Source organism: Jaculus jaculus, chromosome 2 (genome assembly GCF_020740685.1).
Source record: "Jaculus jaculus isolate mJacJac1 chromosome 2, mJacJac1.mat.Y.cur, whole genome shotgun sequence".
Classification (NCBI taxonomy): Eukaryota; Metazoa; Chordata; class Mammalia; order Rodentia; family Dipodidae; genus Jaculus; species Jaculus jaculus.
This window is the reverse complement of record NC_059103.1, coordinates 32,646,545-32,698,102: the sequence shown is the minus strand read 5'-3', so window position 1 is coordinate 32,698,102 and position 51,558 is coordinate 32,646,545. Positions and strand designations below refer to the sequence as shown.

Here is a 51,558-nt window from a genome sequence, read left to right as displayed (position 1 = left end):
AGGCTTTCTTCCTCTGTTTGATTCTCTTACTGAAGACAGTATATTGGTTGGAGTCCAACTTCTGGATCTCCCTGACCTCTCTAATTAAGAAGACAGGTTGAGACTGGAGGGATGACTTAGTGGTTAAGGGGTTTGCCTGCAAAGCCAAGGTACTCAGGCACCATTCCCCAGGATCTACATTAGCCAAATGCATAAGGGGATGTCTAGAATTTCTCTACAGTGGCTGGAAGCCCTGACACACCCATTCTCGTTCTCTCTCTCTCTTCCCTCTCTCTCTGTCTCTCTCAATCCCTCCCTCTTTCCCTGTCAAATAAATAAAAATATTAAAAATTTTTAAAAAGACAGGTTGAGGGCCAGGTGTGGTGGCCCACATCTTTAATCCCAGTACTGGGAAAGTGGAGGTAGGAGGAACACTGTGAGTTTGTAGCCACCCTGAGACTACATAGTGAATCAGCCTGGACCAGAGTGAAACACTACCTTGGGGAAAAACAAAAATAGATGACAGTTTGGGCTGGAGAGAGAACTTGGCTGTTAAGGCACTTACCTACAAAGGCTAATAAGCCGAGTTTGATTCCCAGCACCCATGTAAAGGCAAATGCACAAAGTGGCACATGTGTTTGGAGTTTGTTTGCAGTGGCTGGAGGCCCTGGCATGCCCATTTCCCCTGTTTTTCTCTCTTGTATCTCTCTCTGATTGCAAATAAGTAAACAAAAATACTTTTTAAAAAGATAAGGAGGGAGCTGGGCTGAGTAGTGCATGCCTTTAATCCCAGCATTCGGGAGGCAGAGGTACGAGGATTGCTGTGAGTTTGAGACCACCCCAAGACTCCATAGTGAATTCTTGGCTAGAGTGAGACCCTACCTCAAGAAAAAAAAAATTGCTCAAGAGAGTACAACCAAAGAATATTATAAACAGAGATGACTTGGGCATACAGGCTCTCCTATTTTATTCTAAATATAGATAACCACTTCTCATGGTCTTGCTATTAGGACCCAGGTTCAATTCTCCAGGTCCCACATTAGCCAGATGCACATTGTGGTACATGCATTTGGAGTTCATTTGTAGTGGCTAGAGGCCCTGCTGCACCCATTTTCTCTCTCTCCCTCTGTCCCTCTGTATCTAATAAATAAGTAGCTATAAAAAAAATTTTGTTTAAAAAAAAAACTGGTTGGGCTGGAGAGATGGCTTAGTGGTTAAGTGCTTGCCTGCGAAGCCTGAGGACCCCGGTTCAAGGCTCAATTTCCCAGGACCCACGTTCGCCAGATGCACGCATCTGGAGTTTGTTTGCAGTGGCTTAAGCCCTGGTACGCCCATTCTCTCTCTCTCTCTTTCTCTCTCTCTCTCTCTGTTGCTTTCAAATAAATAAATAAAAATAAACAAAAAAAATTAAAAAAATACTGGTAACCTGAGTACAAGTAATGAAATATCAAATATAATATATTTTGGGGACCAAATTCAAGCCACTCAGCTCCAGGCCACTTTAAATTGTGATTGGAGACATAAGTCCACTCTATTCACAATAGCTAGGAAATGGAACCACTCCTGAACTGATGAGTGGATAATGAAGATGTGCTACATTTATACAATGGAGTTCTACTCAGTGGTAAAGAAAAATGAAGTTATAGGTATAAGGCTGGAGGGATGGCTTAGCCGTTAAGGCATTTGCCTGCAGAGCCAAAGGATCCAGGTTCGATTCCCCAGGACCCACGTTTGCCAGATGCACAAGGGGGTTACATGTGTCTGGAGTTCATTTGCAGTGACTGGAGGCCCTGGCGCACCCATTCTCTCTCTCTCTCTCTCTCTCTCTCTCTCTCCTCTTTCTCTGTCAAATAAATTTTAATAAAAGAAAAATGAAATTATGAAATTTGCAGGAAAATGGATCTGGAAAGTATTAGACTTAGGTAACCCAGGCCCAGAAAGCCAAACATCACATGTTCTCTCTCATATGTGGATGCTAGCTACAAATGATTGGACTTCTGTGTGAGTAGGAATAAAACTCAGTAGCAGAGGCCAGTAAGTTAGAAAGGGGATATAAAGGGAATAGGAAGGGAGAGAGGGGGGACTTAATAGGATGGTATTGTATATATGTAAGTAGAAGAACAGATTAATAGAGGTGAAAAGGCCTAAGTGAGATCAGGGGAAAAGATTGAGTGAGAAATTGGAGGGCTAATCAAAATCTAAAAGGCTCATAAATAAGTCATATGGAAGTCTTTTTTTTTTTTTTTTTTAGAACACTCAGAACATAGATTGTTACTAGAAAATTTTCAGTGCAGGGATAGGATACCTTCCAGTGAGTTGTTGGCATGAGAGGTCCCTGATGCCCCCAAAATGTTACAGGCCATTGCCAAGGCTCTTGGTTTCCCACAAGGAATAGATGGTTAAGACCCTATTGCTGAAGAGTCCATATACTTGGGCTGAAAGGCCACTGAGAAGTCCTGCTTGAGCTGAGCTGAAAACCTCCATGTAGACCAGCTGACAGAAAGCTGGAAAAAGCTGCATGCAGTTCAATGGCAAAGAGAGAAATCACCAGTGAAGATACCCAACAGTGGACACTGCAAGCCTTATATTTGGCCAGCCAGACCAAATGAGCCAACAGGTGCAATAGTGGCACATCTGTTATGGGGGAAACCAACCATTCTCTAATTGGTCAAAAGGCCTGCTCCATGGGAGGGAATACATCCCTAATACTGAAAACTTACAACAGGGGTAGTCATGAGCCCTAGGGGTGTGATGTTTGATGGTATCTAGCTAAATGTATATACTGTGCTCACCAAACTGTCTGATAAGCATATCTCTTAATATTCATACCCATATATTAATGCTACTCTCACTTTTGGTTAGAGATCCTTCTCTTTTCAGATGGCAGTGACCACTAGGATGACTAAAAAATTCACCATAGTGCTGAGAAATGACAGAGGAGTGCTCAACACTGAAATATCTCTATCACATCTTTCAGGGCTCAGGGTCCATTGCGGAAGAGGTGGCAGAAAGACTGTAAGAGCAAAACGAAGGGTAGGACTCCTTACAGCGTGCTCCTCCAGACACAAAATGGCCTTGATATCCATGACCTCACAGTGCCTGACACTACCTACACAAGACCATCATAATAAGAGAAAAAGATGAAGACATCAAAATAAAAGAGAGACTGATTGAGAAGGGGAGGGGATATGATGGAGGGTGGAGTTGTGAAGAGGAAAGTGTGGGAGGGATTACCATGGGTTATTGTCTACAATTATGAAAGTTGTCAATAAAAGAGTTAATTAAATTAAAAAAAAAAGAAAAAAATAGAAGAAGAAGAATCTGGGAGTGGTGGTGCACGCCTTTAATCCCAGCACGCAGGAAGCAGAGGTAAGAGGATCACCATGAGTTCAAGGCCACCCTGAGACTACATAGTGAATTCCAGACCAGCCTAGGCTAAAGTGAGACTCTATCCAGAAAAACAAAAAAATAGAGAGAGAGAAAATGAAATAGTGAAGCTGGGCATGGTGGTATACACCTTTAACCCTAGCACTCAGAGGCTGAGGTAGGAGAATCATTGACTTCAAGGCCAGCCTGGGACTACAGAGTGAGTTTCAGATTAGCCTAAGAGCAGATCAGAGTAAGACCCTACCTTGGGGAAAAACAAACAAACAAAAAAACACAGTGTGGGTTGAGCAGATGGCTTGCTACCCAAAGGTAAAGTCAGGTGTGGCACCACACCCCTGGAGAGGCAGACAGAAGGATCCCTGGGGCTTGCTGGCTAGCTAGTCTAACTGAATTAGTGAGCTCTAGGTTAACCAAGAGATCCTGCATCAAAGAACCATGCAGAGTGATACCCAATGTGTACAGATGCAGCTACACACATGTGTGCCCAAAGATTCACATATACATGTAAATCACACCCACATACAACTGCAAAAAAATGAATAGTAAATAAATCAGTGAAATGATAAGTAAAAATGAAATAATAGTACAATTAACAAGGCCAAAAATATCTCCAGGCATGGTGGTGAACACTTTATTTTTATTTTTATTTTTTATTGAAAACTTCCATACCTATAAACAACATCCCATGGTAATTCCCTCCCTCCCCACACTTTCCCCTTTGAAACTCCACTCTATTTTACTTAGATGTCATCTTTTCCTCCTATTATGATGGTCCTGTGTAGGTAGTGTCAGGCACTGTGAGGTCATGGATATCCAGGCCATTTTGGGTCTGAGGAGAGCATTTTGTAAGGAGTCCTACCCTACCTTTGGCTCGTACATTCTTTCTGCCACCTCTTCCACAATGGACCCTGAGCCTTGGAAGGTGTAATAGAGATATGTCAATGCTGAGCACTCCTCTGTCACTTCTTCTCAGCACCATGATGCCTTTTATCATCCCAAGGTCACTGCCATCTGAAAACAGAAGGTTTTCTAACCAAAAGTGAGATTAGCATTAATATATGGGTATGAACATTAAGAGAAGTGCCTACTGGCAGTTTGGTGAACATAGTACATATATTTAGCCAGATACCAGCAGATGTTACACCCCTAGGGCTCATGACTACCCCTGTAGTAGGTTTTCAGTATCAGGAATGTTTCCCCTCCTCTGGAGCGGGCCTCCAGTCAAATTAGAGGGCAGTTGGTTTCCCCCATAACAGATGTGTCACCGTTGGCTAATTTGGCCTGGTTGGCCAAATATAAGGCTTGCAGTATCCACTGTTGGGTATCTTCATTGGTGATCTCTCTCTCTCCCATTGAACTGCATGCAGTATGGCTTTTTCCAGCTTTCTGTCAGCTGGTCTACATGGAGAAAGATTTCAGCTCAGCTCCAGAAGGGTTTCTCAGTGACCTTACAGCTCAAATATGTGGAGTCTTCAGCAGTAGTGTTTTACCATCTATTCCTGGTGGGAAACCAAGGGTCTCAGCAATGGTCTTTAATGTTTTGGGGGCACCAGGGACCTCCCAGGCCAAAAACTCACTGGAAGGTACCCCTGGCACTGAAATTTTTCCAGTAATAATCTATAGCTCCTGTGTGTTCCATTGTCCAAAAGAATAGGTTTCCATATGATTTATTTATATCCTCTTAGATTTTGATTAGCCCTCTATCCACCTTTCCTTTACTCAATCTCTTCCCCTGACCTCACTCAGGCCTTGTCACCCCCATTAATCTGTTCTTCTACTTACATATATACACTACCATTCTATTAAATTCCCCTCCTTCCCTTTCTATTCCCTTTATATCTCCTTTTTAGCTTACTGGCCTCTGCTAGTGAGTTTTCTTCCTACTACACAGAAGTCCAGTTTCATAACTTCATTTTTCTTTACCACTGAGTAGAACTCCATTGTATAAATGTGCCATATCTTCATTATCCACTCATCAGTTGAGGGACATCTAGGCTGGCTCCATTTCCTAGCTATTGTTAATTGAGCAGCAATAAACATGGTTGAGCAAGAATCTCTCAGGTAGTGAGAAGAGTCCTTAGGATATATGCCTAGGAGTGCTATAGCTGGGTCATATGGTAGATCTATTTTTAACTGTTTCAAGAACCTTCACACTAATTTTCACAATGGCTGGACCAGATTGTATTCCCACCAACAGTGTAGAAGAGTTCCTCTTTTTCCTCATCCTCACCAGCATTTATGGTCATTTGTTTTCATGATGGTAGCCAATCTGACAGGAGTGAGATGGAATCTCAATTTAGTTTTAATCTGCATTTCCCTGATGACTAGGGATGCAGAACATTTTTTAGATGTTTATATGCCATCTGTATTTCTTCTTTTAAGAACTCTCTATTTAGTTACATAGCACATTTTTAATTGGGTTGTTTGATTTTTTATTATTTAATTTTTGAGTTCTTTGTATGTCCTAGATGTTAATCCTGTATCCGATGAATAGCTGGCAAAGATTTTCTCCCATTCTGTAGGCTGGCTCTTTGTTCTATTTACAGTGTCTTTTGCCATACAAAAGCTTTGTAATTTCCTGAGGTCCCAGCGGTTAATCTGTGGTTTTTATTGCCTGAGAAATTGGGGTTATATTCAGAAAGCCCTTGCCAAGACCAGTATGTTGAAGGGTTTCCCCTACTTTTTCCTCTAGCAGTTTCAGAGTTTCAGGTCTGTTGTTAAGGTCTTTGATATATTTGGACTTAATTCTTATGCATGAAGAGAGAGAAGAGTCTATTTTCATCCTTCTATAGATACATATCCAGTTTTCCCAGCACCATTTGCTGAAGAGGCTGTCTTTTCTCCAATGAGTATTTTTGGCATTTTTATCTAATATCAAGTGGCTATAGCTACCCGGACTTAAATCTGGGTTCTCTATTCTGTTCCATTGATCTACATGTCTGCTTTTACGGTGGTGCATGCTTAATCTCAGCACATGGAAACTGAGGTAGCGGGAGCACCGTGAGTCCAAGATAAGCCTGGACTACAGAGTGAGTTCCAGGTCAACCTGGGCTAAAATGAGAGACAATCTTGAAAAAAAAAAAAACAAAGAAAGGCTATCTCCCTTCCAAGGGACATTGTCCTCTAGAAATTGTCACTTACAGCCGGGCGTGGTGGCGCACGCCTTTAATCCCAACACTCGGGAGGCAGAGGTAGGAGGATTGCCATGAGTTCGAGGCCACCCTGAGACTACATAGTGAATTCCTGGTCAGCCTGGGCTAGAGTGAGACCCTACCTCAAAAATCCAAAAAAGAATTTTTTTTTTCACTTACCATAACCTCCTATAGACTAAGACTTTTTGCCTGTGATTGCCACAGTGCTGAAGAAGGACACAGCAGCAGTTGTAGGCCCATGGTCAGGATAAATGAAAGTGGAGTTGTGTTGGTTCAGATCAACACCAGGGGGCAGCAGTGAGCTGCAACTATGCAGCTACGCATACTTTTGTTCTGCTGGTTCCTGGAAGCAGCTTTCAACTCTAAATATATGTATATATATTTTGTTCAAGGTAGGGTTTCATTCCAGCCCAGGCTGATCTGAAACTCACTCTGTAGTCCCAGGCAGGCCTCAAACTCAGTGATTCTCCTACCTCACCACCCCTATCCAGGATCCTAAACTTTATTCTTTTGATTTCTGCATGTCTTGTGTGTCTTTGAGGCATGAGTGTGTATGTGGCTCATGTGTCTCCGCATTTGTATGTGGGTGTGTGCACATGGATGCTTGTGTGGGTGGAGGCCAGAACACAACTTGAGTGTCATCATCCATCATCACTTGACTCTTCAACGCTTTTTTTTTTTTTTTTTTCCTCTCTTTGGTTTTTCGAGGTAGGGTCTTGATCTAGCCCAGGATGACCTGGAATTCACTCGTGGTCTCAGGGTGGCCTCAAACTTATGGTGAGCCTCCTACCTTGGCCTCCCAACTGCTGAGATTTTAAAGGCATGCAACACCATGCCTGGCTTATTATTTATTTATTTATATTTTTTAATTTTTTTTTTTTCAAGGTAGCATCTCACTCTAGCCCAGGCTGACCTGGAATTCACTATGTAGTCTCACGGTGGCCTTGAACTCACAGCAATCTTCCTCCTCTGCCTCCGGAATGCTGGGATTAAAGGCATATATCACCACACCGGGCTTTTTTTTTTTTTTTTTTTTTTTTTGAGGCAGGGCCTCACTCTAGTCCAAGCTAACCTAGAACTCACTCTGTAACCAAGGCTGACCTCAAGTTCACAGCAATTCTCCTACCTCAGACTTCTGAGTGCTAGGATTAAAGATCTGAGCCACCATACCCAGCAAACCCCCTCCATTCCCTCTTTGCAAATAAATAATTTTTTTATTTTAATATTTTTTATTAACAACTTCCATGATTATAAAAAAATCCCATGGTAATACCCTCTCTCCCCCCTCTTTCCCCTTTGAAACTCCACTCTCCATCATATCCCCTCCCCATCTCAATCAATCTCTCTTTTACTTCTATGTCATGATCTTTTCCTCCTATTATGACAGTGTTGTGTAGGTAGTGTCAGGCATTGTGAGGTCATGGATATCCAGGCCATTTTGTAAATAAATAAATGTTTATAAAATCAGGGTGTGGTGGCACACACCTTTAATCCCAGCACTTGGAAGGCAAAGGTAGAAGGATAGCTGTGAGTTTGAAGCCAGCCTGAGGCTACAGAGTGAGTTACAGGTCAGCCTGGGCTAGAGTGAGAACTTCCCAAGGGACTAAATGGCTAACCTCAGTGCTTATAACATCTGTTGCAATTCTGTAGGTGGTGGTGTAGATTTTCTGGAGAACACAAGTTCACACACGTGCCTTCTTGGAAACACACTCACTGCACAGTCCTCTTGGAGAGGAAGCTTAGGCTGGGTTTTTTTTTTTTTTTTTTTTTTTTTTTTTTTAGTTTTTCAAGGTAGGGTTTCTTCTAGCTCAGGCTGACTTGGAATTCCTATGTAGTCTCAGGGTGGCTTCGAACTCATAGTGGTCCTCCTACCTCTGCCTCTCAAATGCTGGGATTAAAGATGTGTGCCACCATGCCCGGCTTTTTTTTTTTTTTTTTTTTTTTTAGTTTTTTGATTGTTTTATTTTTCAAGGTAGGGTTTCACTTAGCCCAGGCTGACCTAGGATTCACTATGTAGTCTCAGAGTGGCTTTGAACTCATGGTGATCCTCCTATCTCTGCCTCCTGAGTGCTGGGATTAAAGCCGTGCGCCACCACGGCCAGTGGAAGCTTTGTTTTTAATTCATCACCTTTTGGCTCTTCCCAGCCCTGCTGGAGCTCTCGGGAGGCCCCTCCCTCCAGGCAGGGCTTGGTCAGGAAAACCCTCTGTTGAAAACTGTCCAATTGACCTGTGTTTGTTCTCATATTAGTACAGAAAGTCCCTTGTTGGGAAAACCCCTTAGGGTTTTGTGGGGCCTGGGGCTTACGTACTGACCCCTGATAAGGTTTAGGAGGCAGTAATGCTGGGAGATCTTAGACCCTTAGGGGCAAGACAGAGGCCCGTCAAGCAGACGAGTGTAGCCACCCTTATTTCTCTGTTAAATGGAGGTGTGCTCTCACTTTAAAAGAACCCCAAAGATGGGCTGGAGAGATGACTGAGCAGTTAAAGCACTTGCCCACAAAGCCTAAGGACTCAGGTTCGACTCCCTAGAACCCAGTAAGCCAGATGTACATGGTGGCACATGCATCTAGAGTTCATTTGCAGTGGCTAGAGGTCCTGGTGCACCCATTTTCTCATTTTCTCTTTCTCTATAAATAAATAAATAAATAAATAAATAAATAAATAAATACATAGAAAAAGTAAAAGAAGTGAGGCATAGTGGTGCATGTCTTTAATCCCAGCACTCAGGGAGCAGAGGTAGGAAGATTACCATGAGTTCAAGGCCACCCTGAGACTACATAGTGAATTCCAGGTCAGCCTGAGCTAGAGTGAGACCCTAACCTCAAAAAAAGAACTCCCAGAAAGCCAGGTGTAGTGACTCACATTTATTTATTTTTATTTTTTGGTTGGTTGGTTTGTTTGTTTTGGTCTGAAACAGGGGAATTGTAAATCCAAGGCTGGCCTGGGCTACATAGAGAATTCTGAAGATCTTGTTTCAAAAATAAAAAGGGGCATGTGGAGGAGACTGCTCAGTGGATAAAGTGAGAACCTGAGTTTGGGGGTCTCAGAACCCAGGGGACCTAGGGCAAGAAGGGAGGTGTGCTTCGGAGGACTGCTGGAAAATCATGGTGCAGCCAGCGAGGTGTCTGCAGTCGTCTACAGCAAAAGACCTTGCCCCTTAAGCAAGGGGGGGTGAAGAGTGACATCTGACAAGTGCCTCTGACCCCACTCATGTGCTGCGGTGTGTGCACACCCACATTCACACAGATACACATACACACATAAAAATAGGGAGAATGAGGAGGAAAAGGAGTGAAGAGAGGAGGAGAAAGAGGAGAAGACCTCAGGCTGCTTGGGGAGTGTCCAACACCCAGCCCTGGCTCCCAGCCTGCTTCAGCAGGGGTGGATTATTACCATCATTATTGTTGTGAATCGCCCATCAGACATTTCCTGTTGGCCACTTTTGGATTAGTGGCTACCATAGGATCCCAGGTTTAACAGAGTCCAAGACCGTGAGGAAGTTCCATCCATCAGTGCTGGCTGATGAAGAATTTGGCATTCTCAGCTTCCTGCAACTGAATTCCTGGTGGCCAGAGGAAGTCCAGGCCGGAGTCCAAAGTACAAGGCAGACTTCCATCCCAGGCGGCTCACGGCTCGTGTGCTGCCTCCTCCTACTTCTTCTTTTATTTATTATTTTTTATTAACAACTTCCATGACTATAAAAAATATCCCATGGTAATGCCCTCCCTCCCCCCACTCTCCCCTTGAAACTCCATTCTCCATTATATCCCCTCCCCCTCTCAGTCTCTCTTTTATTTTGATGTCATGATCTTTCCCTCCTATTATGATCATTTTGTGTAGGTAGTGTCAGGCACTGTGAGGTCATGGATGTCCAGGCCATTTTGTGCTAGAGGAGCACGTTGTAAAAAGTCCTGCCCTTCCTTTGACTCTTACATTCTTTCCGCCGCATCTTCCGCAATAGACCCTGAGCCTTGGAAGGTGTGATAGAGATATTGCAGTACTGAGCACTCCTGTCAATTCTTTCCAGCACCATGATTGCCTTGAGTCATCCCAAGGTCACTGGCTTCTCTACCAAAGTAGCAAAGTACCAAAGATTCTCTACCAAAAATGAGAGTAGCATTAATATAAAGGTATGAACATTAAGAGAAGTGCTTACTGGGCAGTTTGATGAGCATAGTATATACATTTTGCCAGACAGCAGCAGACGTTACACCCCTAGGGCTGATGACTACCCGTTTTAGGTTTTCAGTATCAGGGATGTATTCCCTCCCATGGAGCGGGCCTCCAGTCCAATTAGAGGGCAGGTGGTTTCTACTACTATTGCACATGTTGGCTGGCAAAATATACAGTGTCCACTGTTGAGTATCTTCATTGGTGATTTCTCTCTTCCATTGAACTGCATGTAGAATGGCTTCTTCCAGCTTTATGTCAGCTGGTCTACATGGAGGAGGTTATCAACTCAGTTCCAGCAGGATTTATCAGTGGCCTTGCAGCCCAGGTATATGGAGTCTTCAGCAATAGGGTCTTACCATACATTCCTGGTGGGAAACCAAGGGCATCAGCATGGCCTGTAATGTTTTGGGGGCATCAGGGACTTCCCTGACCAACAACTCACTGGGGGTATCCCATCCTGGGCACTGAAGATCTTCTAATAACATTCTATGGCTCCTGAGTGTTCCATTGTCCAAAAGAGTAGGTTTCCATATGACTTACTTATATCCTCATAGATTTTGATTAGCCCTCCCTCTATCTTTCCTTTACTCAGTCTCTTCCCCTGACCTCACTTAGGCCTTTTCATCCCCATTAGTCTATTCTTCTACTTACATTATATACAAAACCATCCTAATAAGTAACCCCCTCCCTTCCTTTCTCCTCACTTTTTATCTCTTTCCTAGCTTACTGGCCTCTGCTACTGAGTTTTCTTCCTACTCACACAGAAGTCCAATCATCTATAGCAAGGATCCACATATGAGAGAGAACATGCGACAATTGGCTTTTTTTTTTTTTTTTTTTTTTCTGATGTTGGGTCTTGCTCTGGCCCAAGCTGACCTGGAATTCACTATGTAGCCTCAGGGTGGCCTCAAACTCACGGTGATCCTCCTACCTCTGCCTCCCGAGTGTGGGATTACAGGTGTTTGCCCCCACGCCCGGTTTACGTGCTGCCTTCTTCAGCTCCCAAGCACACGCGTACACACTGAACACAGAGGAGAGCCCAGAGGACTTTGCCCTCCCTGCTGGGTCTCACATTCTAGAACAGAAGACAGGCATTAGTACAGGTGCTCAAAGAAACTTCCAGATCTGAGGATGTGGCTTAGTTGGCAGAGTGTTTGCCTGGCATGCACAAAGCCCTAGGGCTCATCCCCAGCACCATATAAGCTGGGTACAGTGGTTCATGCATGTCATGTTAGCACACTCATGAGGCCAGAAGATTAGGAATTCAAGACTACCCTTGGCTAGAATCCTAGGATACAGTGTGAGAGTGTCTCAAAATAAATAATAACTAATAAATAAATAGTATTAAGCGTTGTGGCTCACACCTTTAATCTCAGCTCTGGAGGCTGAGGTAGGAGGAGTAGAAGGATCACTGTGTGTTCAATGCCAGCCTGGAACTACAGAATGAGTTCCAGGTTAGCCTAGGCTAGAGTGAGACTCTGCCTTGAAAAAAAAAGATGAAATATCCAAACATATATACAGGGAACAGGGAGATGACTCAGTGGTAAATGCAAGTGTGAGGACCTGAGTTTGGACCCCAAGATCCCTCAAAGTAGCTGGACACAGTAATCCTAGTGCACATTCAGGCAAGAAGAGATGCAGACAGATTCATGCACCACTTTGTGCATCTGGCTTTACTGGGAAATTGAACCTAGGCCAATCAGGGTTTGCAAGCAAGCATCTTTTACCGCCGAGTCATCTCTCAAGCCCCATTTTTGTTGTTGTTGTTGTTGTTGTTTTGTTTTGTTTCCAAGGTAGGATCTTGTTCTAGTCCAAGCTAGCTTGGAATTCACTACGTAGTCTCAGGCTGGTCTTGAATTTACAACAATCCTCCTACCTCTGCCTCCTGAGTGCTGGGATTAAAGTCATATGCCACCATGCCCAGCTGTTTAATTTTTTTTAATTTTTAAAAAATTTATTGGGGGCTGGAGAGATGGCTTAGTGGTTAAGGCATTTGCCTGCAAAGCCAAAGGATCCTGGTTCGACTCTCCAGGACTCACGTAAGCCAGATGCACGGGGCTGGAGGGGGGCATGCATCTGGAGTTTGTTTGCAGTGGCTGGAGGCCCCAAGTGCCCATTCTCTATCTACCTCTTTCTCTCTCTCTCTCTCTCAAATAAATAAATGAACATTTTTAAAAAATTAAATAAGGGCTGGAGAGATGGCTTTGCAGTTAGGCGCTTGCCTGTGAAACCTAAGGACCTCGGTTTGGTGCTCAATTCCCGGACCCACGTAAACCAGATGCTTACCAAACTGCCCAGTAAGCACTTCTCTTAATGTTCATACCCTTATATTAATGCAACTCTCACTTTTGGTAGAGAATCTTCTCTTTTCAGATGCCAGAGACTTTGGGATGACTCAGAAGGCATCATGGTGCTGGAAAGAAGTGACAGGAGTGCTCAGTACTGTAATATTTCTATCACAACTTCCAAGGCTCAAGGTCTATTGTGGAAGAGGTGGCAGAAAGAATGTAAGAGCCAAAGGAAGGGTAGGATTCCATACAACGTGCTCCCCCGAGACACAAAATGGCCCGGATATCCATGACCTCACAGTGCCTGACACTACCTACACAAGACCATCATATGAGGACGAAAAGATCATGACATCAAAATAAAAGAGACTGATTGAGATGGGGAGGGGATATGATGGAGAATGGAGTTTCAAAGGGGAAAGTGGGGGGAGGGAGGGAGGGTATTATCATGGGATATTTTTATAATCATGGAAGTTGTTAATAAAAAATTTGAAAATAAAAAAATAATAAACTCCCTAAGTTAACTACAGATGACCTTGGACTTCTGATCCTCTTACCCCCCCCCCCTTCTGAGTACAGGGTGGTAGGCATGACTGAGTACATAGCAAGTAAAGAGCCAGCCTGTGGAATGTGGTCAGCACCAGGCCAGCATGGACTACGGTCTCAGGCAAGCCTGGGCTATTCAACCAGACTGTCTCAAAGAAAGAAAAACAATTTTTGTAGCCAGGGCTGGCCTCCAGCTCCCCGTGTAGCAGAGGATGATATTGAACTTCTCATCTTCCTGCTTCCACGTTCGAAATGCTGAGATTACAGATGTGCACCCCGGTCCCTTCGTTTATATGTGCTAGGAACGGAACCCAGAGCTTCTCGCATGCTAGGCAAGCACTCCACTGAGCCGCATAGATCCTCAGTCCCAAGGTAAACGTTTTGGTAAAGTTTGGCTAAGGAAGCTACCCGTGGCGAGGGACACCTGCCATCGCAGCACTGCGGAGGGTGAGACAGGAGGATTTCAAGTTTGTAAGACAGCCCGGGCTACATAACAAGTCCAAGGCCTGCCTTGGCTACACAGTGAGGGTCTGTCTCAAATAAGGACACAAACAATAAACCACTCCGGTCAGGTGACAGGTGCACACTGACACTTTGACAGCAAGGGGCCTCCGCGCACAGGGCTACAGGTGACCAGAAATAACCTCCGGAAGAGAAGGGGGTGAGGAATTCGACAGGGGAGGTGCGGTTGGCCAAAAGAGTGTGACGGGTGTGAATTTCATAGGAATCTCGCGGCCGGGGCTGGGCCGGGTGAAAGTTGCAGCCCTCCGCACGTCTGGACCACTGCGTGGGTCCAGTCTGTCCCAGCGTCCTGCGGCTAGAAGCCTGGCCCACTCCGGCAGAGCCCGCTCTTCTGCCAGTTCCTGGGAGCGCCCTCCTCCGCGTTACGCTCCTCCTGTGACTAGCCAATGGAAAATGCCCTAGCGCTTCCTGGAAGCTGATCCAACCAATCCCAGCTGAGGCTCGAATGTAAACCATTACGACCAATCGGAGCGGCGCCGTTTTGACAAAATGACCAATAAGAACGTACGGCGGGGACGGACTGCGCCCAACGGGCATGCGTATTTCAAGCAGCCATTGGGAAGGGGCCGCAGTGCCGAGGCTTCCCGGGCTAGCGGGGCGGGGTCCAGGGTTCGAGCCCGAGTCCCCCGGGAAGGGTGAGTGTGGAGCGGGTTGCGGAAGGGCGCGCTGGGGGAGTGGGCGGGAAGGACGTGTCTGTCGGGTGCAGACGAGGCTGAGGGTCGGCCAGCTCCGCACGGGCGGTGGACGGGAGCACCCGAGGCTTCCGCGCTGGTGGGCGCTCGGGCGGCGCCGGGCGTTCACCGCCGGGTCAGTTGGCCTTGGAGGTTTTGGGGGGGTGGGGATGAAGGAGATACAGCCTTCCCAGGTGTAGAGCACCCCCGTTCCCCTTCATTGCTGGGCCTGGGTCCCCGGGAACGAGGAACAAGGAAGTGGGTTGCATCTTGAACTGTCAGCAGATGGTCAACATTTATCTCGTGCCTACTGTGTGCCAGGCACTTTCCATCGAATGTTCCCAACAAGCCCTTGAGGTAGTCACTGTTACAAGCCACTTTCCCGACTAGATTTAGAGAGAGACAAGTCATGAGGAATGGGACTAATATGGCATTACCATATTCTCTGCCTGTCTGCCACGACTATCACTGTCGTAAATCGTTCAGGTTCCTGAGCTCAAGGCCCATGCCTGTGATCCCAGCAACAGGATTCCTGCAAATTTGAGGTCATCCTGAGCGACATAGTGAGGACCTGTTTCAAACAAATTGCTGAGAGAGAGAAGAAGGGAGCTGGAAAACAAAAACAAACAAACAATAACAACAACAAAAAAAAACAGTCACATGGCTGAGACTAATTATGATTTAACTAAAGTAATGAGTTCTTTCTAAAAATTTTTATTTTTATTTATTTATTTGAGAGAGGGAAAGAGGCTGAGAGAGAATAGGCGTGTCAGGGTTTCCAGCCACTGCAAAGAAACTCCAGATGCATGTGCCACCTTGTGCATCTGGCTTACATGGGTCCTGGGGAGTTGGACCTGGGTTCTTAGGCTTTGCAGGCAAGCACCTTAACTGCTAAGCCATCTCTCCAGCCCTAATGAGTTCTTTTTGATGGTTCTAGGAATCGAACTCGGAGCTTCTTCATGAATGCTATGCAAACACCCTATCATTTTAACACCCCACCCCCATAATGATTTTATTCCCTTATGGGTCATTTATTTTCTGTTTTTTCGAAGTAGGTTCTTGCTGTCGCCCAGGCTTTCACTGTGTAGTCTCAGGGTGACCTGAAACTCATGGTGATCCTCCTTCCTCTGCCTCCCATGTGCTGGGATTAAAGGCTTACGTCATCACACCTGGCTCTAAAACATTTTATTATTATTATTTATTTGAGAGAGAGAGAGAAAGACAGACAGAAAGCTAGTCAATGAAAACAAATTGCAGACACTGTGCCACATTTGCATCTGGCTTAAGTGGGTACATGGGAATCAATCCTGGGTCCTTAGGCTTCACAGACAAGTGCCTTAACTGCTAAGCCATGTCTCCAGGCTTCCATTGTTATCCCCCCTCCCCACCACCTAATCCCAGGACTGTGCAAACCAAGGACAACTAGGTTGAACCTTCACAGTTATTTTTCCATTACAGTGGTCTCGTAGCACCGGTTCTGGACACGGGGAAACTGAGGATTGGAGCGGTTAAGTGCTGAGCTCACACAGGAAGTTCCTGGACATACCTCCAGCTCTGTGTCACTGTACCTGCTGCCTTAAGGATGCTTGGTTCAAAGGACTTATTTTGAGCTGGGCGTGGTGGCACACACCTTCACCGCACTCAGGAGGCAGAGGTAGGAGGATGGCAGTGAGTTCAAGGCCACCCTGAGACTACATAGTGAATTCTAGGTCAGCCTGGGCTAGAGTGAGACCCTACTTCAAGAAACCAAAAAATGAAATAAAATTAGAAAGGATTTATTTCTCATGGAGCTCAGGCTCCCCTTGAACTCACTGTACAGCCAAGCTTTCCCTAGAATTCCAGTACTCCTGCCTCCACATTCCAAGTGCAAGCATGACAGGGATGCCCTGGACACAGAGTCGACTCTTAGACCAGTGCACATTTATTGAAAGAAGGAAGAAGCTGTGATATATACCTGTCATCCTAGTATTCAGGAAGACAAGGCAACAGATTAGCCTGGGCTGTAGAGCAAGGCCTTATGTGTCACCACCAGCCCCCTGAAAGAGGAAAGGGTTCAAGCCACAGGCAGTGTGGCCCAGCATCTGTAGTCCCAGTGATTTGGAGGGCTGAGGGAGGAGGATCTCTTGAACACAGATTTAAGACCACACTGGGGAACTTAGGCCCTGTCTCAAAATAAATAGGATGTGAGGGCGATCTGGCTGTGACATCCGTCACCCCATTGATCGCCAGGGCTGATCCGGCTGATCTGGCTGGCCAGGCGGCTGTCCCCTTCCTCCCTCACTGCTCCATGTGTGTCCCTCCCGAGCTGCGCGCTCGGTCAAGAGGACGAATTCCCCAAATAGAGGAGGAGCGGTCTTCGGTCAAGGGTGTACGAGCAGCTGCGCTCCCCTGTAGACCCTCCAAACAAGCTCTCAAATAAATAAATAGGGGCTGGGGCGATGGTTCTGCAGTTAGAGGCACTTGCCCTGCAACTTAACTGACACAAGTTTGATTTCCAGCACCCATGTAAATTGGATGCAAAGTGGCCCAGGAACCTGTAATCCATTATGCTTACAGTAGTAGGAGGCAGGTCAGGAGCATCCAGAAGATCATGATCTAGCTAGTCTGGCCTTCCTAGTAGCAAAACAAGATCCTGTCTCAGATAAGGTTAGAGGAGAGAACCAACCAAACCAAATCCTATGACCTCACACTCACAATGTGGGCCATGGCATGTGCACACGCACACATACATACACAAATAATAAAAATGAGACAAAATACATAAATTAACAAAGCCAGATGTGGTGACCCATGCTTGTAGTAATAGCACTTGGATGGTGGAGGCCGGAGGATCACAAGATCAGAGTCATTCTTAGCTACACAGCAAGATTAAAGGAGCGATATTACTTTGAGGCCAGCCTGGGACTAGTGAATAAGTTCTAGGTCAGTTTAGGCTAGAGTGCGACTCTACCTTGGGGAAAAAAGAAAAGGTAGCTCCATGTGGTGGTGCACATCTTTAATCCCAGCACTCCAAAGGCAGAGGTAGGAGGATCATTGTGAGTCGAAGGCCACCCCGAGACTACGTAGTGAATTCCAGGTCAGTCTGGGCTAGAGTGAGACCCTACCTGGAAAAATCAAAAAAGAAGAAAGAAAAGCATCCTGCTGGGTGTGGTGGCCTTTAAAACAGCTCTTGAGAGGCAGGTGTAGGAGAATCCCTGTGAGTTTGAGGTCGGCCTGAGCTACAGAGGGAGTTCCAGGTCAGCCTGTAGTAGAGTGACCTTGCCTCAAAAACAAACAAACAAAAAACCTAGCAAAATAAAAAAAAGAAAAAATCAGGCAGGCAGGCAGGAATGATGGGTGGGGAGGATATTCTGCTTTGCGAAGTGGCAAACAGGTTAGGAGAAAACAATTGCCTGCCACATTGCATAGCCAGGGGGACCCAGACTTCCCTCCGGTGTCTGCCTGGGCAGGAACAAGGTTGAATCACTGGGTGTGGGAACTGATGGACTGTCTCTGTCCCCAGCATAGAGAGCCGTGAAGAGCATGCCTTTCCGTCACCGGGCAAGTGCCACAAAAGACAGCAAGACAGATGGCAATGAAGCTCAGCCCATGGAGGACACCCCTGGAGGACTGAAGGTGCTGCTGCATTGGGCTGGCCCTGAGGGTGGGGAGCCCTGGGTCACCCTCAGCCAGGCCTCACTGACTGCAGAAGAGGTCTGCCTCCACATAGCACACAAAATTGGTAAGTGGCCAGCATTGCCCAAGGCCAGGGTGGGGCTGGAGACAGGCCTCTTCCATCTTTTTCACATTCCTTCAGGAACCAGATGCCAGGCCCAGATCACTGCATTGAGCTGATATATAGGAGGAAAGCATGATAAGAAAAACATTGAGCCTGACTCGATGTTACATACATGCAATTCCAACACTTCAGCTGCTGAGCTCAAAAGAATTCAAGTTCCAGGCCAGCCCTAGGCTACACAGGAGGACCCTGTCTCAAACACCAAGAGCTGGGGGCGTGGCTCAGGGGTAGAGCTCCTGCCTAGAATCCACAGTGAGGGCTGGGGTCGTGGCTCAGGGGTAGAGCTCCTGTCTAGAATCCACAGTGAGGGCTGGGGGCGTGGCTCAGGGGTAGAGCTCCTGCCTGGAATCCACAGTGAGGCTGGGTGCATGGCTCAGGGGTAGAGCTCCTGTCTAGAATCCATAGTGAGGGCTGGGGGTGTGACTCAGGGGTAGAGCTCCTGCCTGGAATCCACAGTGAGGGCCAGGGGCATGGCTCAGGGGTAGAGCTCCTGTCTAGAATCCACTGTGAGGAACTGGGGCTGGCTGAGCAGTAGAGCTATCTAGAATCAACAGTGAGGGCTGGCGTGGAGAGTGTCTGGGAGGTGGCTTAACCATACATTGTCCAAAAAAAAAAAAAAAAAATAGATCAGGTGTCGTCGCTCATGAATATAATCCTAACACACCTGGGAAGCTGAGGCAGGAAAACTGCCTTTAGATCAAAGCCAGCCTGAGTTAGAGTGAAACCCTTCCTCAAAAAAAAAAAAAAAAAAAAAAAACAGAAAAAACCCTCCAAAATTCTAAAAAATAAGTGAAAATAGATAAACACAATGGAGAGCAATTGCAGAAGATACCTGATATCAGCCTCTGTTCTCTGTGCATGCACACACACACCCACACACACCCCTACATGCAAAACGAAAAATGAATGGGGCTGAGGACGTGGCTCATTTGATAAAGTGCTTGCCTCACAAACAAAAGGACCGGAGTTCCACCCTAGAGCCTCTGTAAAATGCTGGCACATGCCTGTAATCCCAGGGCTGGGGTTAGGGAGGTGGAGGCAGGAGGGCCCCCTGGCCAGTCAGTCTAGCCTAATGGGTGAGCTCCAGGGCAGTGACAGACCCTGTCTCAAAAAAAGAAAAAGAAAAAGAAAGGAAGGAAAAAAGAAAGGGAAGCTGGGAAAGAAGAAAGTTGGGTAGTATTCCTGAAGATAACACCAAGGTTGTCCTCTGCACGCACACGCACACATGTGAGCACACAGCGTGTAGCTGGATGTGGGGCCACATACCTATAACCCCCAAGGTTGTCCTCTGCATGCACACGCACACATGTGAGCACACAGCGTGTAGCTGGATGTGGAGCCACATACCTATAACCACCAAGGTTGACCTCTGCACACACACGCACACATGTGAGCACACAGCGTGTAGCTGGATGTGGGGCCACATACCTATAACCCCCAAGGTTGTCCTCTGCATGCACACGCACACATGTGAGCACATAGCATGTAGCTGGATGTGGGGCCACATACCTGTAACCCCCAAGGTTGACCTCTGCACGCACACGCACACATGTGAGCACACAGCGTGTAGCTGGATGTGGAGCCACATACCTATAACCCCAGCACTCAGAAGGGTGAAGAGGACTGAAAGGTGAATGTCAGCCATGGCTGCTACATAGCACAGTTCTGTGTCATAAAACTAACTGAATAAATGCCAGTCCAATCCTTCCTCTCCATCTTGTAGCTTTCCACTTGGCCTGGGGAGCCTGTAATATTGCTGGTTCAGGGAAAGGTGACATAATCATATCCAGACTCAGAAATGCCCTCTGTCTCCTACTCACCTCCCACTGGCCAGGAACCAGCCCAGTGGCCCCATCCTAAGTGCAAGGGAGTCTGGGGAAATGCAGTCCTCCTGTGAGGCCATGATATGGTCAACAAACTGCATTGTCCTCTGCTGACATAAACAGGAGACAAACTGTAGGCAGGAAAGTGACTCCCGGGAGGGCAGGTAAAGGAGGACAGGAGGTGATGTCTGTCACAAGCACAGGGATCTTTTTTTTTTTTTCCTGTTGTACATTTTATTTTTCTGATACAGGTTCTCATGTATTCCAGACTGGCCTCTAGCTGATTATGTAACTGAGGCTGGCTTTGAACTCCAGATCCTCCGAAGGAGTTTTTTTTTTTTTTTTTTTAACTTTTTATTGACAACCTCCAAACATACACAATGTGCCATGATCATAATCCCCTCTCATTATCCTCCTTTGTCCATTTAACCTACTCCCCTCAACTGGATCCCTTCTTTCCAACTACTCCCTGATCTATTTTTTTTTTCTTTTTTTTTGAGGTAGGGTCTCACTCTAGCCCAGGCTGACCTGGAATTCACTACGTAGTCCCATGCTACCCTCAAACTCACAGCTATCCTCCTACCTCTGGCCTCCTAAGAGCTGAGATTAAATGCATAAGCCATCATGCCTGGCTAGTTTTGATTTATTTATTTATTTGAGACAGAGAGAGGGGGAGAGTGTGTGAGAATGGGCGTTACAGGGCCTCTAGCCATTGCAAATGAACTACAGATGCATGCGCCACCATGAAGCACAGGGATCTTTTAATTGTATCAAAAGAGTTTGGGTTGAATGAGTGTTGGTATTTATTAGTGATCAAGTGCTATTGATTAGCACTGGGCAGTTGTGTGTATGCTGATGACCACAGATGATGTGGCTTCTGACTTCATTGCTTCCCTGTTTCAGGCATCACTCCACCCTGCTTCAATCTCTTTGCCCTTTTTGATGCCCAGGCCCAAGTCTGGCTACCTCCAAACCACATCCTTGGTGGGTCCAGAGATCCAAGCCTGGCACTGTACTTCCGCATGAGGTGGGTGAAGGCCCTGTGGAAAGCTCCTCTGCCTGTGTTCTGGAGCTTCCGTGAGTCTCTGAGCCCCAGAGGTATCCATTCCCACTCTGCAGGTTTTATTTCCGCAATTGGCACGGCATGAATCCACAGGAGCCAGCTGTTTACCGCTGTGGGTTCCCTGGGGACCAGGCTTCCTCCAGTCGGGTAGAGCAGGGTGTGCAGCTATTGGATTCGGCCTCATTTGAGTACCTCTTTGAGCAGGTGTGTGTAAAGCTGGGGAAACAGGATTATTTGGGGCACTTAGGGGCTTTCTTCTCCACTTCAGCTAAGATGTTTCAGTTTGTACCATCTTGGATCATTTAGCTTGCCTGTACCAAAAGCGCTTGGGTTGAGTGAGTGCTACAGTTGATTAGTAATGTCTGCCATGTACACAGGGATCTTTTAGTTGCCTGCATTAAGAGCTTGGGTTGAATGAGTGCTGTGATGATTAGTGATGTCTGTCACAAGTATAGGATTGGAAGAGGTAGTATATTTTGCTGTATGTTTGGCCTTTCTGGAAAAACGGTGTTCTCTCCCCTCCCCACAAGAGGAGTAGAAGGTGCCTAGGAGTAGAATGTGCCTAGAAGCTGAGAAGTAGAGCTCACTGACTACACAGTAACAGCATTCTCACTCCTTCCTTTCTACCCATTCCTCCATCCTCAGGGCAAGCATGACTTTGTAAATGATGTGGTGTCCCTGTGGGAGCTGTCAAGTGAGGAAGAAGTCCACCAGTTTAAGAATGAGAGTCTGGGCATGGCCTTTCTGCACCTGTGCCACCTTGCTCTCTGCCGTGGTGTTCCCCTGGAAGAAGTAGCCAAGGAGATCAGGTGTCCAGGAATGAAGGGGGTTCTGTGGGTGAAATGGCCCATGCATCAGCAGGTCAAAATGCAGAGTGAGCCGGGTGTGGTGGTGCACACCTTTAATCCCTGGACTTGGGGGACAGAGGTAGGAGGATTGCCATGAGTTCAAGGCCACCCTGAAACTACATAGTGAACTCCAGGTCAGCCTGGGCGGGTGATCCAGCAAGACCATTCCTCAAAAAACAAAACAAAACAAAGCCTACCTTGCACATAAGCATACCATTTTTCTTTAAAAAAATTGTCTATTTTATTTATTTATTTGAGACAGTGGGGGGGGGGAGAGGGAGAGAATGGGTGCTCCAGGCCTCCAGCCATTGCAAATGAACTCCAGACGCATGCACCACCATGTGCATCTGGCTTACATAGGACCTGGAGAATCGAACCTGGGTCCTTAGGCTTTGCAGGCATATGCCTTAACCGCTAAGCCATCTCTCCAGCCTAAGCGTATCTTTTTTCATCCAGCACACACTTATTGAACACCGACTATGTACTAATACTACCTCCAGGAGTTAGAGATGCAGCAGTGAACACTGGCCTCGGAAGTGTGCACTGCTTGGTGTCACCTCACAGAACTTTAAAGGAAACAGCCTCAGAAATAAAGTCTCCTGTCTGCAGCCATACTACCTGAACATGCCTGGTCTCATCTGATCTTAGAAGCTAAGGAGGGTCTGGCCTAGTTAGTACTTGGAAAGGAGAAATGAAATAGGGTCTTCTAGCCTGGGGATGTGGCTCAGCGGATAGAGTGCTTGGCTAACATGCATACAGTCCTGAGTTACATCTTCAGCATGTATACAGGCATGGTTATGCAGACATGTCATCCTAACACTCAGGAGGAGGAGTCAGGATGATCAGGAGACCAAGGTCATTCATGGCTACATAGCTTGAGGCCAGACTGGGCTACATATACTGTAGCAGACAGCTTCAGGTTCACTGAGATGAACTTTCAGACCAGGCACAGTTATGGAGGAAGGGATTTATTGAAGCTTACAGATCCAGGGGAAGTTCCATAATGGCAGAAAAAGCTGGCCTGCCTTCACAGGTCCAAACAGAGAGAGAGAAGCACAAGCCTAAAGGTCAAAAGCCACACAGCACACTTCTGGAACTCCAGCTAGCACACTTTGTATATCTTTAGATTGAAATTGGAAACCCATCACCACAATTTAAGATCCACCCAGTGACATTGCCTCCAGCCAGGTAGCCAGCAGATGCAAACTACAAACAACTGAATATATTGGGGGGCATCTATTCTATTCAAACCACCACATATACCTTATCTCAAAAGAAAGAAGACTGGGCATGGTGGCAGACACCTTTAATCCCAGCACTCAGGAGACTGAGATAAGAAGATCACTGTGAGTTCAAGGCCAGCCTGAGACTACATAGTGAATTACAGATCAGCCTGGGCTAGAGCAAGACCTACCTCAAAAAAAGAAAAGAAAAGAAAAAGAAGGGCCCAGTGGGTAAGAATATTTCCTGCACAAGCATGAGGGCCTGAGAATACCTAAGTTTGCTTAGCTAGCACACACATGAGCAGCTGGGCATGGCCTCACACATTGTAACCTCAGTCCTGTGGGAAGTAGGATCTGGAGAATCCCTGGGACTCCAGAGTCAGTGCCAGGCTGTCTCTCAAGGAAACACGCACCACACAACACACTACACACATGCCGAGAGAGGGGGGGAGAGAGGGAGGGAAAGAAATAAATAGTGATGCAGGAATTTGGGGTTCAGGAGGAGTCCTGCAGAATGTATGAACCCCAAGTTTTGGGTTCTGTCCTACCTTTTCTTTTTTGAGGCAGAAACTTCATTTTCTTTATTTTTATTTTTTTATTTTTTTTAATATTTATTTATTTGCAAGCAGATAGAAGAGAGTCAGAGAAAATGGGTGCATTCTCTTGCAAATGAATTCCAGATGCATGGGCCACTTTGTGCATCTGGCTTTACATGGGTACTAGGGAATCAAATTCTGGTTGTTAGGCTTTGTGGGCGAGCACCTTAACTGCTGATCCATCTCCACAGAGCCGCTTGTTTTGTTTTGTTTTTTGTTTACCACTTTCATGTGTCCTACCTTTAATAAAGAATTAATAAAAGAAAAAATAGGGCTGGTGAGATGTCTTAGCAGTTAAGGTTCTTGCCTCCAAAGCCAAAGGACCCAGGTTCAATTCCCCAGGATCCACATAAGCTGGATTCACAAGATGGTACATGCATCTGGAGTTCATTTGTAGTGGCTAGAGGCTCTGGCACACCCATTCTCTCTCTATCTGCCTCTTTCTTTCCAATAAAGTAAAAATATTAGAAAAAGAGTTTTTTTAAAAAAATAATAATTTAAATAATTAAAAAAATAATAATTAATAAAGATAGACTTGCCAGGCATGGTGGCACACACCCTTAATGTCAGCACTTGGGAGGCAGAGGTAGGAGGATTGCTGTGAGTTTGAGTCCACTCTGAGGATCAACCTGGACTAACAGGTTAAAAAACCAAAATAATAATAATAAAAACGGACTCAAGAAGGATAAATTAGGAATTACTAAATTTATTTGGGGGAAATCACAAATTGTGGGGTCTATTTAAAGGAGAAATCACAAATTGTGAGACTTAGGAAACATGCTCTCATATGGAAACACTGCATAGTTCATAAGGTTCACTGAAGAGAAACTGAAGTTTTTGGTGGAAAACGAGTAGAATGTGTGCCTAGCAAGAGAGATACCATGATCATGAAGGTGGTTTTCCCTGGACGAGGCTTATTCATTGCACTCCGGATGTGCAATGTGATTTCCCCAAATGCGAGAGCATAATTTGTGGTGGTGGTGGTAGGGGACTGTGTTTGTGCTCTCCTCTTAAAAAAAAGGAAAATTGGGGGGGCTGGAGAGATGGCTTAGCGGTTAAGCATTTGCCTGTGAAGCCTAAGGATCCTGGTTCGAGGCTCAATTCCTCTGTACCCACATAAGCCAGATGCACAAAATAAATCTCAAATTAAAAAAATGGAAAATTATAGTAGAGCCGCAAACATGTAGAGGATAGAACTTTTATGTATATGTAGAGCAACTCAGAACACACTGCTTTCCCAAAAGAGGAAAAGTATCAAACAGAAGAGAAATTGAGAGTTTGAAGGGAGAAACTGGAGTAAAGCCGCAAACCCATAGAAAGTAGACTTCTAGTAACTTGTATGGAGAAACTCGGGAGGAACCCACATGGCATTTGCCATGTGCTTTTCTGTGCAGGGAAGTTAAGGGAAATGGTGAGGCTCAATGAAAAATGATATTAAAGTAGAGACCAGGAGTCAGAGGAGAAATGAATGAACAGGGTTATACTCATGGCAACTGCTAATTGAAACTACTTGGGTAGCACACCCACATGGCAGATCAGAGACCAGAGGAAGGTCATGCATGTAATCAAAAGTGAGACACCCCAAACTTTTTTTTTTTTTTAATTTGAGAGCAAGAGACAGAGAGAAAGAGGCAGTTAGAGAGAGAGAGAGAGAGAAAGAGAATGGGCGCGCCAGGGCTTCCAGCCACTGCAAACAAACTCCAGATGCATACACCCCCTTGTGCATCTGGCTAACGTGGGTCCTGGAGAATCGAGCCTCAAACCCGGGTCCTTAAGCTTCACAGGCAAGCGCTTAACTGCTAAGCCACCTCTCCAGCTGACACCCCAATCTTTAAAGCAGAGGCAAACTGAAGAGTTCCTCCAGACCAAGAACCAGTTTATTTTATTCTTTATTTATTTATTTGACAGAGAGAATGGGCACGCCAGGGCCTCCAGCCCCTGCAAATGAACTCCAGATGCGTGCGCCCCCTTGTGCATCTGGCTAACGTGGGTCCTGGGGAAATAGAACCAGGGTTCTTTGGCTTTGCAGGCAAACGCCTTAACCGTTAAGCCATCCCTCCAGCCCCCAAGAAACAGTTTAATGCTCACTCCACTCACCCACCTTGGGTGAGAGGGAAATCAGATACCCATGTGGCCCTGTTGCCTGAGCAAAGAAAATACTGGCAGAGCAGAGCCAGAAACACTTAAGCTGAGCTGAGGTGAGTACAGTCAGGGGCAGAAAGAAGACAGGAGCCCTACAGGCAACGGGAAGACCCAATTGGTTGGTAGATTGAGGGTGGATCCCTGAGGCAGCCTATCCAGGGTCTTCTGACTAGGTAGTGTGATAGACTGGGCAGCAGGGGCCACTATAGATCTCTTCATCAGACGTGATTTATTCTTTTGTTTGTTTGTTTTTTTGTTTTTGGAGGTAGGGTCTTGTTCTAGCCCAGGCTAACCTGGAATTCACTCTGTAGTCTGTCCAACACATGGCGCTTCTGTTACTTCTGCTTCCCAAGTGTTGGGATTAAAGATGAATGCCATTGCGCTCTGTTGTTTGCTTGCTTATTTATTTATGGGAGAAAGAGGCAGGTAGAGAATGGGCACATCCGGACCTCCAGCCACTGCAGACAAACTCAAGATGTCACCTTCTGCATCTGGCTTACGTGGGTAATGGAGAATCGAACCTAGGTTCTTAGGCTTCATAGGCAAGTGCCTTAACCACTAAGCCATCTCTCCAGCTCCCCCCACCCTTTTTTTTAGCTAGGATCTCGCTGTAGCTCAGGCTAATCTGGAATTCACAATGTTGTCTTGGGGTGGCCTGGAACACATGGCAATCCAACCTCTACCTCCCAAGTACTGGGACTAAAAGCATGTGCCATCACGCCCAGCTTTTATTGTTTTGAGGTGGGGTCTCGCTCTAGCCCAAGCTGACCTGGAATTAACTCTGTAGTCTCAGGCTGGCCTTGAACTCATGGCATTCCTCCTACCTCTGCCTCCCGAGTGCTGGGATTACAGGTGTGCACCACCACACCAGGCAGGAGTTCCGTTCTTGAGGGTGAGATGGCATGTGGAGTAGCATCTCCTGGTTCTTTTTTTGGGCCTCAGTCTCTAACTACAATTGCCTAAGAGCTAGCTTTCTCCTGTCCTCCTTCAGTAGGGCTCTGGACCACGCAGGCTAACCTTGAATGCGGGACCCTCCTGCTTCAACCTCCTGATTGTCAGGATTACAGGAGTATACCACCACCCCTGTCCAGAAGAAGACCCTTTGTGAGCTTCCACACATTTCTGTGCTTTGGACTTGGCTTCAGTGCCACTGTGGCTTCTGGAAGTCTGCACTCCACACTCAAGTACCTCACTGACTAAGTTGGTCTTTTTACTTATTTTTTATTTGAGACAGAGAGAGAGAGAGAATGGGCACACCACGGTTCTAGCTGCTGCAAACTAACTCAATGTACCACCTTGTGCATCTTAGGTGGGACCTGGAGAATCGAACCTGGGTCCTTAGGCTTCACAGGCAATGTGCCTTCACTGCTTAGTCATCTCTAGCCCTGAGTTGGTCTTTCTTCTTCTTCTCCTTCTCCTTTCTCCTTCTCCTTCTCCCTTTTCTTTTCTTTTCTTTCTTTTCTTTCTTTCTTTCTTTCTTTCTTTCTTTCTTTCTTTCTTTCTTTCTTTCTTTCTTTCTTTCTTTCTTTTGTCTTTCAAGGTAGGGTCTCGCTCTAGCCAGGTTGACCTGCAATTCACTATGTAGTCTCAGGGTGGTCTTGAACTCATGGCAATCCTACCTCTCCCAAGTGCTGAGATTAAAGGCGTGCACCACCACATCTGGCTGAGTTGGTCATTTAAAAAATATATTTTAGCTGGGCGTGGTGGCACACGCCTTTAATCCCAGCACTTGGGAGGCAGAGGTAGGAGGATTGCTGAGAGTTCGAGGCCACCCTGAGGCTACATAGTGAATTCCAGGTCAGCCTGAGCCAGAGTGAGACCCTACCTTGAAAAAACAAAACAAAACAAAACAAATTTTATTTATGTATTTGAGAAAGAGACAGACAGAATGGGCGTGTCAGCCTGTAGGAACTGCAAGGTAACTCCAGACGCAAGCTCCACTTCGTGCATCTGGCTCACCTGGGTACTGGGGAATTGAGCTTGTGTCCTTCATCTTAACCTTAAAGCCATCTCTCTAGCCCCAAGATGGTCTTTCCCACTTCCTGATACAGGACCTACCCCTTAGCCTGGTGTTGCTCAGCCTGCATGGCCACTCAGGCTACTGACAGGTCATAATGTCACCCCTCCAGCTTCAAGGCCTGCATCCCGCGCTCCTTCCGTCAGCAGATCCAGAGGCACAATGCGCTCACACGCCTGCGCATGCGCAGAGTCTTCCGTCGCTTCCTCAGAGCTTTCCGTCCTGGCCACCTGTCCCAGCAGGTGGTAATGGTCAAATACCTGGCCACCCTGGAGCGGCTGGCTCCCCGCTTTGGCACAGAGCACATACCTGTATGTCATCTGGAGCTCCTGGCCCAGGCCGAAAGGGACCCTGACTTTATCCGGGACAAGGGGCAGCTCCCTGGAGACCCTGTTCTAGAGTCTGCCTCGCGACCCCCTACCCATGAGGTACTGGTGACAGGCACCGGTGGCATCCAGTGGCGGCCACTACAGACCGAGGTGAGCTGGGAAAGTTCTATTCCGTGGGAGGGGGGAGGGTTCAGGTAAGCCCTACACTGGATTCCCCCACTCACCTTTGTCCTGCCGAGGGTGGCCAAAGGGAACCCTGTCCCCTCCTGTCTGACTGTATTCCCTGCTGTCTGTGTCCTTTCCTCCTTCCCTTCCTCCCTTTCTTCAGTAAGATAGACCTGGGGCTGGGGAGATGTCTGAGTGGTAAAGTGCTTTCTGTACAAGAGTTCAGATCCCCAACACCATGTAAATGGTGGGTGTGGAGTGGTGACCTGTCTGATCCCAGCTCTGGGGAGGTGGAAACAGGGCCCCCAGGGAAAGTGACTAGCGAGACAAGCCAAGCCAGTGAGCCTGGGTCCAGCTAGTAAATGCAGTGGAGAGTGGAATAGACGTGTGTTGTCTGCTTCCAGCCTCTGCATGCTCACATGCTCATGCATCTGCACACCAATATACAGACGCACACACACATATGCAAGCAAAACAAAGTCAACTGGAGCCTGGTGTAGTAGCACACGCCTTTAGTTCCAGAGGTGGGAGGGTCTCTGTGTGTTCACAATCAAACTGGGCTGCAGAGTAAGTTCAGGTTGTTCTGGACTAGAGCGACACCCTACTCGGAAAAAAACAAAACATAAATAACTGGGCATGGTGGCTCACGCTTATTATCCCAGCACTTGTGAAGCTGTTGGTAGGATCACCATGAGTTTGAGGGCCAGCCTGGAGTACAAAGTGAGTTCCAGGTCAGCTTGGGCTAGAGTGAGACAAAGAAAATAAAGGAAAAAAAGCACGTCTTAATCCTGCCTAACTTGCTCCATGCCATGCTTGTGCCCTGCCCCACTTGCTGGGTTTTCAGTCTTCTGCGAGCAGCAGGAGGAGCCCTCAATCCAGCTTGCCTGGGAAGAAGGCCAAGACCCCCAGGGTGGGGAAGCAGCCACCCGACAGACCACAGGAGCCGCCCTGGGCCTACTTCTGTGACTTCCAAGACGTCTCCCACGTGGTGCTGAAGGAGTGCTGCGTTACCATTCACCGGCAAGACAACAAGTGCCTGGTAGGGCCCAGGGTGGTGCGCTGGTGGGATTGGCTGTGGCCCGTCCTGTTCGCCCGCCTGACCCCTCCTTGGCTCGCAGGAGCTGACACTGCCTTCACGTGCCGCAGCCCTGTCTTTTGTGGCACTCGTGGATGGCTATTTCCGCCTGACTGCAGACTCCAGCCACTACCTGTGTCATGAGGTGGCACCACCACGGCTGGTGATGAGCATTGAGGATGGCATCCACGGGCCCCTGCTGTGAGTGCTGTGAGGGGCATGTTGGGTAATTGTGCCTGGGTACGCGTGTGTGTGGTGGGATGTTAAGGGTCCTTGCCTGAAGGGTCTTGTCTGTGGCTTGTCACTCAGTATGTGAGTTGTCATTGCTACCTAGACAGCAGGAATAGCTGTATGTGTGGCTGGCGTGCATTCCATGAGGTCACAGTTTCTGACTGTTGCCTTGTTTGGGTCCATGGCTTTGCATTGGATGTCCTTTGGCCTACCTGTGACATTGGGGCTTGGTCCCTCGGTATGTCTGCAGACATTTAACCTCTCCAAGGCTTGTCCCTGAAAGGAAATTATGAAAGAAAAGTACAAGAGAAACACTACACATCTCAACCAGACAGAGACTTTACTGAAGCACAGCGAGGGGCTGCGACCTTCCCGAGGGCCGGAGGCTGCAGCACTGAGTGCGGCTAGGGCTCAAGTTCACGAGGAGGACTCTGAGGAAGACAGGCCAGGCCAGGTGCAGGTCTAAGGGAAGTTGATAAGGAACTGTAGCTGTCTGTGGCCTTGCTCTGAAAGAATGAGAAGAAGCTGTTTCAGTGAGCTTGTCTAAGGCAGGATGCTCCAGATGGTTTCTGTTCCTTCAAGACCCTCTGAGTTCAGGGGCGTTGTCAAGCTTGTCTGGGACTAGATGCCTCTGATGTTCTCAAGTCCTCTTAGTTTCAAGGAAAGTCATTAGCCCTTCAGTCCCCTCTAGTTTCAAGGAGAGGCATTAACCCTTCAGTGCCTCCACTTGAGACGCTGCAGTGGTGATTTTCAACTGCTGAGGGCTAGGGCTGCACTTGCCATCACACCCAGGTGTGCCCTTCCCCCAGCGCCGGTGTTTGTGGGTAGCATCGGTATGTCAGTGTGTATGTAATACGGGCCTGTGTCTTACATCTTCTAGTCCCTTTTGTGCTTGTGATAGTTATCTCCCCTGGCATGTCAAGACCCCTGTGGTCATCCGTTTTTCATTACTATAGTGAAATATCTGAGTCTGCATACTTAAAAAGAAAAGAAGTTAGCTGGGTGTGGTGGCACACAACTGTAATTCTAGCACGCAGGAGGCTAAGGCTAAATGATCACAAGTTGCTGGAGACCATATTGGGCTACATACTAAGACCTTATCTCAAAAGCCAATTAAAAAAATGTCAATGTGTGGTGGTACACACCTTTAATCTCAGCACGCAGGAGGCAGAAGCAGGAGGATCGCTCAGAGTTTGAGGCCAGTTTGGGACTACAGAGTGAGTGCTAGGTAAGCCTGGTCTAGAGCAAAACTCTACCTTGAAAAAAAATGAAAAAAAAACTGAGTGTGGTGACACACACCTTTAATCCTAGCGCTTGGAAGGCAGAAGTAGGAGGATTGCCAAGAGTTCAAGGCCACCCTGAGAGTACATAGTGGATTCCAGGTCAGCCTGGGCTAGAGTGAGATCCTACCTCAAAAAACAAAACAAAAAAAAAAAAAAATAGGCATGGTGGTATACTCCTTTAATCCCAGCACTCAGGAGGCAGAAGTAGGAGGATTACCATGAGTTCAAGGCCACCCTGAGACTACAGTGAATTCCAGGTCCACCTACCTTCAAAAACAAAAATGAAAACAAACAAGACCTAAAACCCAAAACAAAAAGCAAGGTAAAGAACAACTAAGGAAAGTGCACAATATGACTGCACATGCACACATGCATGCACAGGTGTACCTGCACACATACAAACATGTACACACACACATGCAAAAAGTAGAAACAAGCCAGGCGTGGTGGCGCACACCTTTAATCCCAGCACTCGGGAGGCAGAGGTAGGAGGACCGCCATGAGTTCAAGATCACCCTGAGATGACAGAGTTAATTCCAGGTCAGCCTGGACCAGAGTGAGACCCTACCTCAAAAAAACAAAAAAAAAGTAGAAACAGGGCTGGAGAGGTGGCTTAGTGGTTGAGGTATTTGCCTGCAAAGTCAAAGGATCCTGGTTGGATTCTCCAGTACTCACATAAGCCAGATGCACAAGGGGGTGCATGCATCTGGACTTTGTTTGCAGTGGCTGGAGGTCCTGGCACACCCATTCTCTCCCTCTTTCTCTCTCTCAAATAAATAAAATGTATTTTTAAAAAATTAAAAAAAGAGCCAGGCATGGTGGCGCATGCCTTTAATCCCAGCACTCAGGAGGCAGAGGTAGAAGGATCGCCATGAGTTCAAGGCCACCCTGAGATGACAGAGTTAATTCCAGGTCAGCCTGGACCAGAGTGAGACCCTACCTCAAAAAACAAAAACAAGGGCTGGAGAGATGGCTTAGCAGTTAAGCGCTTGCCTGTGAAGCCTAAGGACCCCAGTTCAAGGCTCAATTCCCCAGGACCCACATTAGCCAGATGCACAAGGGGGCGCATGCATCTGGAGTTCGTTTGCAGTGGCTCTCCCTGCCGCTTTCTCTCTCTCTGCCTGTTGTTCTCAGATAAATAAAATAAACAAAAAAAAAATTAAAAAAAGAGCCGATGTGATGGTGCATGCCTTTAATCCCAGCACTCGGGATCACCGTGAGTTCAAGGCCACCCTGAGACTAGAGTTAATTCCAGGTTGGCCTGGACCAGAGTGAGACCCTACCTCAAAAAACCAAAGAAAAAAAAAGAAACAAAAGAGGGCCTGAGGACATAGTTGACCTGGTAGAGTCCTTGTCAAGCATGGTGTGATGGTCCATGGCCTGTAATCCTATCCCTCAGGAGGTGGAGGCAAGAGGATCAGAAGTTCAAGATCACTGTACCCTAGACTTTTTTTTTTTTTTTTTGAGGTAGGTTTCATTCTAGCCCAGGATAGCGTTGCACAAACTGTGGTCCTCCTACCTCAGCCTCTCAAGTGCTGGAATTAGAATGAGCTACCACATACTTATTTTTACTATGTAGTGTCAGGGTGGCCTTACACTCACGGTGATCCTCCTACCTCTGCCTCCTGGGTGCTGGGATTAAAGGTGTGCGCCACCAGGCCCAGTTAAGAGTTCTTTTTGTTTGTTGAGTTTCTCAAGGTAGGGCCTGGCTGTAGCCCAGGCTGACCCAGAATTCAGAATTCACTATGTAGTCTCTGGCTGGCCTCAAACTCTAATCCTCTCACCTTTGCCTCCAGAGTGCTGGAATCAAAAGTGTGCGCCACCACACCCAGCTTTTTTTTTTTTTTTTTTTTTTTTTTGGTTTTTCGAGGCAGGGTCTCACTCTAGCCTAGGCTGACCTGGAATTCACTATGTATTCTCAGGGTGGCCTTGAACTCATGGTGATCCTCCTACCTCTGCCTCCTGAGTGCTGGTATTATATAAAAAGCATGAGCCACCACGCCTGGCCACATTCTTATTTTATTTGTTTTTTTTTTTATTTGAGAGCGACAGACACAGAGAGAAGGACAGATAGAGGGAGAGAGAGAGAACGGGCGAGCCAGGGCGTCCAGCCTCTGCAAACGAACTCCAGACGCATGCGCCCCCTTGTGCATCTGGCTAACGTGGGACCTGGGTAACCGAGCCTCAAACCAGGGTCCTTAAGCTTCACAGGCAAGCGCTTAACCGCTAAGCCATCTCTCCAGCCCCACATTCCTATTTTTGAATTAAGGCATCTCATTCAACCTGGAGCTCACAATAGCTAGTTAGCAAGGACTGGGGATCCACCTGTCTGCCTCCCTAGTGCTGGGATCACAGGTGTGTGCTACCATGCCTGGCATTTACATGGGTACTGGGGGTCCAAACTCAGGTCCGCATGCATGCATGGCAAATACTTTACCCACTGAGCCATCTCCTAGAGTGTCACTATGTGGCCCAGATTGGCCTCAAAGTTGTGATCCTCCTGCCTCAGACCCAAGAGCTGGGATTGCAGACACAAGTCAGCACACCAGCTTCTGTCTGGTTGGTGGACCTGTTTCCCAGCTGGGTTGTGCACCGCATGAGTCCTCTAGTACCAAGTAGCCTTATGACACCCCTTTTCCCTTGTGCCCTCCCAGGGATCCCTTTGTGCAGGCCAAGTTACGGCCAGAGGAAGGCCTCTACCTCATCCATTGGAGTACCAGTCACCTGTACCGCCTCATCCTCACGGTGGCCCAGCGAGACCTGGTGGGCCCTGAGCAGGGGTTGGTGGGGGGGTAACCAGGTGATCTGCACATGTGCCATGTCTGGACCCCCCTCACTTCTCCCCTCCACCAGTCTCAGGCCACCAGTGGAGGGCAGAGCCTGCGTCTCCGGAAGTTCCCCATTGAGCAGCAGCAGCCGGGGGCATTAGTGCTGGAGGGCTGGGGTCGCACCTTTGGCAGTGTGCGTGAGCTGCGTGGGGCCTTGCAGGGCTGCTCGCTGCGAGCTGGGGATGACTGTTTCCCTTTGCGTCACTGTTGCCTGCCCAGACCAGGTGGTAAGTAGAGGGGACCTGGAAGGTGATTATGTAGTGTGTCCTCCCCCCACCCCACCATGCCAAATCAACGCGTCACATCTGCCCCTAGAAATCTCCAACCTTATAATCATGCGGGGATCTCGCACCAGCACCAGATCCCTTAACCTCAGCCAGCTTAGCTTTCACCGAGTTCACCAGGATGAAATCACCCAGGTGGGTGTGGCAGGGCAGAGCTTGGACACGGGGCAGGGCCCTTGGGACCTTAGCACCAGCATCCTGACCATATTGGATACCATTTCCTACAGCTGTCTCACTTGGGCCAAGGCACAAGGACCAACGTGTACGAGGGCCTTCTGCGAGTGGAGGGCCCAGAGGAGGGCAAAGTGGAACCTGGTAGGAGCTGTGGGCAGGACCTTCGTGTGGTGCTTAAAGTCCTGGACCCCAGTCACCACCACATCGCCCTGGTGAGAGAGTGAGCAGAGCCCAACTGTTGGGTGTCTGAGGAGTCGGGGGCTGGAGTGGGGGGTTTTCAGTGCCCTGACCTGCCTGGTTCCCACAGGCCTTCTACGAGACAGCCAGCCTCATGAGCCAGGTGTCCCACATGCACCTGGCCTTCCTTCACGGAGTCTGTGTGCGCGGCTCTGAGAGTGAGTGGGGCTCCACCGCACCCGATCGGGTGTGCTTCCAGCCCTCCTACCCTCTTGCCTTGGTCTGTACTGCAGCTACTGCCTTGTATTGTGCTTGTTTCTGGGAATGGAACCATGGCATTGTATGTACTATGCAGGCACTCAGCTGCTGAGATGTCCCCCAGCCCCTCGCTGGGGGATTCTAGGCAGGCGCTCTATTGCTGAGCCACACCTCCAGCGCCCTTGACCACTTAGCTCTTCTCTGTACTCTGACCCGGGGTTATATCATGACCTTCAACCCACAGCTCACCCCTGACTATTGTGGCAACCCTCCACTTAGATCCTAACCCAAATGACACCTTCACCCTCTCCTTCCTTGACCATTTCCTGGCTGTACCTCGACCATCAACCAACTGCCTGCTAGTTCCCATTTCCCATTCCAGCCCCTTCCACCCTTCCCTTCCTACAGCACTGGCAGCAGCCAGAGCTCAGCCCTGTGATGTCCTCCGCAGAGCCTGGCGCTGGCTCTGTCCCTCCTTTCATGTCTCTGCAAGCATCTTGTACAAACTGTCGCTAGCCCCACCCTTGTAGTGCCCCCAAGTATGTGTTCCTTTTGGTACCTACAGCACTGGCCTAAGCCTGACTATGCCTCCCCCAGCACACTCCCCCATGGCTGTCCCAACACTTGTGCCCTAGCCTCCTGTTGCACACCTGTTGGCCTACCTACACCCGTAGCACCCCACCCCACTTCCTGAGCTTTTTTTTTTTTTATTTTGTTTGTTTTATTTATTTATTTGAGAGCAACAGACAGCGAGAAAAGAGGCAGAGAGGGAGGGAGAGAGAGAATGGGCGTGCCAGGGCCTCTGGCCACTGCAAACGTACTCCAGACGCTTGCGCCCCCTTGTGCATCTGGCTAACGTGGGTCCTGGAGAATCGAGCCTCAAACCGGGGTCCTTAGGCTTCACAGGCAAGCGCTTAACCGCTAAGCCATCTCTCCAGCCCTCCTGAGCCTATTTTTGTCACGTGCTTGGCAACCTCCTCTGTGTCCCTCCCCACCCCCAGCCCAAATTCTCATTTCTACCTCTGCCTTACTGTGCCCTCTGTCCACCATTTCCTCACCCCACACACTCAACCCAGCCCCTCTACCGACACCATCACCAGCCACAGCCCGTTCCCCCACTCCCTGGACCCTTGGAGCAGAGTAACAGGCAGGCGGGCAACAACGGAGGGAAGTTATCTTTGCAGATGTCATAGTGACAGAATTCATAGAACACGGTCCCCTGGACGTGTGGCTGCGGCGAGAGAAGGGCCGTGTGCCCATGGCCTGGAAAGTATCTGCTGCTCAGCAACTGGCCAGTGCTCTCAGCTACCTGGTATGTGGATGGGAGTGGAATTGGATCAGTGGTAGGGGTTGAAGCAATCAGGGCATCATGGTAGAAGCCACATCCCCGCCTTCATTTCCTCTCTCTGGCTTTGGAAGATTGGCCCATGTACCTGCTATGTGATGCGTCCCCCAGGTCCTTGCTGGTATTTCTGCCCTTGGGTCTTGGCCTTTGCCTCCTTTGCTGCTCTCTCTTGGCAGTTTCCCCCCAGGCTCTTTCTGTACCCATTACACCAGCTTCCTATTTCACCTGCCCTGTGTGTTCAAGGATAACTGTGGGATCTATGCCAGGCCTTGTACTAGACTCCAAAGGCACAATACTAAACAAGGCAATCAAATCCTGGCATTGGCGAATTGGCATTTTGTTTTTATTTATTTATTATTATCTTATTTTGTTTTGTTTGGAGGCAGGTGTTATTTTAGCCCAGGTTGACCTGAAACTCACTGTCGTCCCAGACTGGCCTCAAACCTCCCAAAAGTGCCTGTCAATTTTGTTTTTGTTTTTTAAAGCAGATTATCACTTTAACCCAGGCTAAGCTCATCTGGAACTTACTCTGTAGTTCATACTGGCCACAAAATCACAGTGACCCTCCTACCTCAGCCTCCCAAGTGCCAAGCTTTTCTGGCTTTTTGTCCCTAAGGAATCTTAGCCTAAGCTGGGCGTGCTGGTGCACACCTTCAATCCACTCTGAGGCACTCTGAGGGAGGCAGAGGTAGGAGGATTGATGAGAGTTTGAAGCCATCCTGAGACTATATAGTGAATTCCAGGTCAGCCTTGGTTAGAGCAAGACCCTACCTCGAAAAACCAGAAAAGAAAAGAACCTTAGCCACTCACTCAGACCCCAGTGCTGTAGGTCACATCATCATCCAGTAGTGCTGACACTCACCATTTGCACATGGCCATCCGTATGGTGGCCTCACAGAATTGGATAGTCTGCCCTTCCCCAGTGGCCAGGTTACCTCCTTGTCTCCCACCCCAGGAAGACAAGAACTTGGTTCATGGCAATGTATGTGGTCGGAACATCCTGCTGGCGCGGCTGGGGCTGGAAGAAGGCACCAGCCCTTTCATCAAGCTGAGTGACCCTGGCGTGGGCCTAGGCGCTCTCTCCAGAGAGGGTAAGTTCTTGAGCAGGACTGGGCATAGGGATAAGCTTCCTGTACGTACACCCTGCCACCCTCCCTTGCTGACCTGTGAGTGTTCTTCAGAGCGGGTGGAACGCATCCCGTGGATGGCTCCTGAATGTCTGTCTGGTGGGACCAACAGTTTGAGCACTGCAGCGGACAAGTGGGGCTTTGGTGCTACCCTCCTGGAGATCTGCTTCGATGGGGAGGCCCCGCTGCAGGGCCGCGCCTCCTCAGAGGTACATCCTGAGGCCTCCGTTACTTGGGCTTCACCACCCTCCCAACTTTTTATTTATTTATTTATTTAATTAATTTATTTATTTATTTTTAAGCCAGTCTCAGTCTAGCCCAGGCTGTCTGTAACTCAGTCAACTGCCCTTAAACTCATGGACATCCTCCTACTTCATCCTCCTGAGGATTAAAGGTGTGAGCCACCACGCCTGGCCCTCCCAAATTTTGAAGTCTTTGTGAAAATGAGTGCCAGGCCCACAAAGCAAGTACACAGGCTGGGGAGAGGGCTCAGCCGGTAAAAGTAATTGCTATGTAAGCATGAGGACCCGAGTTCAATCCCCAGCACCAACATAAGCCAGGCATGGCTGAGTGTGGTGGCGCACACCTTTAGTCCCAGCACTCAGGAGGCTGAGGTAGGAGGAGTGAGTTCCAAATCAGCCTGGGCTAAAATGAGACTGTACCCCGTGGGGTTGCGGGGGGAGGCAGGCATGACCCTGTACTCCTGTGACCCCAGCACTAAGGTGGAGTGAAGACAGGAGGGTCTCTCCAGGTTCAGTGAGACAAGGGCATGACATGGAGGAGCCATAGAGAAGGGACACCAAACGTTCTCCGGCCTCCCCACACATGCACACTGAGCATGTGCGTCTTCACACACGCGCATGTACTACACATACCACACCTACACACCAACAACAGAAATGAGGCAGGGGTCCCTTACCTATCTGCAGTGCCAAGTACAGCTTCCTGCCGACGGCTGAGTAACAGAAGAGTGAGAACAGTGAGCCTGGCTAGAGAGCAAGCATGGAGTGTGCAAAGGCCATGAGGCTTCGGTGCATCTGGGGAGTGCAGGCATGGGCTAGACGTGGGTTCAGATTCCAACTGCATGATCCCTTCCACAAACCTTGGTTGCCCTCCTGTGAAGACGGGAACATGAGGAACACACACAGGGCTGGGTTAGCCTTGCTGCTCTGGGGCGCAGCTGTGACTCTTGTGGAAGAGATGGGGTACTCACTCCTGCGGATCCCCAACCCCACAGAAAGAACGATTCTACCAGAAGCAGCACCAGCTGCCCGAGCCCTCGTGCCCTGAGCTGGCCACGCTCACCAGCCAGTGCCTGGCCTATGAGCCAGCCCAGCGGCCATCATTCCGGACCATCCTACGGGACCTCACTAGGCTGCAGCCCCACAGTGAGCTGAGACCTTGGGGGACAGGGATGGGGCTGGGGTTCCTGCTGATGGCACCATGCTCCCCAAGGTTTCTGACCAGGCACACAGGGTGTGTGCAGGCTTTGATTCACTTAAGGGGTTTCTGGTAAGAGGAGAGAGGGATCCTGATCCTGGTGGGGCAGGGTCTCCTGTGTTCTGCAGTGTGGCCCCACTGGGTTAAGGGCCATGGTGCAGCCTCCTCTGCTGTGGTTCTTCCAGATCTAGTGGATGTCTCAACCGTGAACCCAAACCCACTTGCCTCAGACCCCACAGTTTTCCACAAGCGGTATTTGAAAAAGATCCGAGATCTAGGAGAGGTGAGGGAGAGGTTGGGCACTGAGTGGCTGGGGTGGGGCAGAGGGGATTTGGACGAACAGTTTGGGTGGGCTAAAAAGCTGGGGTTGGGTTGGGAGTGGGGGTACGTAGCTGGGTCAGGGATGGCAAGCTAAGAGTGGGACTGTTAGACCTACTGGGTGGAGGAAGAGTTTGTGGATTAAAGCAGTTAGTGTGTAGGAACAGCTCTGGATGATGATAATGGGAAGCCCCTTAGCTTTGAGGGAGGCCCTGAGGAACTGAGAAGAGACCCAGGCTCCCAAAGACCTAGTAACATAAAGCGGGGCCTTGCACTTACTAAAGATTTCACGTGGGGTCATGGCCCAGGGCCATACAGCATGGGTCTGAGTCTCCTGTCTTGTCTGGTCATGCCAGGGTCACTTCGGCAAGGTCAGCCTGTCCTGCTACGACCCGAACAATGACGGCACTGGCGAGATGGTGGCTGTGAAATCCCTTAAGGAGGGTTGTGGTCCCCAGCTCCACTCAGGGTGGAGGCGGGAGATTGAAATCCTTCGCACCCTGTACCATGAACACATCGTCAAGTACAAAGGCTGCTGTGAAGACCAAGGTGGACAGAGCTATAACCTTTCTGGCCTGACCAATTAGAATTGCTCAACCTCAGAGCAGGGGTACAGCCAGGCAGCCGCCTTCCCAGTTGATGGGTCCTTCCCTCTAGAACCAGGATAGACAGGAGCCCCAGCACCAGTTTTGCATGCATACAGGGTTCAAGATGAGTCCACTGCACCGAAGGACCTGGGAGGGGGCTTTGAGGTGCCCAGGACAAGTATGCCAGCCCCCTCCTTTTGCTTCTCTTGTGGCCACTGTCAACAGCAGGTGAGAAGTCGGTGCAACTGGTCATGGAGTACATGCCCCTGGGCAGCCTCCGAGACTATCTCCCCCGTCACAGTGTCGGGCTGGCCCAGCTGCTGCTGTTCGCCCAGCAGATCTGTGAGGTAGGCCGTCCCTCTCCTACTTTCAGAATTTGCCCCTCTGCTTCAGCCTGCCCGTGGGGTCCTAGCTGATCTAATTGTGCTGGCCCTGCTCATATCCTTGGACTGGACTGCATGTTTTTCTTTCTTTCTTTCAGTATTTTACTTATTAGAAAGAGAAAGAGGCAGATAGTGTTGGCAGGCCAGGGCCTCTACCTACTGCGCATTCCAGACACATGCACCACCTTGTGCATCTGGCTTTTACATGGGTATTGGGGAATTGAACCTAAATTCTTAGGCTTTGCAGGCAAGCCTTAACTGCTAATCCATCTCTCCAGCCCTGGACTCCAGACAATCTAGCCACATCCCAAGAAGCCCCTGACCCTATCCAAATTTGCATGGGTTATCCACTAATCCCCAGTTCTCCTGAGTCGTCCTCCACCTGGCCCAACTCCTGCTTTCAGGCTCCATTTCCCTGTCCTTGCCAGGTCCTTACTGACTGTCTCCTAGCCACCTTGGTCCCTGCTTGTCAGTCTCAGTCCATTAATCCTGACTTACCCTGCCTTCACCCCTAGGGCATGGCCTACCTACACGCTCAGCACTACATCCACCGTGACCTAGCCGCGCGCAACGTGCTGTTGGACAATGACAGGCTGGTCAAGATTGGGGACTTTGGCCTAGCCAAGGCTGTGCCTGAAGGCCATGAATACTACCGTGTGCGCGAGGATGGGGACAGCCCCGTGTTCTGGTGACTAGGCTGGGGGGCACAGCATGAGGGGGGAAACCAGCAGAGTGGAGACAGGAAAGAACAGGCCCCAGTGGATCTGGGTGGAGCCTAGAAATGTGTGGAGGGGGGTGGGAGGTTAAAGCTCATGTCACCTGAGTAGGAGGATCGCCATGAGTTCGAGGCCAGCCTGAGACTACATAGTGAATTCCAGGTCAGCTTGGACCATACAGAGACCCTGCCTCGAAAAACAAAATAAGAAAATAATAAATCTTAGAGATGGCTTAGTGGTTAAGGTGCTTGCCTGCAAAGCCAAAGAACCTCGGCATCTGGAGTTTGTTTGTAGTGACTGGAAGCCCTGTTGCGCCCATTCTCTCTCTCTCTGCCTCTTTCTCTCTCTCAAATAAATAAATAAATAAATGTTTTTTAAAAAGAAGAAAAATCTTAAGCCAGGTGGTCTTGGTGGCGTGCACCTTTAATCCCAACATTCAGGGAGGCAGAGGTAGGAGGATCACTGAGTTCAATGCCAGCCTGGGATTTATTCCAGGTCAGCCTGGGCTACAGCAAGACCTTACCTCAAAAAAAAAAAAGATGGCTTAGCAGTTAAGCATTTGCCTGTGAAGCCTAAGGACCCCTGTTTGAGGCTCGATTCCCCAAGACCCATGTTAGCCAGATGCATAAGGGGGCGCACACGTCTGGAGTTCCTTTGCAGTGGCTGGAGGCCCTGACGCACCCATTTTCTGACACCCCCCCCCCCCGCCTCTTTCTCTGCCTGTTGCTCTCAAATTAGAAAAAAAAAAAAATCTGAGCTAAGAGTGGTGGTGATGCACATCTTTAATCCCAGCACTAGTAAGGCGGAAGCAGGGGGATCCCTTTGACCTCTAAGCCATCGCCCGGTTCCCATGGGGGGGATCCCTTTGAATTTAAGGCCTGGGACTACAGAATGAGTGCCAGGTCAACCTGGGCTAGAGTGAGCCCCTGCCTCAAAAAAACAAAACAAAACAAAAAATCTGCTTAGGCCGTGCTCTTAAGGGTGGGCTCCCACCTGGGGTCACAGAAGTCCTTTAGCCCCATGAGAACTATCGTCTGGTATGATTCCCATGCCCAGTCCTGAGTGTCCCTTTTCCATAGGTATGCACCAGAATGCCTGAAGGAGTGTAAATTCTACTATGCATCTGATGTCTGGTCCTTCGGAGTGACCCTCTATGAGCTATTGACGTACTGTGACTCCAGTCAGAGTCCCCCCACGGTGAGTACCCCACCCCAGTATTTGCTAAGGAAATTAGAACAGGCAATCACCTGTAAATACAGCACTCCAGCAGCTGAGGTAGGAGAATTGCTGTGAGTGTGAGGCCAGTCTGTGCTAGAGGGAGACCTTACCTTGAAAGAAAACCCAAAAAATAAAAAAAAAAAAGCAGTTTTATAGGCTAGGAGTAATGCAGTTGCCAGGGTGAGGAACTTTGTTTGAGGCCTGATCTCATATAACCCAGGCTGGCTTCAAACTCCCTATGTAGTCAAGACTAACCTTGAACTCCTGATCTTACCACTCCATCTCTGAAGTGTTAGGATTTTTCTGGAAGGGGGGGTTCTATCTAAGGCCTCTCAGGGTGGCCTTGAACTCATGACGATCCAGGAGAGTGAGGCATCAAGAGTCATCGCAATGGTGTATCTCAGGTACCAGTCCTCTCAGCACAAGCATGAGGCAGGGATCTTTTGTTTGTTTGTTTGTTTGAGATAGGGTCTTGCTATAGCCTAGGCTGACCTGGAATTCACTGTGTAGTCTCAGGGTGGCCTCAAAGTCATTCCTCCTACCTGTGCCTCCCAAGTGCTGGGATTAAAGGTGTGCGCCACCAAAGCCATGCTGGGATCCTTTTCTAGAGAAGATTCCCATAGCTTCTCTGATTGGCCTAGCTTGATTGTGTGTGCACCTTGTATCCAGTCATTGAGCAGTCATGGGTCACCAAGCTTGGCTAGGCATGGTGAGGGGAGGAGTTAAAGTAAAACAGAAGCAGAACCCTTTCATTAATCCAGCTTCTCAGGAGGCTAAATCAGGAGGGTTACCATAAGCCTAGGAGTAAAAGACCAGCCTGACAACACAAAAAGACTCCCATCTCAAGAAACTGATGTTAGCTGGGCGTGGTGGCACACGCCGTTAAGAAGCAGAGGTGGGAGGGTTCGAGGCCACCCTGAGAATACATAGTGAATTCCAATTCAGCCTGAGCTAGAGTGAGACCCTACCTCGAAAAACCAAAAAAAAGAAAAAAAGCAGCAGCATACAGGAAGAAATGTGTACCTCCAGACTTTGAGATCCTGAGTTCAGATCTCCAGAACTCAACTAAAACTTGTTGCTTATGATATAGAAATTCATCGAGCTCATCGGCCTCACCCAGGGACAGATGACTATACTGAGGCTCACAGACCTGCTGGAGCGAGGGGAGAGACTGCCACAGCCAGAAAAATGTCCCTGTGAGGTGAGGCCACCCTGTAGCCTTTTCCTGTTGGTTCCCACCATCATGTTATGGGGTACTCAGAGCCCCCATCTATCCTCTCCTAGATCTATCTTCTTATGAAGAACTGTTGGGAGGCAGAGGCCTCCTTTCGTCCCACATTCCAGAACCTTGTATCCATCCTGAAATCAGCCCAAGAGAAGTACCAAGGTCAGGCCCCTTCGGTGTTTAGTGTGTGCTGAAGTTCAGCACACAGAAGCAGGACCTAAGCAGCGCCCACAGAAAAGGTCTGCCGCAGATTCCTGAGCACCTTACTCCTCGCCTGGAGCCCTCCATCTCTGTGCAGTGACTTCCTTCCTCACCTGTGAGCCTGGATACCCTAAGGGACCCAGGATGGGCAAGGGGGCTTGTTGCACTCAGCTCCATGTTGCTGGGATGGATACCCAGCCAACCACAGCTTACAGGAGGAACGGGTTTATTTCAAGCTTGCAGACCCAGAAGCAGAGGAAGAACCTGCCGTAGATCCAGACTTCCACACATCCAAGCAGAGAGAAACAACTGCCGCAGGCAGACACAAGCCAGCAGCCGGCACCATGAGCAAGCACCAACCCAAAGCTCACACTGCTCGGCACACACCCTTGGGCTGGAATTCAGACCCACCCCCAGTGACACCTCCTCCAGCAGAGTACTGGAGACTTCATCAGGAACCTTGACCTTAATAAAAAAAAAGGGGGGGGGGGGCTGGAGAGATGGATTAGAGATTAAGGCACTTGCCTGCAAAGCCAAAGGACCTAGGTTCGATTCTCCAGTACCCACGTAGGCCAGATGCAGAAGGTGATACATGTGACTTGAGTTCATTCGCAGTAGATGGAAGCCCTGATATGCCATTCTCTCTCTATCTGTCTCTGTCTGTCTGTCTCAAATAAATAAATAAAAATAAATAAATAAACCCACGGCTGTGGTGGACATACATTCACATCATACCACCATAGGGCTCATCGTGCCCTTGAATAACATTCCTTTGGGGTCCTCCACCTCTGATAGTTAAGACCCGTTGGGAATAAGGGGAATAAGCTGTTTCCTCTACTGGGGCTTGATGGGCGTGGAGCCCATTTTCAGCAAGGCGGCTTGGCTGAACTTTAGAGATAAAATGGTACATCAAAGGAAGTCAGGCTAGACTACCACTCTTCTCACAGTAAACTAGCAGCTAAGCTAGGGATGTCACTTAGACATGGAGCATGTACGTGACATGCAAGAAGCCCTGAGTTCTATCCCCAAATTCAAAACAAGCAAGAAAAAGGTAATGCTACCAGGAAAATCAGGTCCTGGGACACAAAAGGCTCTCAACGACGCCTTGTTACGTGCACAAAGCACTTTGGAGAGGCCCCTTGTCATTTAGCTAGGACTGCCAGTTTCAGCCTTTCCTTGCTGTGTGACTGCAGGCACATGGCTTCCCCTCTTGGCCTCATTTCTCAAGTGTGGGATGGTTGGACTTGCTGCCTCAGAGGTCTCGTGTAGAAGGCGGACGAGGGCCTGCCTGTCAGTTGCTTAGCAGAAACATGAGAACAAGTGCTTAATAAACATGTGATTTTATTGGTAGTCTGGTATTAGTGTTTGTGCTTAGCAGGAGCGCCTTGAAAATGATTGTGGAATGGGACATATTTGTGAAAAGCAGGTAAATGACTTCCTTCTCCGTAAAGGACTGCTGAGGACTGTCTGGGTGTGGTGACACACACGTGTAGTCAGGCACCCACCAGGAGGCTGAAGCAGGAGCCCACAAACGTAAGCAATGCATTTGTCAGATTCAGTGGACCTGCACTGACACGGCCTCAGCCCTGAGTCCACAGTCAAAGGTAAGGCTTCCCTCTGGAGGTAGTCCACTTGCACAGTGACATACCCACCATTATGGTGTCACTCAAAATGCTCTCATTTAAAGCTGGGTGTGGTGGCACACACCTTTAATCCCAGTACTCAGAAGGCAGAGGTAGGAAGATTGCCTTGAGTTTGAGGCCAGCCTGAGACTATATAGTGAATTCCAGGTCGGCCTGAGCTAGAGTGAGACCCTACCTCGGAAAAAACACAAAGACTCTCATTTCAGCTGGGGGCATGGTGGCACACACTTTTAATATCAGCAAAAATAGGAGGATTGACGGGAGATTGAGGTCAGCCTGGGACCACAGAGTGAATTCCAGGTCAGCCTGGGCTACAGGGAAACCCTGCCCTGAAAAAGAAAAAAATCCTCTCATTATCTACCTAAGTCAACACTTCTCCCCCAGCCCCTAGCAACTGCTGATCTTAAGTTTTGCTATTTTAAGAATGTTGTAGACTTCTAATAGCAAAATTCAGATTCACATTGCAAATGAATCAATTTTCCTTCATGTCTGTGAGCTCTTCTAGTCTGATTCCATTGAGCTATCAGCCATGTCGTGCCCAGCCACACACCGCCAGGCCCTCACTGATTGTACTAGAAGCTCTATGCTAAAACACGCCCCAGCCCTCACTGTGGACTCTAGACAGGAGCTCTACCTGAGCCATGCCCCCAGCCCTCACTGTGGATTCTGGGCAGGAACTCTACCCCTGAGCCATGCCCCCAGCCCTCACTGTGGATTCTGGGCAGGAACTCTACCCCTGAGCCACGCCCCAGCCCTCACTGTGGATTCTAGGCAGGAGCTCTACCCCTGAGCCACGACTAGAGAGAGAATGGGCTCATCAAGGCCTCCAGCTATTGCAAGGAAAGAATTCCTGATACATATGCCACCATGTGCATCTGGCTTACATGGGTCCTGGGGAATCAAACCAGGGTCTTTAGGCTTTGTAGGCCTTAACCGCTAAACCATCTTTCCAGCCCTTTCCTCCCCCCGCCCCCTTGAAGTAGCATCCCAATGTAGCCTAGGCTGACCTGGAATTCACTATGTAGTCTCAGGATGGCCTCGAACTCACAGTGATCCTCCTACCTCTGCCTCCTGAGTGTGGGATTAAAGGCATGCACCACCACACCCAGCTCTCACTTCCTTTCTTTATCTTTCTACATTTTTTGTCTGGCTTTATTTACATGGGAGTTGGGGAATTGAACCTGGGCCATCAGGTTTTGCAAGCAGGTGCCTTTTAACCAGTGAGCCATCTCCCCAACTTTCTCTCTCCTTCTCCCCCTCTTTTAAAGATATGCTCCATGTGCCTAAGGTCTCTTGGTTCTACTTCTCTTTTTTCCAATTGCAACATTATATGCAACATACTGAAATGAGGTTGTTTTTCTTGTAGTTGTCACTAGACTAGCAGGAGGTCACTTTGTGTTGCAAATGCACCCTGTCCACTGATCTTGACCAGATGTTATTGTGTCCTGTTCACTTTCTATTTTCCAGGCAAGATTCCTTGTGCAGGAAATATGCAACACCAGCTTGGTTTTCTTTCGTCACTGTCTCTACGTCAAGGAAGCAGGGTATACCTATTTGGGGGCACCTCCTGATAAGCAAGTGCTGTACCTTTGAGCTACACCTTCAAGTGCCCAAGTATACTGTTCTTGTTTGCTTTCATGTTTGTTTGTTTGTTTTTGAGGTAGGGTCTCCTTCTATCTCAGGCTGACCTGGAATTCACTATGTAGTCTTAGGCTGGCAACCAACTCACAGCAGTCCTTCTATCTCAGCCCTCCAAGTTCTGGGATTAAAGGTTTGTGCCACCACACCCAGCTAGGTTTCGTGGTTTGAACAAGGTCTCTCTCTGTAATGTAGACTGGCCTTCATAAGTCAATGATGGCCAGGCAGGACTCAAACTTGTCGTGTTCCTCCTGACTCAGCCTCAGGTGTGCTCCACCTTGCCCTGCCTCAGCATGGCTTTGATTTACACTTTCCTAATGACTAGTGATGCTGGGGATGTTTCCTTTGTGCCTGTTGGCCATGATGACATCCTTGGAATCAAATTCACTACTGGTGTTGAAGGTAGTCCTCAGTGCTCCTTCCTTAAAGAAAAGTATATGGCTGGGATGATGGCTCATCAGTTAAAGATGCTCACTTACAAAGCCTGATGGTCTAGGCTTAACTCCCCAGAACCCACTTAAAGCCAGATGCACAATGTGGAGCATGCATCTAGATTTCTTTTGCAAAAGCAAGAGTCCCTAGCATGCCCATTGTCTGTCTGTCTGTCTAGTAAAAAATAAAATATTAAAACACAAAGAAGGGGGCTGGAGAGATGTCTTAGTGGTTGAGGCACTTGCCTGTGAAGTCTAAGGAACCATGTTCAACTCTCCAGATCCCACATAAGCCAGATGCACAAAGTGACACATGCATGCAAGGTCAGACATGCACACATGATGGCGCATGCATCTGAAGTTTGATTGCAGTGGCTGGAGGCACTGGTACACCAATTCTTTTTCTCTCACTCAAGAAATAAAAAAAAAAAAAAAAACCAAGCCAGGTGTGGTGGTGCATGACTTTAGTCCCACCCAGCACTCTGGAGGCAAAGGATGAAGGATCACCATGAGTTAAGGGCACCCTGAGGCTACATAGTGAGTTCCAGGTCAGCCTGAGCTAGAGTGAGACCCTATTTCAAAAGAACAAAAACAAAAACAAAACCCACAAATAATAATAATAAATAAATAGCCAGGTGTGGTGTTGCACACCTCTAATCACAGCACTCAGGAGACTGAGGTAGGAGGATAACTGTGAATTTGAGGCCACCCTGAGACTACATAATGAACTCCAGGTCAGCCTGGGCCAGAGCAAGAGCCTACCTCAAAAACAACAACAAAAGGAGGGCTAGAGAGATGGCTTACTGGTTAAGGCGCTTGTCTATGAACCCTAAGGACCCTGGTTTGCTTCCCCAGTACCCACATAAACCAGGTGCTCTGGACTTCCTTTGCCATGGCTGGAAGCCCTGACGTGCCCATATTCTCCACTCTTTCCCTCTCTTTCTCAAATAAATAAAATGTTTAAAAACAAAAACTTGTCAGACCAAGTTTGATCCTTCCCAGTACCCATGTGAAGTTGGAGTGACATGGCACAAGCATCTGTGGTCCCTCTGGGCCTGCAATAATGGAGACAGAGCCAGGGAATTGAGAAGTTCAGGGACTTCAGTTCCTTTGTTGCTCCAAGAAGTGCTGTCTGCAGCTGGAGAGCTTGCTCATTTGTTAAAGGCTCTTACTTGCTGGTCCAAGTTTGAGTCCTCAGGACCTACAAAAAGCCAGATGCACAAGTTGGCACATGCATCTGGAATTTGTAGCAACAAGAAGCCTTGGTGTGCCCATTCTCTCTCTCATCACAAATAAATTTGGTTTGGTTTTGTATTTTCGAGGTAGGGTTTGCTGTCTAGCCCAAGCTGACCTGGAATTCACTATGTAGTCTCTGAGTGGCCTCAAACTCACAGCTATCCATCTACCTCTGCCTCCTGATGGCTGGGATTAAAGACATGCGCCACCATGCTAGGCACAATTTATATATATATATATATATATATATATATATATATATATATATATATTTTTTTTTTTTTTTTGTATTTCAAGGTAGGGCTTCACTCTAGCCCAGGCTTCCCAGTAATTCACTATGTAGTCTCAGAGTGGCCAGGAACTCATGGTGATCCTCCCACTTCTGCCTCCTGAGTGCTTGGATTAAAGGCATGCACCACCATTCTCTGCTTACAAATTAATTTTAAAAAAAAATAGTCCTGTCTAAGGCCGGGCGTGGTGGCGCACGCCTTTAATCCCAGCACTCAGGAGGCAGAGGTAGGAGGATTGCCATGAGTTCAAGGCCACCCTGAGACTACAGAGTTAATTCCAGGTCAGCCCAAACCAGAGTGAGACCCTACCTCGAAAAAAAAAAAATAGTCCTGTCTCAAAGAAGGTGAGCAAAGAGTACAGACCCTTGAAGTTGTCCTCTGACATATGCACCCTCCCCACACACATACAACTAATAAAAAGGAAGAAAACCAAAAACTGGGTTTAGTGGGGCACACCGTTAGTCCCAGCACTCGAGAGGGTCACTGTGAGTTCAAGGCCAGCCTGAGACTACACAGTGAATTCCAGGTCAACCTTGGATGAGATCCTACCTCAAAAAAAAAAAAAAAGTAAATAATAATAATCATTAAAAAAAAAAAAAAAGAAAGAAAGCACTCCCAACTTCCAGTTAAGATGGCAGCGTAGGAACCACAACAAAGCAGCCTAGGGGAGAAAAAGCCAAAAAAGACACAGCAAAATACACTCTTCTACTAAAAAGTGAGGTGTATAAGAAATTAAAATGGCATGGATGAAGGAGAGAACAGAATATCTAAACTAGAATACCAGGTGGCAGATTTAATACAATCCAACAAAGAGAAAGACAAACTAATAGGAAAGTATGAATGGGAATTTCAAGATATCCAGGACACTATGAAAAGATCAAACATAAGAATTCAGGGTATAGTAGAAGGAGGAGAATTTCACTCCAAAGGCATAGTAGATATTTTCAACAAAATCTTAGAAGAAAACGTCCCCCAAATTGGGAAAGAGTTGTCAATGCAGATACAGGAATCCTTTAGAACACCAACCAGACAAAACCTGGAAAAACTCTCCTTACCATATTATAATTAAACTACCAAACATACAAACCAAAGAAAAAATATTGAAAGCAGTTAGAGAGAAAAATCAAGTTACTTACAAAGGCAAGCCCATCAGGATCACAGCAGATTACTTGCACAAACTTTCAAAGCCAGAAGGGCTTGGAGTGATGTATTCCTGTTGGGAGCTATGAACCAAACCTTGGCCATGTTAACAGAGACTGCCATATAGCAAGTTAAGGTTCCATTTCCTCACCTAATATTCAACTACCAGAAACAATGGGATTGTACACCTGGCTAAGCACGCCCCCATCCTGCTGGTAGCTGATGAAGAAACAAAGGCATTTTGGTTTAAACAGTAACTCTGATGTCTGCCCTAACTACGTCCCCTTTCCCCTACAACTCCTTGCCCTGACCACATCCCCTTCCCTCTACAGCCCTATATAAACCTACGTGGAAAAAATAAACTCTCAAGGCCATGACAAACATCTAGCATGGTCTCCTTCTTGTGTCTATTTGCTTTTTCCCACGCAGGTTAGCTTCTCCTCGAGTCCTTGTTCAACTCTCTGCTGGCCGGGGCATATTCCAAGTTCTGAAAGATAACTGTCAACCAACGTTACTTTATCCTGCAAAGCTATCCATTCAAATAGATGGAGAAATAAGGACATTATACAACAAAGGCAGGCTAAAAGAATATTGGAGACAAAACCAGCTCTACAGAAAATACTTAAAAGAATCCTCCATGCTGAAGACAAAGAAAAGCACACATACAAGAAACCGGGAAAAAACAAACAACACTCAAATACTATTTAACACAAGAGAGCAAACGTAAAACCAGAAGAACTAAAAACAAAAAATACCAAAAATAAATACACACTTTTCAATAATAACTCTTAATATCAACGGCCTCAATGCCCCAACCAAAAGACATAGGTTTGCAGACTGGGTTAAGAAGCAGGATCCTTCAATTTGTTGCCTCCAAGAAACCCACCTTTCTACAAAGGATGGACACTATCTTAGGGTGAAAGGTTGGAAAACGGTGTTTCAAGCAAATGGACCTAGAAAACAAGCAGGGGTTGCTGTCCTAATATCTGACAAGGTAGACTTAAGTCCAACATTAGTTAAGAGAGATAAGGAAGGTCACTCTATTTTTATTAAAGGCACACTCCAACTGGAGGACATTACAATCCTAAACATATATGCACCAAACATGGGGTCCCCCAAATTCATCAAACAAATGCTGTTAGACTAAGGACACAGATAGCACAAAACACAGTTGTAGTAGGTGACTTCAACACCCCACTCTCATCAATTGACAGGTCATCCCGGGAAAAAATAAGCAGAGAGGCATCTGGACTAAATGAGGTCATAGAAGAAATGGTCCTAACAGGTATATACAGGACATTTCATCCAAATGCTACAGAATACACATTCTTTTCAGCAGCATATGGAACATTTTCTAAAATAGACCATATATTAGGACACAAAGCAAATCCTAACAAATACAGGAAAACTGAAATAATTCCTTGCATTCTATCTGACCACAATGGAATCAAACTACAAATCAATAGCAAGAAAAGCTATAGAGCACACACAAATCATGGAAACTAAACAATACACTACTAAATGATGAATGGGTCAATGAAGAAATCTAGAAGGAAATTAAAAAATTCATACAGTCAAATGATAATGAGAACACAACATACCAAAACC

At 47.8% G+C, this 51,558-nt stretch overlaps 1 protein-coding gene and 1 non-coding gene across 11 annotated transcripts; both read left to right on the top strand.

Moving 5' to 3' along the window:
- The first annotated feature begins 14,562 nt into the window (after positions 1–14,562).
- Tyk2 (tyrosine kinase 2) lies at positions 14,563–44,160 on the top strand. Of its 10 annotated transcripts, none has more exons than XM_045143206.1 (25): positions 14,563–14,682; positions 16,177–16,372; positions 18,221–18,439; positions 21,223–21,346; positions 21,439–21,586; positions 22,028–22,191; positions 28,321–28,687; positions 29,547–29,741; positions 29,821–29,978; positions 33,946–34,054; positions 34,145–34,346; positions 34,435–34,538; positions 34,631–34,789; positions 34,885–34,972; positions 36,197–36,324; positions 37,313–37,448; positions 37,539–37,693; positions 38,722–38,872; positions 39,110–39,207; positions 39,599–39,791; positions 40,058–40,176; positions 40,728–40,900; positions 42,008–42,125; positions 43,237–43,347; positions 43,431–44,160. In XM_045143206.1, the coding sequence occupies exons 3-25, from the start codon at positions 18,241–18,243 to the stop codon at positions 43,563–43,565; spliced, it is 3,534 nt and encodes a 1,177-aa protein (XP_044999141.1). In that variant the 5' UTR covers positions 14,563–14,682; positions 16,177–16,372; positions 18,221–18,240; the 3' UTR covers positions 43,566–44,160. The 10 variants fall into 10 exon arrangements, 9 of the variants coding, with proteins under 9 accessions (XP_044999141.1, XP_044999139.1, XP_044999142.1 ...); XM_045143204.1 differs by having other exon boundaries at positions 40,055–40,176; XM_045143205.1 differs by lacking the exon at positions 16,177–16,372 and having other exon boundaries at positions 14,580–14,682; positions 40,055–40,176.
- Positions 24,906–25,061, top strand: LOC123458868. Its single transcript, XR_006635819.1, has one exon. It is a non-coding gene; the product is annotated as a U1 spliceosomal RNA (small nuclear RNA).
- Positions 44,161–51,558: the final 7,398 nt, after the last annotated feature.

Bases quoted from the DNA above. Each gene is read 5' to 3' on its own strand.
- Tyk2 (XM_045143204.1), top strand. From the start codon at position 18,241: ATGCCTTTCCGTCACCGGGCAAGTGCCACAAAAGACAGCAAGACAGAT. The intron at 29,742-29,820 runs GTAGGGCCCAGG...CTTGGCTCGCAG, and splicing joins GGCAAGACAACAAGTGCCTG to GAGCTGACACTGCCTTCACG. The intron at 37,449-37,538 runs GTAAGTTCTTGA...AGTGTTCTTCAG, and splicing joins AGGCGCTCTCTCCAGAGAGG to AGCGGGTGGAACGCATCCCG.